Source organism: Schistosoma haematobium, chromosome 4 (assembly GCF_000699445.3).
Source record: "Schistosoma haematobium chromosome 4, whole genome shotgun sequence".
NCBI classification, from domain to species: domain Eukaryota; kingdom Metazoa; phylum Platyhelminthes; class Trematoda; order Strigeidida; family Schistosomatidae; genus Schistosoma; species Schistosoma haematobium.
This window is the reverse complement of record NC_067199.1, coordinates 10372398-10439010: the sequence shown is the minus strand read 5'-3', so window position 1 is coordinate 10439010 and position 66613 is coordinate 10372398. Positions and strand designations below refer to the sequence as shown.

Genomic DNA, 66613 nt, shown 5'->3' with positions numbered 1-66613 from the left:
AAGTTTAAAATCACACCTGTAGGAAATTACTAACTTCAAAGTTTAGAATAGTAAATTCGATATACCTACAAAAATTTCTTGCAATACGTACTGCGATTCCGATGAGATTCCGAAATTATCACATCATCATCTGGGAATTTATGTCGAAGACCATCTTGAAAAGGACGAACCCAAAACTAATAGCACGATGGAACTAGAGTTAGCTAGGTTACGTTCAACCCAGTTGGAAAAAGAAATTGAACCAAAAATGTCATTCTGCCATGGAAATGAAGGTTTCGGTCAATGAGTAAGCAACAGAGAGAACGTAATATTAAAAAATGCGCATTTACTAAAAACAGAAATCTTAAGATTTTGTGGAACATCGATAAATTATTGGAGCTTTATTGAGAATTTTGAAGAATGCATCGGGAGTGAGAACACTGGATTTAGAGCTAAGCTAAATTATTTGAATCAATATTGTGACGGGGAAGTGAGAGCCACTATCCTTCATTGTACTATACTAAAACCAGAGTTAGGTTATCGTCAAGCCCTAAAGCCTTTAGAGGAAACGTCTGGCACAAAACGCGTTATAGCGCACACGTTTATCGACGATTTGTTAAACTTCCAAAAGTAAGAAGGAATCCACCAGATGGTTTGAGAAGATTGTCTCGAGAAATGTAAGCACGTGGTCTGACTGTCGAACAGATAAATTAAGTTTCTGATTTGAACACTTTGAGAACCATTGAAACTATGGTTCTGAACTTACCAGCACATGTGGCCAACTGTAGCTTATAAGATTATCAGCGGAGTTCGGGAGCTTTTGTTTGCCGATCTTTCCGAGTTTGTAGAGGAACAAGCTGATATGGCTGATACCTGATACAGGCTACTCATCAACCACGGTAGTAATAGTGACAATCGAGATGTTGGTGTTTTAAAAGGAAAAATTAGTGCAGATTACAATGCAGCAAGGATATCGTGCGCGAGTACCAATGGTGACCATGTTCTCTGACGTAGTTCATCCTGTTTGGAGTGGTCAAGTAAGCATTCTTTAGATCAATGTCAGAAGTTTAGAGACAAGAATGTTAGAGACAGGAAAGAATTGCTTCTTAAGCACAATTTATGTAATGTTTGGCTGAAGGCAAACCATATAGCAAAAACTGTTGATTATCGAGGTCATGTGCCGTCAAAGGATGTGGCTGGAGACATCATACCCTATTACACTGGGAGCGGGAAGAACAAAGAGATAGTAATAGTGATGCCTACCATATCCGAAATTCATACGACGGACTGTACTGCTAAGTCGCTCAAGGAAGAGCTGACAGACACATCCAAAGTAAGGACCAGAGTCAAACAAGATTGCTTACTAAAATACGTATATTTCTTACATTCATTGGTGCCGAAAGACAATCAAAAGAGCAATGAGGAAGGGAACGAAGTGGCTCGCAGTGGGGAAGTCTAGTGGATCAACTCGTTTTGATTAAGCGTAGCTCGATATCTATATACAGACAAAATAAGTTCGACACGTTTCGAATAGGGCACGCAATAAACACCTACGCGATCAGACAAAAATGATGTTAAGAAGCGAAAACGTGACAAGTGTCTTGAGAAAAATGAATGAATCGGTCTGTTCTGAAGCTAGAATAACCGATGCGGGCCATATATAGTAACGGCTACCACAAAACATGACCACTACATTTGAGGAAAGAACGGAATACGATGAACAGCTTGCATGAATCATCATCCGGAAATTCATACGACGAACTACACTGCCAAGTCGTGCAAGAAAGAAAGCTGACAGACTCATGCCAAGTAAGGACAGGTGCCACACAAGACTGCCTATTCTCCTCCTTCCTCTTTCTTCTGGTGGTTGACTGGATTATGAAGACCTTGAGATTTGAGGGGAAGCACAGAATACAATGAACTGCCTGCATGCAACTAGACGATTTGGACTTTACAGATTATTTATTTATTTGGACACACAAATATTAGTACAAAGAAGCACGGAATACATATTCGCCACACAAGTCCCTTTGCAGATAACCTAACCCCTCTATCTCATGAGCACCAACAAATGCAGATCAGAACAATTATTGTAGCAACAGTCTCTATAACAGTAGGCCTCAACATACATAAGGGAAGAAGCTGAAATACGATGCGGAGAGCACCAATCCAATCACAATTGGTGGAGGAACTCTGGAAGAGCTGGGAAGTTTCATGTATCTGGTCAGTATAACTGATAAAACAGGAGGATCTGGCTCGTGTATGAAAGCATGGTGTAACAGCCTATATATGTAATGCTATCAGTTAACTCAAACCCATTAACTTTATTCTGACCATTTTAAAGTGCTGACATCCTCGGATCATTAACACTGAACGCATTCCGAACCACTAATTGTATTCAACATCTAGAACACTGACTATTTTCCACTAGCTAACACCTCATCAGTAATATGTTTTCGTGAGATCGTCATAAGAGATTGTTACGACTGGACAATCACGCAGCATGGTTGATAGGGGCAATGAAAATTAAAATAAAATCAATCAATAAATTGGCTGATAATTGTTTCTGTACATAAAGTATTGTTCTCCTGAAGTTAACACAGATAAATCCTGCAAATTTTCCCATAAACTGGTTTGTTGGTAAGTGCCACAGAACTCTATCAGCTTGATTAGAGATTTAACGACAGCCATTTATGCGGAACATCAGTGTGAGCAGCCTATCAAATCCACTGAAAACGCAAAGCATCATTGCCGTTTATATATATTACCTAATTCATCAGGTTTAACCTGGAAATGACATCATCCATACTGACTCAGCCTTTAGAGAAGTCAGCAATGTGTTGTGCAGCACTTCTGCAGGACACATTCGGTCTGGGAATAGAATAGTATAGTTGACATCAAAAGCGAGAGACGACATAGAGTGACAACAGCTGCATAGACAAGCCATGCCCTAACGACCAAGTGTTCCCACATTCACCATTTTCGACCTCTAAGATGTTAAATGTTGAATTCGGGCCTAAAACATTATCGCATATTCGGCTTCAAGGATCGTGTGGCTTAAAATCATCAGTACTACACCTTCCTTAAAAATTACGCTTCCACAACTTACTAAATCGGCTTATGAGTACTTAGTTAGCGAAAGACGTCGTACAATACATCGTCTTTTTTGGTAGTATTCAAGGTTCGTTGATTTGAAAACCCAATTTCGAACGGAATGATTTATGGTTTTTTAACCTAATACTAACAACTAGTTTGCATGAGTAGTAATTTCTAACCATCTACATATTAGCACCAATATGAGTACCTGGCTCACTATGTAATACGAGCACAGTTTAGAGCAAGTGGCTACGCTTTTGGAGAACCAGTTGTCGGCTACTCATGCGGATTTCTTGAAAGTATCACTATTGCCATATGATCAATCACTTTTTAATACATAGTACTTCATATATTTTTGTAGTTTATCTAAATCCTTCAGCATATATTGCCTTTCTGTTTGATTATTATTGATGTGAGCACAAAACATTTGTGCCGTTCATAAATTGAACGGTGAATCAGCATTTAGTTTTTTTTCATTTGTGTGCGTCTTTTTAAGATGTGTTGTTGCGTCAACCTTTTCTTTCCCGTATGTTTACTATGGTAATGACACTTCTTTATGCTTACGAGTAATCTGTAGACCAATCTATTTTTATGTGCGTTGAGAATACACATAACATTATATAAGTGTAAAACAAAGATATGATCAAGATACACTTGACTTCATTAGTCACACAACAAGATAAAAACTATTATGTCAATTTGCTAGTTTCACTTATTATCACTGTCGTTATTGTAATTATTACTCATTGAAGCTAAGAATTATGACCACGTTATTTGCATAATAAATTTACAAAATGTAAGAGTAATAGTTTCAGTCGTATTCACCCGTATTTCGTCTAGAAGAAGGATTGTCAGTGGCGTATACAAAATACAGAAGACACCTGCGTTTGAGCATCGATCACGTGTTCTATCTGAACGTCTCTATACCTTTTTTCTAATGTCTGAATAGCTTAAAATCGCAGAACATCTCATGTAAGTGTGAGCTACGTGTAAAAAATGCTATCTGAACACACACTTGAGCCATCATCCTTCTGGGTGTTATGCTATCTGCTTAACCAGGAGATCACACACGCCCATATTGGGCCAAACTGTAACATAACTTTATGTTGATTGATCATTAGTAATAATTGTGACTGGCAAGACATGAACAAGTGTAAAGTGGAAGACAATCAAGTTTTCAAGTGACTTTAGGAAATACAAACTTCTCGCTGTAAGATGCATATTAGCATCAAGGTAATCAAACGGTTATTCTATACGACTTTAATTATTTCAACGACCCTCAGAACCCTATTTTATCCTGTAGTTTGAATTTTGGTGTTTATTATTTTTGGAATTTTGCTCTAAGTTTTGATTAGTCCGGGTCAGCAGACGCTAACTGCATTTAAGTACCATCTGTAAAGGGCGGTCGACACAGATTCAGGGTCATGCATTTAATTTAGTTAGCTGGTAAAATCGAATTTCATCGGGTTCAGAGTGGTACTATTTTTAGGTAACGTTCTGTTTCAATACATATTTGTTCCCAAGATATTTACACAGTGTTTATTTTCACATAGATCATCGACCCATTAGAACGCATGTTGTTGTTTTGAATCGTACATATAAGATGAATGAACTACCTAAACTCACGAAAGGTAATTATCAGAAAATTCGTGGTTTTTGTGATTTTTGACTAGCAAGGTAGGAATGAATACGTGGATGATTGAAAGACAGGTTTAAAAAAGTATCCCATGAAGCAAAGTTTAGAAAAACAAGGCAATCATTCTGTGATATTGTAGTTGTTCTCCTACGCTCACCATTCAAACTCATGTTTCCAATTTTATACTGGAGTAGCTTTTCCATTGAGACAACCTATAACATGCTAACTCGGGCTTCTACACCATGAGTGTGTGGTTGGCATCGGACAAGAGAACGACTGAAAAACAAAAAAGTCAGACAATAAAAGATGTAGTTATTAATTTTATTGGCATTTTACTCTCTATATGCAATATCTGTTCTAATAAGCAGCCTTCCTTATTCCAACCCTGACTTCCCTTCCTTCATTTGAGCTTACTCCACTTTGGTAAATATCACGACTCATTTTTCTTTATTACTGCATTCTCTCATCTGAAGCCTTTGATCACATTTCACTCAAGCAACAAGTGCTAGTATGAATTTAATCTAATAATTTATCATACCTCTGTCTGTTCCACTAAAAATGTTAAGTATTGTTTATCGTTCATATCCAAAGGCCATGCTGCTCCTCGGTTTCCCTTTTTTCAGAATCTTGCTCTGAAGGTACAGCTATGAAAATTCTGACATCTGGAACAAACTAGATATAAGTGTTTTCCCAAGGTCATAGTCCACAACAAGCGCTCTACAAATCTACTTTATAACAACTATAAACTTAAAAAGTTGCATTGCATAAATAGTTAGTACGACCAAAATCCTAACACAATAATGTGGAGATTGAATCTCGTTTGTGACGTGGACGCGATGCCACTTTAGAGAATATTTTGAAGACTGTATTCAGTATAATAATAAAGCACAAACCTAATCATTAACGCCCCAAGATATCTGCACTAATGTACTGTTATCCATTTTCATTAATTATATCTATTTAACTACCCAACTTGGGAAGCATACAGTGAGTCAAAGAATGTTGTAATTTATAGATCATGCCTGTGAAATTGGCGTGTACCTGCCCCTGAAGAAATATATTGTTATTATTACATTAATTTCAGGCATATAACCACAGAGTAAATAAAATAGTGGCGAATCGTTTTAGATCAAACCACTGCATACAGAGATATAACATAAGATTTTCGACATGCTATCATTTAAGTGATGCATTTACCTTTAAATTGATTGCCCTTTGAAACATTAATTCGAATTAATGATTCTAAAACCAGGTGGGAGTCTATTGAAAAGAATATTCTCCATTCATGCATATGCTTTCCTTAAAGTGCTTAACATGTACTATTGCCTGATACTAATATCTTACCCTGTCAGTGACTCTTTGCGTTTATATGCATGACAGTTTTTTGAACATGATTGTCTTCAATAGGTTACTCTATACGTTGACCTCTTTGGTTATGTTAATATCATAAAATACTTAGGGCAAAATAATCATGCCTGTTGGAACACAAGTCGTTAAAATATTACTTTGGTGGGTGACTCATACATTAGCCATATAACGATGTGACCAACAAGTTTAATTCTATTCTATCATATATCCGACCAACAAACGGGCTGAAAAAAACGATATGCGTTAGTTTCTTAAAGTGACCGAATTCGTCGGTTTTACAAATTTTAGCTGTCCAGATCATACGTCTTTACAAAACACTCTAAAATGTAGGCAAATTAATTACTTCTATCCTTCAAAGAAAGAGTCCGATGCAATGGTTTTGGGGTGTGGTTGCGTAAAATCAATACTCACCCAACGACCACAACATTTTTCACAACCTTATACCTTACGGTGTATACTATTAATAATACTGACGTACTTCTGACAGAGCATGTAAATGCAATTTTCACAGGCGTGGCCAATGATTCACACAGTTAGCTAGTATATAAGATATTTCTCAAGTAGAGTAGATGGATTGATAAAACTAGTAAAAACATTCGCGCAGATATACTATCCAGTTAGTGATTGGGTCTATAGGATAAGGCTGTATAATTGGCTAATGTTTTCTTTGATCTGTAATGCGTCCAGTTTGTGGCCTTAGTAAAAGCACACTAAGTCCATTATCTCGACTTGCTTGTTAGAATTGGGACTCCGCTAAGTATTTATGCAATGCAACTATTTTATTAGCTTATGGTTATTGTAAAATAAATGTTACAAGGCGCTTGGTATAAGCTGTGACTTTGATAGGTGCGTACGTTAGGTCTGTTTTAGGTTATTTGCAGGCATAAGAAGTTGTATTGTTATGCACTGAGAAGGTAGTGTTGAAGAAGAGGAACAAAAAAGGCAGCAAACCATTTGGATATAACTCCCCAGAAATGCTTGACGGTTTGTAGTGGAACAGGAATAGGTATGGCAAATTAGTAGATAAAACTCATACTAGCTGCTATTACTAAAGCGAGGAGTGTCTGAAGTGTCCTCAGATAAGAGAATGAAGTAATAAAGCACAGTAAGCTGTGACGTGTGAGAAGGTGGAACGGGTTCGAAAGATGCACGGGATGTTGAAATGACTTGGGAATCTAGGTATCTACTTTTAACATCAAATGTTAAAGAGAACGTAACAACGGAAGGAACGATATTCGGTTCGAACGCAGAACTATCAAACCAAAGTTTCATTCGATGAGAACAGACTAAATTATTCTGTATAGCATATGAAGCCTTTTTGAGTTACTCGTATTGAATTATATAAAAACACAAACGCCGTGTTCAATTTAAACGGTTCTAATTTAATAAACAGAATATATTATATTAAAATCACAAAATACCCCAAACGGTAAAACCCGTGCTACACAGTCAAGGGTTTCTCTAAAACAAACCAGCGTGCTAAATAACTACAGAAATAGTTAATAAACGAGAGTCCAATACCTGAAAATCCATAAAAATATTCTCAACAAAATGGGGCCAGATGTCAGTCTTCCGGAGATCGTTCCATGTAGACAGTCAAAGGTTAACTATCATATACTGAAACACGCCGTGACCTTGGGCTTAGTCAAACGCGATATCAGTGTTAGTAGTACAGTAACATGCAAAAGTAAAATATATAAACAATAGGCAAATGTTTAACCAGGGCCACATTTCGGGAGCCTAGACGAAAAAGACTAAACATATAATGTGGTTAATTTGAATAAAGGTGGCTGCAATTAAACGCAACTCAATTTCGTAAATATGCCCTTCAGCTTAGCAACCAATCAGAATAAGGCGAGAGTTACTATATCCACCATCTTAGTAAGCAATGGCGGACGGCTTTCTTCGTCATATGCTTCTTTCAGCCATTTCTTTTGTGTAGCTATGTAATTTAATGTTTCGGTGTGCTAAAATGCCGCAGTTAGTGTAATGTTTTATATGTTGGTGTGAAATTTATTTCGAATCAGCGATTTTTTCTGCGTTTTCGCTGCTTCTACACAAGTCAGTGTATTTCTTCAGGCAATCTGGTCAGTCTTGTGTTATAAAATGTTAATGCGTTTTGTTCTGAGTTCTTTTTTCAGATATCGCGAGCCAAGGTTAGTTTTGTTAGCTTAAATAAGTGTTGCAGCTGTATGGAACTCGAAATGTCGGCATAGTCGTTCCTAACTGGCAGGCAAGCTCGTTTTTCTTATGTCATAAAATCTTAATCCGTTATATTTTGAGCATTATTTTTTAGATATGGAGAACAGAAGTTAATTTTCTTTAGCCAAAATAATTGTTACTGCCGCATGTAACCGTTACTGACCGCATATTCGTTCCTAACTGTTATTTATTGTTATCAGGCGGAATGAAAGATTTGTTATTTTCTGCAGTATTATGGATCACGCTACTCCATCAACCAGTCAAACTAATACTGAGTGTCCAGTGGCTGTGGATACCAGTGATGTCTTCGAAATGATTATGATACCCAGGCACCTGACAAGCTGGGACCAAGTCAGAGAAGCTATCGATCTGTTGCAAACGTTTGTTACTGATAATACACCATCTAAAAAGTAATAGATGACTCGGACTCATTATGTTGTACGTGAAAGCAGGCTGAAAAAAGAAAAGCCGGAAATTCGCTATGAGTATGTAGTGTATGTATGGCCATAAAAAGAAGCCGGAGGGCTATAGTCAGAGAGTAAAAGGGTAAATGATTATTATTATTGTTTTCAATTTTCATAGATCAAAGTTTGATGGTTGCAAGGACATGTTTCGTCTACGGTATGCTGTGAACCGGTTCGTCATATCGTCGTCGAGGATGACACATAACCATCCTTGTGATGAAAAATGCTTGAAAAATGATCCTTGGTTCAAAAGACTAAGTGAAGATCAGTTAAAGGTTGTTCTACTGATGGTTAAGACTGGAAATAGTACTGAATCTATTGTTAAGTATGCAGAAAAGAATTTCGAAAAGACAATAACAGTGCATTATGTCAATAATTTAAAATATAAATTTGTCGAACGTAAGCTTATCCCATATATCTACGGTTTTTTAGGTTGTGGAAGTTTAAACGATGTAATTGCAACCTTACGGAACAATGGAAAATTGTTCATTTCTTATGGAGGTTTGGCTAACCAGGTCACAAAGATAGCAGTTAGCACACACGAGCAAATTGTAACATACAAACGGTTCCCTGAATTTGTGTGTTTGGATTCGACATACAACACGAACAGGGGAAAGAAAGTTAAATTTTCCTGCGAACTAACTGTCTTTAGTTATAAACTCTTTCAGTTGGTTTGTACAGATAACTGCGGGCATGGAGTCCCAGTTATGTTTGCTTGGACCAAGGAAGAGAAGAAGGTTGATGTAGTATGGATACTGGATCATTTTAAAAAGATCATGAATGGAACCAGTCAAACGGAAACGTTTGTGATGGATTGTGCAAGATCCATCATATCTGCTGTTGAATTAATGCAATGTACTGCCCACATAGCTCTATGCTCTTTCCACGTGTGAAGAGCTATGTGTAAGAAGACCCGCAATCCAATAATGGAGCAGTACTTATGTCAACTGGTGCGTGAACAAACAGTAGCTAAGTTTAATCAGACACGTCGCCTAATCAATGTACGCAGCAGACGCATCGCAGCCTACTTAAACAAGAACTGGATGAGTAGGAAAGAAACTTGGGCTGCAGCTTTCAGTAGCAATGTCGTTACGTTTGGTAACAACACGAACAACCTGGTTGAAAGTGCGCACAGACAACTGAAGAGGAAGTTGTCTAACCAAGACGCGTTGAGTAAATGTATGTGGAAGACATTTACATGGCAGAAGCAATTAGACAAACGTATGTAGCGTGGCGTCGAGTTGAGGTTAACTATGAACACCGCTACAAAGAAACACGTGCCAAGTAAATCAGAAGGCGAAGGTTGAACGTAACCAAATAAATCCATAAAATCCCCGAAAAGCCAAATATCCGAAGACAATTAATGGACCAAGTCGAGATATATTTGCTGGCGATCTCGTGGTATCGAAAAGATACCGAGATCGTGCCAGGATACAAGCTTGGTTACAGAACGTAACCGGATTCGCGCGAAGTTACAATCAAAGTGTAAGAATAAGAATGGAAGCACAATATAGCTGTCATTAGCACAGTCAAACAAAAGCACGTTAAAACAAACACTGGTACAGTTGGTTATAATAATAATAATTGTTTTTATTAAAACAGTCGTGTTCTCGTAATAAATGTGAGTCACTACACGTAGGTCACTACAGTCCAGCTTACACTGTAGTCACAAACGCAGATACGTGGCTGAAGATTGCTTAATGCCTCTACTGAGCAAGCTAACCACCTATGCTGGCTTTATAGTCCTTAAAGACTATAAAAAAGGGACTGATATACATCAAGAATAGCCAGTCACTCTTTGTGTTCTTCGTAGATGGCCATCAATGTCAGGTAGTGGATGTAAGCAACGGCACTTGCACCTGCCGTTTATTTAAAACCTGTCGAATTCCATGTAAGCACATGGTTTTTACTCATCTACGAATGCCAGAGTTCACAGGTATGTCATGTTCATCTTTGTATTATGAAGTAGTTGATTTAGTTTTGAAGCTCTGTTGCAGATGGACTTGACAGGCTGTCCAAGATATAGATGGAAATATACCAGCTATTCCGCCTCCAGATTATAATGAAACGAACAGACTTTGTCGCACTATACGCATTACACTTTTCGGACAGACGACGGTGCAGGACACACTAAGGCAATTAATAGATCAAGCTGATGAATTAATACGCATGAGGCGTCTGGCTACAGTTTCCGAACATGGTAAGTCCACTGGTTCTTTGGAAACCAAAATCTAAGTATTTATAAATGCGTCTATTAGGCTAATACTCGTACTCTCTATTTCAGATAATCAATGAACATAAATCTCATGTGCGTCTGCTGCGTTGCCAGTTTTTGTTAATACCTTATTAAATAAAAGTCTTGTATTCACTAAATAGAGTTTCTTGCTATATTTGGTATAAGGGGGTGAAAACATTGAATGGGTCTGTAGTTGTGTTTTGACTAACGCGTACCCTCACGATACTAGTGACCCGTCAGTGTAGCTAAGGTATTGATTGGAAATCCGACGGCATCCCAGTAAACAACTATGGCTTAAACGCGTACCCATCAACGTACTACTGCAACACATCATGTCGGCTGAAATCGGTTATAAGCAGGCCCGGACTTAGGGGTTTCCCGTTGCTTGCTTATCATATGGTATTTCACTCAGAAACTAAGATTACAGACAGGGACTTTTGGGATGTGTAACTGAGTCAACTGTCTTAACTTGAAATTACTACATATCAACTAGGTGCTGACAGGCTCGCGTTTCACCAGTTTCTTACAACGATTAACTAGATAAAACGAAATAGCATCAAGTCTATAAATTTATCCACGAACTTTAATTGACAATGGAATATGAAACAAATATTTACACCAGGTTCCGAGTTACATTGTAGCATTGGTAAAGTGAAGCTGCAGTAGTTGTTTCTTTTCGAACGACAAGGTACAAGAAGTAACTCCGAAACACTGGAAGTGGCTGTGAGACTAAAGTGGACGTCCGATATCTTTTAATAATCTACTGTTACTTGGGTCTCCTATAAAGTTTCATAGGGCCATAGTTATAAAGCTGAATGACTTTGTAAGATCTGTGACGGCTCATTCCTGTTACATTCTAAATAAAAGATAGTAATGGATTTAGTCAAGAATGTTGAAAAGGTAAATAAACAAATTACATGTTTTTAAGGAAAGAATTTATGCAGCTGTGACTTACCTCGACTTCATAAATATCAGATCACGCCAGCTACTAAAACTTGTGCAAAGTACAGCATCGCACGGCTTTTATTATTTTGCTACCACTTAAGTATCCCCATGCATCTGCGTCTGTTTTACAGGAAGATATACAAGTTGATTTAGTATCTGGTAAACTAAAAGTTCCAGTTGTCAAAAAGACTTTTAACATTTGGCCACAGCCAGCAGCATTTAATTAAGACAGAACACTCCTCATCTGAGACTGTATACTGCTGTTTTGCAGGCAAATAAAAGCTCAGACACTTGGCTATCCTGCTACCGATGTTATTGCTGGGGAAATCGTCTAATGACAGTGGTCTTGAAACATGAACAGTGTCAGACGTACTGTCTACAAATAAACACCAAACCTACTTTTAAGCTATCTTATAATGTATAACATCAACAGTACCAAAGGCATTTTCTTCCTATTTTTAATCAGTATACTCTACTTACTAAACTGATCTGTTTCGTTACAGGCTTCAAGCACTACCCAAGCTGCCAACTTTGGGGAAAATTTGGTCCATTTTGGGGAAGCTGCTATAGTAAACTTAGGGGAAATGAGACGAAAACCCCAAAATTTCCCCAAAGTTGGTAGCTCGGGTATACTTAAGTATACTATAATTCTATAGACTAAACTAAATTATACGGCAATCAGGAATACAAAACTAAGCAACTGTCATAATTATTGTTCCATTTGCACAGACATGTTGCTAAACGGAGTCAAATGAACATAATTCAGCCGATAGAACCAAAACATGAAATATAGGCCAGTCGAACTTACCTAAGAGAAAACGAAGGATACATATATACTGCTTTCATTACTGAAGACAACAGGCAGTTGTTCATAAAAACATAGTTTACGGTACAACAAACTTTTCTTCAGTAAAATCATGCACTGCCAGTCTATCTGGAAACAGTCAACTATGTGAATAAACTCACTATGACTTGAGATATCATCCCAGCGTGCAATGAACGTACAGTGTAATACAGTCAGACGTGGCGAATAAAAATTAAAAACAGCAAAATTAACTACATAATCTAGTTATTTAATTAAAAATACATTATGAGATGACAAAATCTGTGGTCACTTGAACGCACAGATGACCCTGGGCGATACATTAAGTTTACATGGTTGCGTTGCGGATAAATTCACCCATAAAGGTTAAAATACAAGACAAGCAGAAAAAGCAAATAAACGACAACGCTCTTTAATCTCGCATTCTCGTTGTCAGGAGCGCTTATCATTATAGGAAAGCAATTTATTGTGTGTCGGGTCATACTGTGACCGTGATACAAGGAGCTAGATATGGAATATATTTGAAGGATATAAACCATGCATACAATGAGGGGGATAAGCTATGAACGCAAATTAATAAATGCGATTCGGTGAGGCATTACCAGTCTGCACTATCTGACGACGTACGAGTAATTGACAACACATAAAATTCAAACGAGTAGGTAGGCGCTAACGAAGTCTACAAAAATCTTTGCAGAAAATGTACTTTATAGAAATACGTACGCATTTGGTAATGCACTTGATTAGGCTATATAACACTTGATCTGATTAGCATGATAAATTTAAATGTCAGGTCCCTCAAAATAAGGATGAATTGTGTAGTGGTTTGATAACAGGAGAAACTAAAGTTAGCTAACTTAATATACGCTATTATCGTGAATATCTCCAATTTTTATTGGCTTCTGGTATACTTATTTTATACAAATTCTGAACTTGGTTTCGTTTATAGTTTTGATCATAAACCACGGTTTCTACCTTGATTTGGTTTGACCATTTGTACTTTGGGATCAGGAAACCCAAATATTGAGGGTTTTTTGTGAAATTCGTCCATTATATCTAGAACAGCTTTAGGAATTTTTCAACATACTAATATGTTTAACTATTCGGGTCTCGGACTTTCGGTTTTCTCATTGTTTGGTTGGAAGTTACAAAAAATAAAATCATCATCTTTCTGAAAAAGGCAGTATGAGTTTCGGATATAACGCTTGGAGGTTTTGAATGTGCCTTTCAAGAAATTGTTTTCACTTCGGAAACTTTTAGGCAATTTTCGAGGTCCAATAGTGATCCTAGTTGGTGAAATATTATACATTATCATAGACGCTACATAAAAATGACCAAAACTGGGGGACTAATCGTGACGTTTAATATTATATTGGTCTATAATCATTAGAATAGTTGGTTTGGTATTGTTAGGCTGTATTAAACACTACAATGTTAGAAAAAGCTTTATGTATCTTTAGCAAACTAAATTAGGTATTCCTTAGATAATTAAAGACTTTTGGTCATGGCTAGTTATCATGAAACCATGAACCTAGACTCCATGTCAACTGTCACTCACTAGAAAGGGTTACCCGTAATTATGTGATGTGGAGTTCATTAGACTAGTGTCAGCACTCGAACTTGATCGACAGGATTCAATCAGCTCTGAGGCAGGACTTGACAAACGTGACACAGATTGCTACATAGTGATCAGTCAGTTGTGGGTGTATCTCAGTCCAGTAGTAGTTTAGTCGCGGCCCAGAAAGCTCAGTGATATTGTCTATGTTTAAGAAGTCAGGCGACTCGAGATCGAATCCACTAGGATACATCAGTCTCTTCAAGATTGCAAGCAAACCAACTTGATTTGTATATTGGGAACTACCAAAAGCTGTCTAGGATATTAACGATAAACTTCATAGCAAACCTCAAATACTGAGGTTTCTAGAGCCCAAACTACAACATATAACCTGTGAAACAATTTGTTATGTCTTTATGATAACTAGAGTTTGAAGATATACAACGCATCAGACCTGCCGGAGTCCAGAATGAGTTTAATGTTTTTCCACAAAATGACACTTATAATAAGAATGTACCCTAGATAAAAATATTTAGGTCAGATAAAACACCAACAATTGCCATGAAGCTGTAAATTATTTAAAACAGAACGCTGCAACAGACGGTATTCATAATCGCTTGTAAGGAAAAAGAATGTGGCACACATACCATATTACTACACAAACGTGACCAGTAGGTCGGATAACTTCAGCTTATTGGCAGTAGAAAGTTGAGTTTGTATCAATTGTTTGGTGTGCGCGCGTTATTTTAGTTTAGTTACAACGTCGCTTACTTGTCACTGTGGTTTCTGCCGTTGGCTTCAATTAATCTAAGTGAGTATATTCCGTCCGTTTGTTTGGGTCACTTTCAGGTAGGCTCTCATTTTTAAATCTAAATTTTCCCGTGAAAATTAAGTAAATGAATGACCTTTGGTTAGTTAGTCGTGCGTTTTAGCCGTTGGAAACTTTCGTTTTGAAACGGTTTATGGTAAAGAAGTGTGGTTAGAATTGATAAGCAGTTTTTATATGAACAACCTATTCCCATACATTAGTGATTAAGGCCTTTATCGCGAGATGACATCAGCTATGATGCAACGATAGCTGCTCGTCGAAATCTGATTGGTTCACCCATATACTTTTTCCCTGCTGGTTTTTACTCACATTCCATGGGCACCAATAAATCGGACGGGAGTTTACGAACTGGGCAACAATACTGGAGTCAAAAGAGGGGTCTAGCTTCCCTGTAGAGCAATTTATATGGTTCACTAACCACACATTGGTTTTAAAATTGACACACTTCGAATGCATGCAAAATTAGAGGGAGCTATGTGACCTATCCATGGTTTCACTTGTAACATCTCGATGTGATTGTTGAAGTTCACACCAAGGTTTTTTCATTGTACACTATGTGATTGCCTTCATGGCTTATTTTTTATGGGTCTTATACATTTAATGAGCCTGTCCACATTTTCTTCTGCTTTCTGTCTCGCTTTTCGTGGCGAAAGGTTAAACTTCCACCGTGGAACTGACACTTGCATTAGTTCCCTTTAGCACAACGTACTCCAATTACAATGTATAATGGGATAGGCTTACCAACTCCTCGAGGCAGTGGGACGAATGGATATGTTCAGAAGAATTTGGCCTTCATTAGTAATTTCAAAGAGCAAAACCCTTACAAAACAGAGGAAGACATCAAGAGAGCAGATGCTCTGCTGTTCAAGGAACCAAATAAAGAAATACTAGAGCATGAACGGAAACGAAAAATTGAAGTGAAATGTTTTGAGATGGAACAAGAAATGGAGGAACAAGGGTAGGTTTCTTTCGTAATCATTTCCTTTTTAGTTACACGCAGAGCGAAATCGAATTTAGGGTCAATGGGTTTCGCAAAAAGTTGCTGGATGAGTTAAAGGCCTCTGAAATAAAAAAGACTCCCAATGTGGAGCCATTCGAAATCTCTCAGTCTGAACACGGTAAATTGCTACCAAAAGGGACCCATGAAAATGCTGCTGTAAATATCCTTAAAAACACAATTTTCAAAGAGGCCCTGGGAATCGGGGAACAATTTCAAGATGGGAATTCCGTAGAGTTGGCTGTTCAGCGAAAAAAAGATGACGCAGAAACGAAGCGTCTAGTCGAGGCACAAAAGGAGATGAAGTATGTTTGTGATTTTTTAGTGTAAATATCCTGTAATACACTACTCAACACTTTGGTGTTTTGAACTCTGATTTGGATACTAAATACCTGTTTCTGTGATTTTTTACTTTGGTTTCCTTCACTCAATAAACGGATGTCATATTAAGTATTGGGGTCATAGCGTTGCTTATTTACTTACGCCTGTCAACCCTCGTGGAGGAGCATGGGCCACTTACTAGCATTCTACATCGGACTTTGTCCTGGGCAATCCTTTCCAGTTGTTTCCAATTATTATCCATCCTTTTGATGTGTGCATCCGACTCTCGGCACAATCAGTTCTTTGGCCTCCCTCTTTTCTGTTTATCCTCAGTATATCAAGTTAGCGCTTGCCTCGTGATGTAGTCTGATGATTTCCACAATGTATGTTCTATCAAACTCCAGCGAATTTCCCTAATTTTCTCTTCAGTTGGAAGTTGGTTTGTTCTCTCCCACAGTGAGGTAAGCAGCCTTGTCTAATACATCTGTCAACTATCCTCCATACACGACTTTGCAGTGTAGTTTGTCGTATGAACTCTCTATGATGTTGATGGTTTTCTCAGGTACACCATAGTGTCGAAGAAGGTTCCATAAGGTTCTCCTATCCACACAGTCGAACACCTCATAGTCAGTGAGGTTGATGTATAGTGACGAGTTGCATTCAATTAATTGTTCAGCGATGATCTATAGTGTCACTATCTGATCAGTGCTTGAACGGTCCTTACGGAATCTGGTCTGTTGATCTTGAATTTGGCCGTTTACCGAATCTTTCATCTAGTTCAGCGACATTCTGTTGAAAACTTTCCCTAGTACCGACAGTAGTGTGATGCCTCTCTAGTTCCAACATTTTCTCAGATCTCCTTTCTTTGGTATCTTAATCAGGTCGCGGTTGTGACTTTTCTCCGGCTGATTGTCACGTGATTGATTCATCAATCAGAATACGACTTATGTGACCTTAGCACTGCGCCAAACCAATGATGTATTGATCGGTATGAGCAGCCTAGCATCCTCACTAGTCCTTTTTCCTGCCTAGCCCTGCTTGTTAAGTTCAGAACGCCGATATCAGCTCCCACTATGCGATTCATTTATTTCAAACATACTTGGTTTACATACAAGCAAACCAGACCACATCCCACCATAAAGTAAAAATAGCTATTGTACAAGATCAAGCCAAAATGTGACTGATTGTGGGAGACTGTAATTAATAAACCGCGTGTAACTTGAGAATATTAAATCGTATAATAATAGTCTATGGATCAAAATAGAACTTATAATAAGAGGAGTATAGATATACATAATCTAGTTACTTAATAGTTATACAATAAAAATATATGCACAATATTAGTCCATTAATAGCTCTCAGAAGTTACCCATAATTTAATCTCCGCTAGGATATAACACTATCCTCTTTTCAGTCTGTCGATACTTTTTCTTCCTCACAAACCTTCCTGAACGGAACGTGAAGCGTGTTTTCAGTTACTTCTATATGTGACCTGAGTGTTTTAGCTGGTATGTTTTCGGGTCCAACTGCTTTCCCACTCTTGATTTGTCTGATGACCATCCTTATTTCTTCCGTTGTTGGTGGAGTGCAATCAGTAGGAAGGTCTGTATATGCTGCTTCGATGTGCGGTGGGTTGAACGGAGCTGACCTTTTGAAGAGTTCCTCAAAGTGTTCTCCCCATCTGTTCCTTTGTTCGTGAACTTCAGTGATTGTTTTGCCTTATTTCTCCTTGACCGGTGTTATAACTTGTACTTGACCTGTGTCCTATTAATGTATGACGTAATGATACCGCCATTAGAGGACAGTAATGCTCTTCTTCACTTGCTTGTTTAATTCAGTGCATTCAGTTTGTTCCTTGACTTCTTCTGTTCTTGTTCGGCTGTTGTTAATTACTGTCTTCTCGTTCTTCCTTTCTTCAATTTTGTCCAAGGTTCCCATAGATGATGATGCTTGTTGCGACCCACAACCTCCCGAAATTTGCTTCTTTGATCCATTTCCAATTGTCGTCCATCATAGTTTCTTCTTCTTTGAGTAGATCTTGTAATGCTTGGAACCTGTTATTGAGAGTTATCTTGAGTTGGTTGAGTTTGTCAGTATCTGGAAGGAAGTATCTACTGAATCTTTGTAATACTGTTTTCCCAGTTGTCCAGTGTTTGTTTAGCTTCAGTTTCATCTTGGCAACCATCAGTTGGTGGTGATCTGAAGCTGTCAGCTCCTATCCAGGTTCTCATTTCCTCCATTGACCTGAATTTTCTGGTGATGCAAATATGGTCGATCTGGTTCTGTGTAGTGTGATCTGGTGATACCCATGTAACTTTGTGTGGTAATATTGTGCTGCCTGTAACCAGTTTGTTGAGTGCACGTACATTTGCAAGTCTCACCATTCTCGTTCGTTTCTCCCAGTCAATCCATGTGGTCTCATGATATCTTCATATCCGGTGTTGTGCATTACGACTTAAGCGTTTAGATCTCCCACCAGGATGGTCTGGTTCTTTCCTGGGCATTTCGCCATGATCGATTTCAGCTTCTCGTGGAACGGATCTTTATCGTCGTCATTGTTATCACTGGTTGTTGCACAACATTGGATAACATTCATTGTAATTCCCCCCTTCTTTGTTTTGAAGGATGCTTTGACGATCGTGGGTCCGTGAGATTCCCATCGTATAAGTGCGTAATGTGCTTCTTTGGACAGCATCAGAGCCCCTCCCCGAATGTGTGGAGCATTTTCCTCTTCGTGACTGGAGTAACGCAGCATCTCTGCCGTATCTATCCTTCTCTATCCAGCTTAGATTCAATAGGTTCTACTTATTCCTAGAAACTCTAAGTTGTATCTCCTCATTTCCGCAGCTATTTAGTTGGTTGTTCCGGTCTCCCACACTGTCCGAACATTCCATGTATCCATATTTATTGTCGTTTTTCTGGTTGTTAGAACGGGTATCGGTCTCATGACTTCCGAAGAATATCGGCTTTAATCATGAGGCGTCATAATTATTCCAAATGAAGGTCCTTCAACTCAGAGGCGACAGTCTAAATGGTTTAAGTTATTTATTCTGGTTAGCGTGTTTTAGCATGGTTGTTTTCTACGGAGTCGGGTTACTGACTTTGCACTCGACCCTATTTAAACACAGAAATATTGTTACGAAGGGACACCGATTATATATGCACTACACAAGTCACTTGACTTGTGTGTGGACTGTGATACTGCCCGGGTGCCCAGATCGAAGCAGGTGGTTTGTTTAGGACGTTGCGCCCGGAGCCTTCGACCTAAAGATCTGATCCACAAGGCAGTGGACTAACGTGAGGAGATGCAGTCCCATGGTATCGGGTGACCAACGATAAGATCATACGCCATTTTTTCCTCAGGATCCTGGAGCCCATGTGCACCATTGGTTTGGAATCAAGGTTTTACAGCTCCCCTAGGTGGATCCTTCATATCCACCAACCCGGTTAAAGCGCCGTACATTCGCCTTTCTTCCTCTCAATTTCGTAAACAATGCCCTTACCGCGAGAAAGCAGTGAGTAGGACTTCACTGACAGTGGCTGCATGTACGTGGCCATGTGAGAGCATTTTAAGAGGGAGAGCTGACTGTCCCCACCCTCGACCGTATCAGGGCGTTTAGGGCTACTCGAACCTCTTTTACCCGAGCTTGAGACCGGCAATAGCCCTAGAAGAGCTACAAGTGGAGTAATTCTTATTCACAGAAATGCATTTATGGTGTGTTAAATCAACCATAAATTAAATGTACAACGTGTTTCAGTCACGGTCTTAGGACTTTTATTAACTCTGAAGCTCATGAGTTCTATTTATCACTGTAAATAATTAGGGCTGACAAAGATTCGGACATGTGTAATATGAATTTAAATCGATCCAGGTTAAGGGACATTACCTAGCTAGTCACTACCTAAAGCTATTATGAAATTAGGAAAACCTGAAAAAATCACACATGACAAGTGAAATATGTAACAGATCTGGAAATATCTCTGAAGGGGACGAAGTAGTTCTGTTTAGGATATTTATTGCAGTAACAACTGTAGTCAATACACTTTTAGATCTTGATTTTAAACTCCACTCCACGTACTTCGGTTCTGACATTCGAGTAGTGATTAGTCTGCATATAACTACACTGTGAATTAAACCAAATTACATGGACCTGTTTATTTTAAATGAGTTACTTTAAGGGTGTTTATTGGTTTCACGACATAAACTTAATTTATCAGTTAACAGCTAGCTGGTTACAGAAGAATGACTACTGTAGGGCTGCTGAGTATTCAGTTTGTATGTAGATATCCCAGAAAACGGAATGGTAACATTGCATACTGGAAGGAAAGCACACAATTCCAAGTGTTTTATACTCCACTAACAATACAACCGTCAGAATGAGCGACAAAATAAAGGCAATTCTAATAGCAATAGACTAGAGAATGCCCTGGTATGGCCCTGAGAGTGGGGTGGGCCCACCTTACCTCTCGAAATGCTCTCACATGGCCACGCGTATACAGCCTCTGTCAGGGAAGTCCTACTCACTACCTTCTCGTGGCGGGGGTGTCGTCTACGAAAATGAGAGGACGAAAAGCGAATGTCCGGCGCTTTAACCGGATCCCAAACCAATGGTGCTTATGGGCTCCAGTATCCTAAGGGAACAAATGGCGTATGAACCAATCATTGGTCACCGACTATCATGGGACTGCATCTCCTCATGATGCTCCACTGCCTTGTGGGTTAGACCTTTAGGTCAAAGGCCCGGGGTGTGGCCCCCTAAGAAGACCACCTGCTTATGTCTGGGCACCCGGGCAGTATCACAGCCCACACAAACACAAATATGGTGTGGCACATATATATTTGGTGCCTTTCTGTACCAATATTTGTGTTGAAATAATAATAATAAAGAGAAAAGGGAGTTGAAAAATTAACTTCCTGGAAGTCCAGGAGACTAAGTGGACGATGCATTTCCATAGCGGCCGAAATTAAATTTTATCTTTTATAAACGATGAGGCTTTTTATTTTTCCTGTATTCATTTTTTAAAACTAGTCTTACACATTGGTAACTGATCTAACTTAGTAAGCAAGTGCAAACTCATGTACTGGTCTTTGACTCACTCTTTTTCTACTAGCAGGTGATGTTAAATGACTGTCCACTACATAGTATGTTGACAAAGTTTCAAATATGACTCGGGAGTTGAAAGTCACGAGTTTTAACCAGCAAACCACAGGGCTAAATTATAGACTATTAATTATTGTTTTGTGAATATGTAGAGAATAACAAATCGATGAAACTAACAGTGATATAATAGTTACGACGCATACAGTAATTACTAACTTCTAACCTTACACTGTCTATCATCAAGCTTCACCTACTGCGCGTGTGCCACATTTGGGTCATACCGAACCATCACGTCTGACAATCTTATCTCTGTGCTAATGAGGTGTGGCAACTTGAATCTATGTACATACGTACCAGGTTCTACGTTGCAACCAACCGATTAACCCACTAATCACATACTTTATTTATTTCAGGATTCAAAATAAATCACTACTAGGATACTTTATCATGTAGGAACACTTATAACATCATAAGTAATTAAGTATTTCGGAAATTAAGTTATAAATAATCTCAACATAAATCGTAATCCATTAAATAAACCACGATGTCGCTTCGGAATGAATAACACAGTTAAGTAAATATTCATATAAACAGTCCTCATGCTGATTGATTGGAGATGATTTATGCTACTTTGAGGGAAACTAGCTATGTATTCATAGTGTCTCATTCAAATGAAATACTAATTCTGAACTTGTCTTAAACCTCTTAAGTTTCAAGAAGTTGTTCCATTCTTCAATCAAGTTCATTAGGTATGTAAGCTAATGCTAGTACTATAATTTACAATGCATCATTTGGAGGTATGTGGAGTTCATAGTGCAAACTTAGATAACAGAATGACCATGAAATCTTTCTCGTGGATTTTTTTATTGCATATTCAGTGTTGATCGATTGATTGTGCTTAGTAATAAGATATAACCGAGCAATAGCCACTAATCAAATGGAATCTATTGACCTCTTACATTCATCTACAGACCCTGACCAAGAACATTAAAAGACTGGACAATAAACCATCCCACCACAGTTGTATCCTTATTTTTCCACTAATAACAATAGTTTTTGACAAAATTAACATGCCTAGCAATTTGTTTACACGAATCTCGCTTTCCAATTATGCACTTTAAATTCTGGATATTTCTTATCTCTAACAAATAAGAGAATTCCAAGTGAAATTAATGTTCTCTTGTACATCACTTACTCAGTAGTCCAATTATTAACTTTTAAACCACGATTATGTTCTAGGCTATTTACAAATGTGAAACAGTCATTTCAATATTGGGATTTAAGTTTCGCGCTTCAGTACACGAAGAAACAACCAAGCGACAGTTAGTTATACTTACTTGATATCTTATCATTTTGGAATCACATTGAAGGCAGTGTCACTGTAAGTTCAAAGTATGAGATTTCTTCTTAAAACAGTAGCCAGAGAAACATTAACCGAAGTAGTTTATGTTTATACCATCTGGATTCACTTGACTTCCTAAAGTGTTTTGCTTTTTATCTGGTATATACCCATGTCTGCTTCATCTTTAATAAAGAAATAATACGCCATTTCCTTAACTGTTTGGTGTTTGTTGTCTGAAATGTGGTTACTTGGAATATAATTAACTGCACACAAGGCGAGTATGATGATCTCTAATGTATTGTTGCTTAATAGAAGCTATAAGCCACGTCTCTTACGCAGGGGATATTAAAACTACTGTGAGTCAACACACCATTTGAATTTATGACAATTGTTAAAAGTTAGCTCCTCAAATCAATAAACCATTACTTTTCTGAATCATATTTTGGAACATATTAACAATAATCAAACTAACAAAAGTTAAAAATAAATAGTTATGTTAAGTAAAAAACGTTAAATTTTTTGTAAAAAGACTAGTGGGTATATCTAGTGTATCATTTTAAAAGTTGTATTAGTTTCTTATATAGGCAATGGGCTTAGTAATTAAATTTTAGAATCATTTTACATCTTATTAAATATCGAAATGCAAATAATCAGTGCAAGTGATGTTTGATTGAGACTTCAGTCACTTAACATTGGTTGTAGTCGTCTTGATATTTTTTTCTCATTGTGACTAATGTGCCACACTGCTAGAGTATTCATGTCGTTAGGTCCTTTATTCTTTTATTCCTCCAATGATTTTCTAAAAATGATAATTTTACATAATATTTCAAAGTTATTGATTTAGATATATAAAAGCTATCAGTTGTAACTTCCATATAAAATAACCAACATTTATGTGGATGTTAATGTAACTCAGCGACCACATATATGTTCGTGTGCTCACATTTTCCATTGTAGTCTAGCTTCAATTGACTCATGATCCCAACTATTAAAAATACTTATTTGTGACTGGATTAGAAATATTCTGTCTTAGACCAATCAGTCAGTCAGAAGAAAACAAGTCGGCCTTGAATTTTGTAAAAATACTCCGACCTAAAATTACTAATGACTGTTATTTACGACGTATATGTTTCTATACTCAGCTTTGAGTTATCATGTTTTCATGAGGGGGCCAATTATACTATCCATTTGACGAGAGCGAATTAGTCAAAGTGGTGATAGAATATACGATGTACTAGTTGAAAACCATGTACCTTAACTACGGATTCCTCATTAGACGAATGTAAAACCTAATAATTTTTAAAATTTGCTGCCAGGAAACATTTTTAAAACCTCACTAAGAATACTACATTTGGAATGTGCGAATTTAATTACATTAATATATATATTTTTCATTTCGTTCATGTTAGATATTTAGTATAAGGTGTAGCGTAAACGTCGGTTCGAAATCCACTCGTTATTTGAACAACAGTTAATATATACGTTAGTAAAGATCACATGATATATTTACTACAGACAACCATTTTTAAACATAATTCTAGTAATTTAACTAAATGTAAGATTAATCGATAAGGAACTTGTTATGAGTAGTTGCGTTTCGAATTAAAATGAATTATGAAACCTTATCAATATTTAGTGTCTGAAGTGTATCCAGTAACTAATAAAATACCAATTATTGACTTAACTGATCAGTTTTCCTGCCGTCTAATTGGGGCATTGATATAATGAAAATTGCCAAATCTTCTCATGAATAAGTTAGTTCCTTATACAAATAGTAGCTTTTTGAATCTGACTGGAAGGCTAAAGTTATTGCTTCTGTAAAACTACCAGTTTTGTATAAAATTAACAGTTTTTGTTTGCGAGACCCAGTTACAATTTCTCTTGCTATTTTAATAATTATTAAGAATTATTATGTTTGTTGCTTAGAGGCTAAAAGAATTAAACTTCAACCAGTAGGTCTCAAGTTGAAACTCCGACCACCTAATTCATTCTGGGCAACCAGATAACTGTTGTCATCACACAAACAAATAGCCTTTTTCCAACAATGAATACATTAACTTTTACTTAGTTGATAAATGAGTTTCATAACATTAAGTTACTAGTCATAACTGTTAATTTTGTATAAAACGCTATTGTAAATAATATTTCATGAAATATTTATCCATATATATTTCTAAAATGCTTTTTAGAACATTGGATAGTTCAGATGATGATGGTGAAGTCAGTAGTAGTATTAGTAGTCATTCCAAAGATAACTTGAAACAACAACATAAGAAGAAGAAAAAGGAGAAGAAGAAAAAGAAATCTGTTAAGAAAAGAAAACATTCACTATCTGATGATGATGATGATAATGATGGCGGTAGTAACGATGTTGGCGAACTTAATTTCACTTCAAGTTCTATGACATATCATCACGCAAATGATGGACGAAGTCGTCATAAACAATATCATGAACAGGAACCACAGCAGGAGCACAGATCAACCAAGCATAGATCACATTCAAAAAAACATAAAGATTCTCATTCAAAAGAACGGAGGCACCATCATCACCATTGATAATAGACAAATATACCTAATGGGTTAAAACTGTTCTGTACATAGGCATATATATATATATATATATATATATATATATATATATATATATATATGTATATGTATATAAGCACACGTTATCTTAACTGTTGTCTAGTTCTTTTTCGTACACAAAACTTATGTTTTATTGTAATAATGTTACTATTAATTTTTAAAAAGGAGTACAAACTTTCAACATACTCATCATAAAGTTGTTTGTCTTTTTTCATTTGAATAAAAAATGAGCCTGTCAGCACTTTGTTTTTAAGTTCATGTGTAAAATAATCTAATAATATGTATGAACTCATTTGGGTACTATCTGAAGACCATTATACTATGACCGTTGTTAATAATACTGGTATTAATGCTATATATATAAATGCATAAATTACACTAGGTGGTTGTTATTTGTAGAAGAACTTATAAAAGTATCTATGATATTAATCCTAAACCTGTCAAGTCTTTTGAAAGTCTGCACACAACGAAATGTTCATTCTTTTTTGCTACCAGACTTTCTAATGCCTACTCGGTTTTTGTTCACTGAACTAGGTAGGCTATCAAGGAATCATAGAAAAAGATATCCAAATCCATATGACCTCAATTATTTTGCAGTATTGGTTAGTGAGCTAGATCGTCTCAGTTTTTAAGAATGTTTGATAACTTTTTCAGTAAATATGAAAGCATCATACACTGGTAGGACTAAGTTTATCGGAACTATGAGATGTAATATATTAGCATAATGCTTTTCGAACAACCTGACCACCTATATACTTGTTAAGAACAGTTAGGTATGAAAAATAAGAGATCTAAGTTTGTACAACTCATATTAATAGAATAAACTGGAATTAATAATTATGGCTAGATTTCTGGGTTGCATATTGGATAGTTCTTGACAGGTGGCTAACGCAAACTTATATGGGATCAATAAATTTTTAAGATGACACTAGTCGATGGTACTGATGTATGGGCTGGCCAATTGTGATTAATTGGTACGATATAATTCGGTTGGTTTTCCCGACTATTAATAATTGTCTCATTGAGTGTCATATGTTTGGTTGCAGCAAAGAATTTTCAGTATTAAATATGCAGTGCTGTGACGAAAGTCCTGTTTTATAAGTATTCAACTTGTTAATATTCAAGGTATTATTTATTTATTTATTTGAACACATGAATATTGGTACAAGAGAGCGCCAATATATATGCGCCACACAAAACAATGGAAATTCGAAGAGAAGTACAAAAAAAAAACTAAGGAGCGCAAAAGAAAAACAGAACAATAACGAAGAGAATGGCGTAAGGTAGTGTGGTAGTAACGAGGGAACGAAAAGGTACAATCAGAAGAAATCTTTCAGGTAAGGGAGACACGACCACTTTTTATGAAGAAGTAAAAGAAGGTTACAGCAGGATCGCCACTGGCTTCTATTCTGAGCCATATCTGATAACGTCTCTAGCCACTGTGTAGCACCATCTCTCAGACCCCAACCAGGGAGTCGTGAAGGACCGACAGAAGCCAGTCATTTGCAGCTTTCTTTCATACCACGACACCATATCATGCACTGACCACCTCTCCGCTTCTTCCAACCAGTCCCAGAGTCGGCAAATAATGCACGACGTGGGATTCTCTGGGACGACATTCGGAGAACATGTCCAAGCCACCGAAGTCGGTGTTTCAAGATGGTGACACCAATTGAATTATCATCTCTGTGCCCGAACACACGATGCCGAACCTCTGCATTACTGACATGGTGTTGCCACTGAATGTCAGCAATCCTTCGGAGACAGCGATGATCGAACACAGAGAGTCGTCTAACGTCCTCAACTCGGAGAGGCCAGGTTTCACAAGCATAGAGCAGAACTGCTCTCACCGACACGTTGTAGATCCGACCTTTTACAGCCAGACTAACATCACGAAGGCGCCAAAGGTGGCCCAGATTGGCATAAGCCGCTCTGGCTTTCACAATATCGTCCGCATACTCAAGGTCGAGAAGTCTTTCTCCAGGCAACAGATCCACACCACCATTACTTACATTCATCAGAGCTGTTTCCAGAATGTCATCGATGGCAAAGTTGAAGAGGAATGGTGAGATTGGGCAACCCTGCCTAACCCCACTGCTCGAATGGAACAATGGAGAGAGGTGGTTGTATACTCCCACTTTGCCTGAGGTATTTGTATATAGGGCCTTTAAAATGTTAATAAACTTCTCAGGCACACCCTTCTTCAATAGACAATCCCAGAGAACAGTCCTGTCCAACGAATCGAAGGCAGCCCTGATGTCAAGAAACACTACGATTGTTGGCCTTTGATAAGTATGGCGGTGTTCTAACATTTGGCGGAGGGTGAAGATATGATCAATACATCCTCGACCAGAACGAAACCCAGCCTGCTCCTCGCGAGTCAATCTTTCTCGGGTTTTGAACAATCTACAAAGTATGACAGAAGCCAATAGCTTGGACTCAATCGGAAGTAGACTTATCCCCCGATAGTTGTTACAGGAACGACGTGAACCCTTTTTAAAGATAGGGACAACTATCGACTCATTCCATGACGTTGGTACACTCTCTAGTTCCCAAACCTTTGTAACTGGCATTCAACTCCCGTTCATATCTGTTCCCAAATGCTCCTAACAAATCTCGCTCCTAATACATTTGTTTGAATCACAATTCGTTTAATTCATTTGAATTAGTTGTTCGAAGCCTCTCATTAATGTTTAGGACTGTAATTAACATACATGCATCCTGTGTGGATTATCTCGATGTTGCTATTAAGTCACAATGATTTTAAGCAGAGATGGATAGTGTCTAGTTGGTATTCACTCCGGGATGCGGGTATATCCGGCTGGTGGACCTAAGTAGCAGGGAACGCACATCCTAAACTCCACTGCTATCCGTCTTGCTTAAAGAGTATTGTATTTGATTTATGGTTACGATGTAATAAATACTTATTTCTCCAACAGATACTAGGAGAGGACGGCACTAGAAGCACTATGGTGGTACTTTTAATTGTCTCCGTAATTAGATTTGTGACAGGTAAATATTTTATAAAGTTGCCTAAGTGAACGCAATTAGCGGACGTAATTAGTTTTAGTTTGGGAAGGACAAGAGATTGGATGATTAGTGATGTATGTGCGAGAATGATAATGATTGGTTGTCTGCTTAATCTGACAGGTGTCAGATGAATTGTATATCCCTATATCATAATTATTATTATTGATTGTTCGTTGTTGTTGGACTGTGTCGGGTTTTTGTGTGGAATATATTTACGTCCTAGTCAGGCTAACCACGTTCTTGATCTGAGTTGTGTCGAAGTCCTGTAGAAGGGAATCTAGTGTAGATATTCGTCTAAGGTAAATTAACGTCCCATACGTGTAGACGTAAAACCAACCGTTTTAACAATTAGTGTTAGTTCTGTATAGGCGAAAAAGTTCCCAAAATAAATCCCTTCTTAAGTCGCTGGCATTGACGCTAATTGCTCTAGCCTTACTGGATACATCGCTAACCGAAGATGTTCAGTTGAGCATATGTACTAGATCACGTTCGGATACGCTATGCAAAGTACTTCCGACAACTACCCAACTTTGATATAGTACCCCATAAACCTCTGCATGTAATTCAAATGCATCTTTCTCGACTTTGGTTTCATTGGCTTATTAGATGTGACTAGTACAGTATTATGAAGTCCTACCTATCTGATACATCTTCAGTCCTGTCGATGGAGGTTTAAGTTGACTAAACTTTCTCTTTAATACATTGACAGGAAGAGCTTAGACTACGTCTTGAGGTAGGGATCTTCAATAGTTTACAATATGATGGCTAACAGCTTATCGGTCCTGGCGTTTTTCTTTGGATTGTCTCAGTAAATTCTCTTTTGCGGAAAAACAGAAGGACGTGTTTACGTGAAATGCGAAACTGTTATTAAGTAATTTGGAAATCATGAATGTCAACCTTATTCCTATATGATTGGTGAGTCACTCGCTACACGGCACCCTAGAGATAACAGGAGTCAGCTGTATTGCAATTCTTTCGCGAATCAGAAATAAAAAGTTCACTGCATTAATTGCATGTCTGGAAAAATGGTGAACCAGATGTTTGGTCTGACTGCCGTATCACTTCGAACCATCTCATCGTCTTCAATGTAATTCCTAGATGGACATCCACATTCATTTGTAAAATGTTTAAAATTCACTAATTGTACAGTTCGTATGACTTTCAATCCCAATATATTATTCATATGTCATGCGTATCTAGTGATTTTAATTACTCGGTCGGACAGATGTGTTTGATGTTAACATAAACCAGTCAGTTAAATGCGGGACAGGTCCTGGCTCCTGTGTACATCGACTCAAGTTTCCATAACCCATTGACAGTAAGATGAAGTTCTCAGAGTAGTGGAGGTAGTAATAGTATTAGTGGTAATAGAAAAGATTAAGCATCGAAGATACGATTTTAGAAAATGCAGAATAATGAAGTAAAAAAGACTAATAGGGCAATTAGTTTATTAGGAGAGACAAATAATGAGTGCACCTGCGCCAATGAGAACAATTTTTAGCAAAATCAATTAAAGTCTAATCATCGGTTGCAATGAACACATGGAATCCAACCACATAGTTTGCATCTACCTACATGGCTCACTCCAACAGTCAGTATCTTTATGAGCTGATACTATCTCTTGGTTTATCCACACTTAACTTTAATCCAATTTACTCTTAAACTAGCCATCACGCGTCGACGTAGTCGTTGGATGATCACTAATTTGTCAACTGATATACCATCAATGTGAATGCAAAACAGAATATTCAAACAAACATGACATTCATCATGGATACAATAATCAACTTTAGGTTTATTTTAACCAGAAATAGAAGAAAATTGATCGATCTATTTTGGAAAAGAAGAGCCAGTGAAAATAATAAATAATCCACAAATATGTGTAGGTCAACATCTAATTATTTTCATATTATATCGCCAACTGAAATAATTTCTATCTCTGTACACATTTAGTATATATGGTTAGCCGAAACAGGATGGTGAATTTTTCTTGTTACATATAATCAGTAATGTCGTATATACTCAACTGTGTGTGAGTGTGTTATTTTACAGATTTGTTATTGATCACAGTAAGTAGTTTGTGAAGTATTTATGTGCACATATGAATTGGAGTGAAATAATTAGAAAAATGTGGATTTACCACACGACCGTCATCTTCATGACCATTGTGTTCAGAGTTCAATTAAAATAAACTGTGAGCTTTTCTGAACAAGAAACAATACTGATTTTAGATTTTAAATATTCAGCAATAAATACAATTTCCAATGATGTATTACTTAACTAAGTGGCATATGACAAAATTGCTCAATCCCTGCTGACTAGAAAAACATATTACTGGTTGCTAAACAATTGAGGATTAGTTCCGTTGATAAGGCTCTAGAAAATCGGTTCAGCATGACTGAAAGAAACGTGTGATGTAACCCATTATTTGCAGTGAGCCATTAGAAGTAGTTTAGAAAATCGGCCTATTTCCGTAGCTTCTCGTCAAGTGGCTACAACTATTTATGTATTGAAATGTACCATTCAAGTAAAATATAATGTGGCACAACTGACAGTGGTGATGGGAAGAATTAAAATGACAGGGATTATAAAAAATGATATTGACAGTGTTATTCTAATTCTTTCTGTCAATAATGTCAATTTTTACACATTATGTTTTACCTTAATGCTACATTCCAATGCATATACGGTTATAAGCAGCTGATGAAAAACCATGAAATGTGATAAATTCAACATTTTCTACTTCAATTGTTTTCTCGGCTTTATTCAAATTCATAAAAGGAACCAATCGCATGATATTTCAGTGGTTGTGTCAGTACTGGTGGTGGTGTGACTGATTATATTAATCTTGGTTTATTGAATGTCAAAGGAGTTTGTGTTAATCCAGTCCATCACTCATAGCATCATGATGTTAGCTTGGCTGTAAAGGGTCGTGTTTTCAACAAACCGATTGGAGCAGCTTTGCTCTGTGCTTGTGAAAACTAGCCTCTCCGAGTTGAGGATGCTTGGTGACTCTCTGTATTCGATCATCTTTATTTTTGAAGGATTCCTGATATACATTGGCGACATCATATTAAGAATCCAGGTCTACAATGTGTATTGCGTCATAGTGATGACAATTTATATGACGTTAACAACTGGGAACATCGATTCTGGTGGCTTTTACATGTTTTACGAATACCACCACAGCGTCCCACACATCGTGTTTTGTTAGCCAGCTCTGGGATTAGTTGGAAAAGGCGAATTGATGGCCATTTTATGATATGGTGCCTGAGAGAATGAAAGCTGTTCAGGGCTAGCGCATGTCAATTCATCATAATCGCTTGGTCCGAAAGATAGTGCAACACAGCGTCTTGAGAGTTATACTATTCGTAACTCAATACTAAGTTTCTTATTCTGAATGTATCAATTAATTGACTATAAGTAAAATAATATATTTCAAGTAATCTCAGAGATTGAAATTTAAGTGATTCCAACGTTCCGTCCACCTAACTTGTCTGGACTTCTTCAGGGTGATAGTCAAAGAAATATATAGCGTTTAACAATCAAATCAGGTCAACTCTATACTGTGCTAATACATTCATATACAGAGCTAAAAACTATTAAATTCAATTATAATATCGATACCATCCATATAGAAGAGGATGAAACGATGACAAGTTTTGATGTACCTTCCTTATTTACTAATGCACCTATCAACAGAGCATTGGATATTATTTATGATTGTTTAGAATCTAACTCAGATTTGAATTCACGATGTCCGTCAGATCCATCCGAAGCTATTAAGTGCTTGGAATTGTGTTTACAATCCACATTATTCACATTTCGAGGAGACCTGAACAGAAAAATAGAACGTATAACAACGGGTTCACCAGTTTCTCCGATTGTAGTGAATTTATTCATGCATACCCTACAAACCAATGCGATCACAAGATGTGCACATCTACCAAAAGTCTGGTTATGGCATGTAGAGGACATTTTTACTATCATTAAACGAAATGGTTTGGAAGAATTGCTTGATGTAAACAGCATTTCAGAGAGCATCAAGCTAACACAGAAAATAGAGTCCAGTGACCACAAACTAGCGTTTCTCGATTGTTTGATTAAACGAAGACATAATAATAAATTGAAAATAAGTGCATTCAGGAAATCAACACATTCTGAAAGATAAGTAGATTGTGGTTCGGCTTATGCGCTGTGTACGAAAGTCACTCCTGTTAAAAACTTAATCAACAGAAATATTAAGCTCGTTACAGATAAGGAAGACCGCAAGTTGAATTGAATAAAGGTTTGTCTACACTTGGGGATAATATCTACCCAAACGTTTCTAAAGAAGATTATTAGAAATGAAAGAATAGCTAAACTAGAATGTATTTCGAAAGTTCACCATGGTCACCCCATACCGTAGTGACACACTGTAAGAAATCAGAAGGATTCTAAACAAGCATGATATAAGAGTGTATTTTCAGGTTAGTGACACCATAAGATGGGCATTAGTGAAGGTTTAGGATAGGTTCCCGAAGGAGGAACAACAGAATACTGTTTATGAGACTAACGGTCATGAATATGATGCAGATTATGTGGGAGAAACTTCAAGGCAATTTAATGTAAGATCGAAGGGACACAAAAAGTGTGTGAAAAATGTTCTCGAATCCTTGGTTGATATGAAGGAACTAGAGAATAGGTCGGTAATAGCGTTACATGCGTTGGAAACAGGACACGAGATCAACTTCAGAAAGGTTTTAACACTCATAAAGAAAGATTGACAGCAGAAGCGCCGTATCTATGGGCAAATAAGAACAACCTGAACAGAAAGGGTAATATTCAACCACCAACTACTTGGTAAATGTTCGTTAACAAGTAATTGGGTCCTTTCTTTATCCAACCTGTTTATTTCACATACATCGTTATTCTGACTGAAATTAATGTGGGTCAATTTAGCAATAGAATTATGCATTTAACAATTCGCATTTTACTTTCACATCGACGATTTAGAAACAATTTTTTAACCTTCAACTTGCACTTTAATTTTTCCTTCATATACAAACAAATTAACACTTAGTATAAACTATTAATAATTCAATTTTACATATACAATTTGTCCGGTCATTTATTTTCACATGATTCGCCTTTAACTGACTCATGTTATCCTACTTATTAAAGTCAAGATCCAAATATGACTGGATTAGCGCTACATACTTCTTTGATTAGTACCCTGAAGAAATCCAGACAAGTTTGCTGGAGGAAACGTTGGAGTTATATTTCAAATGTGAATTTTACATATAATGACTTCTCTATACTCGGAGCCCAATTTTCGTTAAGCTATTCGATCTAACATTGACAAATATTCGTGTAAATTAACTGACCAGTTTACTTGCGACAATCTGGAATAAATTGTTATAATTTATCCATGGAACAAATTCCCTACCAACGTCTGAACGACATGTCGATAATTTCCTCTTTTCTTATACTAACTTAAAAGTCCTTAAATTGAAGAATACGTGTCACTTCATCAGTGAAATCATAGGGACTTTAAATAGGTGGAAATTGTTATTATGGAGCATACTTGTCAAAATTTCCTTCATGCTGATTTTATTACAAGGTTATATTATTCCTGGTTAATTCCAGACCTCATCCTAACTATAACAGACCTTTCGTTCTTGTAAGGATATATACAGAACAGTTGGTTGGTTCAGATAATTTTTTTTTATCTAGATCTGTATTTTATGAAACAATCAAAAACGTAATGACAATAGACCTATCACAAGAATTTCCCTTGTTATTCCATGTTTTTTGTTGTTGGGATATTCAGGAAAATATCCCAAAAATTATTCTATTAAGTCTAATGCTATTCTTGAATTTGGAGATGGTATTATTCTCTTATTGGTCAGTGCTTATTTCACGTGTCATTTTCCTACTGGTCAATATTGTACAATGTTATTTTCTATTTTATGGTACGATGTGGTTTGCTTGATTAGTATAATAAACAGTGTGTTTGAATTATAATGATTCATATATCCGGGGCTGAGACTTGCGTTCTGGACTTAACTGGCTGGGCTGGTCGTTCTACGTGTTTGCGCGTCTTTGGTCCGATCAATAATTCGCTACCCTTAATCAGCACTATTTTCACAGTTATAACATTTTTATTTTTATTCACTTTGCTTCTAATTGTAGATGATTATAAGTACCCTTTAATAGAGTTGGAATCATTCATCATTAAATTGCACTTTTTCAAACATGACATAGCAGTCCTTGTATCAAGAAAATACTAGTTTCTGATTGTCGCACTGTATGCGATATTTATCATTACAAAACTTTCATAAAGTTGTGACAATGCCATTGAACATATTTCCATGTTACATCCTTGATTACAGACATATCTATAATTACAAGATTGATTTTGATTACATTATATACTCCGATAATAATGTTGTACACCAAAATGATATTACCTCAGATTATGCATTTCATCTACATAGTATGTTTTACATTATTACAAATTGAGTAACAAACATTCAAATAAAAACATCCTACGAATCAGTTGTTTTTAAATAATACATTTTTATTGTTCCATTTCTATTATTATTATTATTAACCTTGATTATGCTTGTAAATCAGTAAGCACTTTGTAATTATTTTCAAAATATGAATTACATCGTTTAGATAATATTCAAGGTAATCACTATCAATATTGTCCTGTTTTACTGACTGATTTTTAATGACAGTAAAAGAGAAACAACAAAAGAAGAAAAAAAAAAAACGGAACAACAACATAGAATTAATGAATTGAAGTATTTTTATTTTCAAGAAAAAAGAAAGTAACTTTTTTCATATTTATATATAAATCAAAATATTATTAATTATTGTTATTGTTTAAACATACATGATGTAAATGGTAATGGACTCTATTGTGGTGCGTGCTACTTATATTGATATAGGTAGTATATAACGTGAGTTAACATAATGTCTGGCAGCGGAAGATGGGGAAGATTAAGAAAGGAAGAGCGAGAACACAATGGAATTTGTAAGAAATCGCATGAACAACGAAATGTGAGACAATGGATTGATGTTTGCAACAGCAACAGCCCGGTTTGATATGATTGAATGATATTTTGCAAATTAACGATTTACTATAATGGTTTTCTATTTTACAAAGTAACTCTGTAATTTTGTGCTAAATACAATTTGGTTGTTCTCACCTGTGTCCTCCTTCACTACACTATGACAATATTAAATGAGAATGAAATTAATGGAAAAGAAGAGATAAGACAATCTTTTCTTTGTCTTTTTATTTCTTTATTCTTTTTTTTTTGAAAGCATCATTGATTGCTTCATTCTACTCAACTGTTTTCCTCTTTTTTCTCTCTCTCTCTTTGGAATTATTTATTATTAACGTCAAATTTACTGTTTAGAGAATATTGATTCTGTGTTTGGTTTAGGCACTGTATATGGATAATTGTGGTGTAAAAATATTAGCTATAAATGTAAATTAATTTCTGATAGATTATTCATTATTGTTCAGTAATCTTTCAAATGAAAATAAATAAAATGAAACATTATTTAATGAATATGAAGTGATTTATATTAGTTAGTAGGTCATAAACAACATAGAATCTGATAAATATTCGGATCGGTTCAACTTGTTCATACTACATCAACACAGTATAATGAAATTATCAAGACAAACGCATCAGGATAGTAGAACTGCTAACAGAATTAGTGACAGTAAAGGATGAAAACATAAGGCATAGAGAATATGGATCTTGAAGCAAAAACTAATTTGATGAATATCAAGTATAAGATAATTTTGAAACGCAAGATGTAAGGAGAGATAAAGAGTGAATACATCTGAACCGTTCAGATTAGTTTTGAGACATGCCACCACAATCAAACATCTTCAATTAGTGGTTATGATAATCGAGTGGACCTCAATAAAGCATAGTCTGTACCTATCGACAAGGGTTAGTTCAACAATCAATCAGTTCCTGGATTGATCTTATGTTTTGTTTTTCTCTCCTCTAGTTTTTTTCCAGCTTACTCACACATCAGCAAACATTAGTCTACTGACTTTAATAAATTACATGCACTAATTTTCTGACACTAGAACGCAGAGTACATTTTGCTTTAAAAATTGGCACAAATATGGAAAATCGATTCAAGAGTTGCTAACACTGTAATAAACAGTATAAGTAAGTGTGAAAATTAACAATAACTAGTTTGAAAATGATGAAGAAAGTAATAATCATTTAGACTGTAGAATATTTAAGATAGAATAGGCCAGACTTAAACTTAATTGCTTGATAATTAATGCAAAACAGTTAAAAGCAAATAGTCTTACATAAAATACATACTTAACAAACTAAACTACTTAATATGTATAAACGATACATGAATATAAGCCAATCACATTGAAATGTGCATAGAATATTATTTCATGATGATAGCCATTATTTCCAAATTGATTAAAGTTCTGAATCATTGTGCAGTTCATAAACGATTTAAAAAATTAACGGATGATCTTAAAACTTATCGCTTAATGAAAACGTTAGCTATGTGATTCTTACGCTACTGCTAAGGCGGTTGCACGAATAGTCAGATTTTCTTAGAAAGGCTAAGATCTGTTGTGGAACGATAATTTCTGCCCACTCGATTTTCCGTATGACCTTTGCCCTCTAACTGGTTGCCATGTTTTTTTAGTTCGATAAGCTGCTACATACTCGAAGGTCATATTCTGCTAATATAGTAACAACTTTTGTACCAATTTTGTTTGAGTTGCTTGTTCTACCACAAATGTCAAGTTACCTGCATATCGTCTTCTTCCTGTCTTAGCCGTCGAGGTTTGATGTGTTGAGTATAATTGATTGTTGTCAGTTCCAAAGAGAACCAATCGTATTAGAGGAACTCAATCGTTTTTGTTCCTAAATCCATAACATCATAGGCCGTACTGAACCTCAATAACAAGACACAACAGCTACATAGATACATTAAAAACTTCGGAAACACCGGTACAAAAAGCTATCCATATTTTTTGCCTCATCACGGTTCTACGCCACTTCATAGTTGTATACAGTGTAGTATACAACTATCAGGTTTAACTATCGCAATGATTGAATAACTTCAAAACAATAGAGACGACGAAGACAAATTCTTAAGTAGCATTAAACATTAAACTCATGATTTTCTCGTAAAAAAAGAAACAAAACATAATAAACACGAATAAAAAAATCACTTACCACTGGTGTAATAAACTTACTAATCGGAACAATATATTGAATTGTATTGTCAGGTGTAATATCCGGATTGGATAAAGTTGTTTTTGATTCATTAAGAATTAGGTCTTGAGAAGACGAGGAAGAGGAAGAATACAATTCTGGAGGGTTGTTAATACTCATCAACATTCGAGACCGACCTAATTAGATGGTTAAAAGAAAACAACAAAAATACATGTATATTATCAGTTATTATTCTCGGAGAAAAAAAACAACTGAAAAATACTTATTGAAGGTGTCAATAAATCTTAGATAACTTAATCTGCTGTCGAGATTATTTGAGAACGTGAAGCTAAACTTATCCAAAGTTCATGTATGTGTGTATTTAGCTGTTTATAAACTGATTAACGGATAGAATTGAATGTGATATCATCATTCACATACATTGAAACAAATTATGAAAGTAAATAGATGTAATTTTCTCAGTAAGTTAAGGTGGATTAGTCGTGTATTCCCACATTCCATAGTTTTTTTGCTGTTTTTTACGATACAGTGGAATATATAAAAGTGTAATGAATACACTTATCCTTTTTGGCTCACAAAAGAATCTTGAGCGATTAATTCCTTCCGTTTCTTGTCAACAGCATTCCAAACAATAAGGAAGTTTACATAGATGATATACCTGCCACCTTAATAAGAAAAGTAGGTACAAATTAGTATAATTTACATTCAATCACTCTGATGTCAAGGCTGAGTGATATTATCGGGTTGTGCAAACCGAAGTAGGTGGAGTGGTATTCGGAATCACACCTTAGTGACTGAAAGTTGAATGCCTTAAACACTGAGCCACCTCTCCACTCACAGAATTGTAGTGGCGTGTCAAGATCTGCAAAGTTAACCAATTAATAAGTGAGACAGTAAAGAGTACTAATGATACTAAATGAAAGCCGTATCATATATCACCGAATTAATAAGAATTAAAAATGTAGAATCTAACGGGTTTCGATAACTAAGATGTACTGTCGGTGCTATAAGTACTGAAAGTTATGACTTTGATTGTATCATACAAAGCCGTTGACTTCGGTATGAATTGTTGAAAAGTACCGAGCATATGATACAATAGCATATGTTCAATACTTTCTAGTTTTGCTTTAGCTATTGTCAGTTTTACATTGAAGCCGACCTAAAAACCACCCGATTAAACTTTGCTACGTTAAAGGTTTACGAGCTTTCAAATATATATACATATATAATAAGCGCTTTTAGTTGGGGAAGCGATGAAATTTACAAAATCAAGTTATACCATATAACTTTTTGGTAATTTGTTTGTATTATATTGAGGGGTTTCTCACAACCATATGTTCTCACACTATGCGTACTTCACCCTAGCGGCCAACTTCTAAAATATTTTTCTTCGCTAGTTTTGTTAATTCTTTAATATACTACTGGTTTTGACCTCATTATTAAGGCTGTTGTAAATATATTTATACACATAATTGGTTTGCGAGTAAGTGATACTAACCGACAATTTAAATCCGAATTGAATGAAGCAACTTAAGTTCAAGCTGGTGACTCAATAGCTAATCATCATTGATCACTTCACATTTATCTCAAAACAGATGAGACAATAGGTAATGAAGATACATTACGAATAGACAAGACAAAAAACACACAAATATGCACACATAATAAAATTGAATGCTAACCTGGAAATGAACTGAAAAAATTTCTTGTAGACATCGATGATGCGGTATCTAACGTTTTTATGACCGACGGTATTGGAACTACAGCAGTCCACATCAATATCATGAACGTCATTAACAAGAGACTAGTCCCACCGGCTGCCGCTTTAGCGGCTTGTTTAGCAGTCACCTTATTATTATTATTATTATTATTATTATTATTATTATTATGATTATGATTAAATTCAGTATTGTTGGAGTTTATGAATAGTGGTAAATAGGACTTTTCACTTCGTTTATTCATGAATTTATTGATATAAGACCGTAATTTGCGTAGATGTATTGTAAGACTCCTGATATAAAGTAGAGAAAAGCAAAAACAAACGCAAAAATTACATTAAATAACCAGTTGTAAAATAAAATGCTTATGTGTTGCAATGTCACACTTATATAATTAACAATTCCATTGAGCCGATTACCGTAAACGTCAGGGTCGACAGCTTCAAATATAAGTAATTTATACATTACAAAATTTATTAATCAGAACATCTTAAAGTTAAATGGATGGTGGTGTGATTCGCTTATTATGACTACTATTCATGAGTAACTAGTCTGATTTCTTCGGTTAATTATAAACTGATTGTTCTCTTATTGGTTGATAAACTTTACCCGTTCGGATGTACTGAATTGTCAGAGCCAAGAGTAGACTGTTTCTGCTGGGTTTATCACTTTGAATGTGTTCTTTGTAACCTAAACTAACCATTATTTATTGTAGAACTATTTACTATTTATATATGTTCATATATAAATATTTCGATGGGTGAAGAGAGTCTTTTGACTTTCATCGATCTTGGATACGTTCTTCCGATGAGCAATATTTGCTCTAGAGTACACTAAGTATTCAAAAAGTGATTACATACTTAGATTCCAAGCTATGGGATATGCTATTAATGAATCAAAATATGTAGGTATGCATCAAACACTACACGAATATGAGCAATTCACTCATATCTGATTAACTGCAATTTGTGGACAGTACTAAGAGAAATATTAAGAATGAAGGGTCGCAAAACAATGCTTAGAACTAAGGCTGTAGAATTGTATCATAAACCAATTATATGTTTGAGAAATATGTATATAAAAATACATAAACTGATTCACATGAAAAAAGAACTGCTTGACTTGTATAGTTTATATTCCCTTGCCTCCTTCTCCGATAGTCAGTACAGTCAATCACTAAATTACAAATTTATTACGTCTACAACAATTTAAGCAGTAGAAAAGAACCATTTTATCCATTAGCAACATTCAAATATAAAACTAAGTATACGGAAAGAATGGTCTTAAATTCGAATGACAACAGAGTTTATTCAATAATTTCAGGTTTTTCATGTGTTTTTATTATTTGATATCAGTTCATGATAATAAATTACCTTTAAAAGTAAATAAATCTCATAATTGAATTGATCAGAATTATTGCACTTAATAAAAACATTTGCTTACAAACCTCAACTAGCATGAAACCTAGATGAAGTAAGAGATCCTGTCGACTACTTTCAATCACCAATCATCACAATTTTATGCATAGGTATGTAGAAGTGAGTGGTGATTAATATCATGCTTGTCTAGTCCTTTAGGGTTGGTCAGATTCTATCGATCAAGTTGCAATCTGCCCACTAGTCTAAGTGACTTAACAATATGTGCACTGCATTAATTTTATCGACTGTTTGTCAAGTGGAAATATGAGAAAAAAGAACAGAAATTAAATAGTGTTTGACAAATGTGTTTGTATTTATAACTATGATTTGCTTTATGGATCGAAAACGTAAAAAGAAAGGTAAACAATCATTAAATAAAACCGATTATATGCTGGTGAAGATGATAAAATTATGACTGGATGGAAATTTTCTGTTAGATAATTTCAGATAAATGTTGCACAGGAAAAATTGTCACGAATGAATATGAGATAAAAATTTAGGGAGAAATTAGTTTGAGAGTTTATATGTACACACATAATATTCACCATTCGGCAGGTTTTGAAACATAGAGATATTTTTCGACGTCCGATTATAGCTGTAATCCTTGACCTTAAGGTGGTGTTTGACTCCGTTGATTTTCAGGTTTTGTGGCAGTGTTTTTCATTCAAAGGTGTACAAAACATGTACATCAACTTTGTACAGACTCTCTCTACTCGAACACTACTAGTCGATTCAGATTTTATGGTAAACTTTCATCGGAATCAATTACTTCAAGTGGTGTTCGACAGAGTTGTCCGCTTTCCCCATTTTTATTTAACTTCGTTACAGATATGCTTTGAGGAATAACACTCTATAGGTGTCCACGAAGCATTGCTCGTGCATTTTGGGACCATACAGTAAGCAATGCCTGAGTTAGGAATAGAGTACTAAGTAAAGGTGGGAATTCGATTGATAAGGTAGTAAATCTTCATCAACTGAGGTGGTTGGGATATGTGTTACGTATGTCCAACCACTGCCTGTCTTGACTGGCTATGTTTTCTGGTGTAGGAGCAGGTTGGAAGAAAGTTAGGGGCGGTCAAACCAAAACATGACATTAATTTCTGAAGTCGTTGACAATTGGACTTAGCCATATTCATAGCTGTAAACTACTTGATTGGGGTACGCGTGAATATCGTAACCGATAGTTAGACACTATGAATGATATGACTCAAAATAGTTTGCAATGGTGCAGGCGCATCCGTCCTTTGTCTCCCCTAAAGTCTGAAATTCTAAATTCGACGGAGTCTATAACCCAACATAACTACTTTGTATTGCGCAGATTTATGGCACACATCAAATTGATCACCGCCTTATTTTTTCCACCTAGTCTTAGGGGAAGAGATCAGGGTCACTGTTGTTACTTAGGTCCCCGGAGTGGATGCTTGACTATCAGCTTTTATTATGCTCAAGCAATATCTTTTCGGCATAGATTACTTGTGACTGGATTTAAGTGCTTAACGGATCAATCTACACTTACAACCTGAAAAAACCTGCTCTATATCTTGTGAATCATTTGTTTATGTACATTTTGCATAATTTACGTAGCATAGCCCAGACAATACTTCATAGTCAAGTGATAGTAGGTTTACATTTCGATGATTGTTCAATTCTTTAAGATTTATTTGGATCTAAGTCTGAATTTCAGAGAGATATCTCCAGGTTGCATCAAAACTTAATGCTATCTAGAAACATTTCTTTATTCTCTACAAGGCTACAGAACATATTCTCTGTTATCTAACCGAAAAATACCCACATCGGTCAGTCAAATGATGCTTCACTGTGTCTAGACGCCAAACCTACACATCCAAGTGTCCAGCTAGCATTGAAATATCACAACGAATGTACCTTGGTGAAGCCATTCCGTTGGTGACAAAACTTATCCCTTGATTATACTCTAGATAAAGTCCATCTACATCATATATATGCGTTAAACTGGCTAGGAGATTTTTCAAACAGTGGGTGCCAACTTCTGATATTTTAAGTTAGTTTTAAAGACAGATATTTTCTAAATGTTTGGGTACTATTTAAGATGAGTTAACATTTTTAGTCTAATCATTTTTCATACAGTCTTACTAGCGATTACAATTACAATTCTAAATAAACAGGATTATGAGAAGTAATGTAAAACTGGAAAAAATGAAACAGGTGTAGTGAAATAAAAGGCCCAAATGAATTTAAATGGTCTATCGTGTTTAGTTTACTAAATTGATAACACATTCACTGTACAACTTATCAAACGACAAAGCACTACTTTACAGTGAATAACCAATTCAATCATAAGTGGTTGTTAGCTTAAAAAACATACATACAATTAATCTTTCTAATCTGAAACACTAGTTAGATATTTTGCAAAAAAAAATAGTGAAGAATAGTAATAACGTAGTGGATGCTAATCACATGAATGTTTGTAGATAATGTGTAGTTGAACGTGGCGTCGAAATTGCAACAGTTGTGAAGAATTTTAGCACATAGGAAGAACGGCGTTTGCACGACACTTGGAAACCAGAAGAGAAAGCAGTCCAGATGGCAGAACACAACACAAGATACAAATGGAAGATTGAAGACTACGTATATGTATTCGTGCGCTGTTACGGGTATGAGGGCTGATATCACTTCCCGGCTGCCCACACCGTGGAAGGGTATTTCTTGAGGAACCTCAAAAAGAAGTCGGATTAGTGTTGGTATTAACGACCTGGGAGCGTGACCACAGAGCACAAGGGACAACTGCTTGAGGCCGGTCGCGCACGGCCTTTTCGTGGAAGGTTTTTGATGTGTTAGCTCCGTTCTTCAAAGGGCATTACCGCCGGAGACGGAAATCCGTGAGGTAAGGTGAGGTGTGACATTTTTAGGGTCGAACTTTTCTAACCCCACCCCTCCTTGTGGGAAGGCAGCATCGCTGCAGATGCTGGTTGTCCGAGGGAAACACCTTACTGCAAAATCTACTTATTTATTTGTAGTAGTTAATGATGGTTTTTGTTTTTATAAGAAAACAGATTTTTTAACTCATTTAATCTCTTTTTACAAAAAGAAAAAAAAACAAATATCTTGTTGATATATATATATATATTACTTAATATTCAAATAAGATTCCAATGATTCATTAAACTCATTCTCTTCAGATAAATTCTAAACTTTAAGGTAGATAATAAAAAGGAATAGAAAAATTGATGTTGAAAGTTTAGTTATGTAACCAGCTTTTTGTATTTAAGCAAGATGCGATACTTGTTTCTTTATACTCTATCATGATAGGTAGCTTAGATAAAGAACACTAAGATAAAAAGGAACAAATATATAATTAGAGAACAAAGTGGAAATTCTGATTGTTCAGAGTTGTGATCATAGTAATAAGTTTTTCCATAACAACTAACATTTGTAGCTTTGTTGTCTTTTAACAACAGAATTATGGGGTTAGAATAGATTAGTTTTAAATATAATATACCTCAAATCAATTTGAATTTTTCTGTATGTATGAAATAATGTCATCTAAAACTACTCACAAACAGACCATTTGTAATCAACCGTAACCAGTTGATATTTAAGCATTATAATCATTTCTCCAGATTTTTAAGACCATTTTTAACAAAGTTTCTATAATAGGTAATTCAATAAGAAATACTTTTCCACTGCTTAAGCGACTGCATAGTAACAACCGCTTTTATGTTCCTAACAGCATTTGTGATCAACATGTTCACAATCGATTTGAAAAAATCTCAACTAGTAGAATAGATTGTGTAATACGATAGTTATGATTGATGGTAAACAATTATATAGCACCTAATAGAATTATTTCAATCATTTTAATTTTTTAATTAACTAGTGATTTGTTATCTTGAACCAGAATGTTTTAATTTCACCTTGATCAAAATTTATTACTACCAATTATGGTTAATAGACACAAGAATGTTGTATGAAATTTCTGAAGTAGATAATTATAATACTGTTATAATTACGCATTGTTGACCCGACCGAAGCTGCTACCTTGACGCGGTGGTCGGGCTTGCCTATCGTGATGACCCAACCGAGCTATATTGGCTGGAATATATGTTCCTGTAGGTTCTACCATGCCAGGCAGGTCGATCGGAGAACGGTAAGACTAAACGCAGCAACTCAAGGTCTGAGGGCGAAGACGTACTGCTGACTGTAGAGAGGTGTGACAGCAGTAGCGTCATTCATTTGACCTCACCATGCCAAAATAAAGAACCAACTCGATTCACACTTCGTGTATCTGGAAGCCCAGATTCTGCTTCCCGTGGCCTCGCCGGTGTAGGTATAGCATTGAGTTCTAGGGCAGAACTAGCTCTCTTAGAGTGGATCCCAATAGACAGCCGTTTGTGCGCTGTCCGACTGAACGGAACAGTAAGAATCCGAAAAGATAGGGACACTCGTCGTTGCCTCTTCGTCGTCTCTGCCTATTCTCCCACTGACTGCAGCTCAGATGATGTAAAAGATGAGTTTTACAGAAAGCTCTCCGACCTCCTCCGAAAAGCTAGGCGCTCGGATGTAGTAATAGTGGCTGGTGACTTTGATGCTCAAGTACGTAAACTAAGCGATAGGGAAAGACACCTGGGTGGGTCTAATAACATCGTGGCTCAACGAACAGATAATGGCGACCGTCTGTTGCAGCTATGCTCAGATAACCGCCTGTTCCTTGCAAATACTAACTTTAAGCATAAGGAAAAACATCTTTTAACATGGCGACCCCCTAATTCGTCCCAACGTTGGACCCAAATAGATCACATCGCTATCAGCCACCGATGGAGGGGCTCGATAGAAGACTGTCGCTCATTCTGGGGCACATGCTTAGATTCAGATCATGCTCTAGTGCGAGCGCGTATTTGCTTGCGTCTTACTGGACGTAGGAAAGACGCTGCAAGGAAACCTCTTAGGGGCCTACTTAATGATAGTCAAGCTAAGAGTATATTTCCACCTGGCTCTGAACATAATGAAGAGCGGAGTCAGCTTAAGCATAAGCTGAAAAGAAGTCTACGCAATGACCGTGAACAGTGGTGGGTAGCGAAAGCAAGAGAGATGGAAAAGACAGCGGCAATAGGTAATAGCAGACAATTGTTCAGACTCGTTAAGGAAACCGGAATTAGGAACCCGACCGTTAGCGATACAATCTTAGAGAAAGATGGACATATTATTCATTCTCAATCCAGGAGATTGGATCGATGGGCAGAATACTTTAGGGATCAGTTCAACTGGCCTTCAGCCACACTTCGGTTTCCCACGATCTCTAGTCAACCTGAATGGCAAGCTAATGTAGGTCCTCCGTCCCTTTACGAAGTTGAAAAAGCCATAGGAAATCTGAAGCGAGGGAGAGCAGCAGGCCCTGACAGATTTACTCCTGAGATTTTTAAGGATGGTGGTCCAGTATTAGCAATGAGATTAACTGAGGTCTTAGGTAGAATTTGGGAACTGGACGTAATCCTATCTGACTGGTCTCAATAACTGATTGTGCCAGTCTATAAGAAAGGACAAAAGTCCTCTTGTGACAATCACAGAGGAATCAGTTTGACTAATATAGTGTCTAAAATTTTAGCTTCAATAATACTTCGACGCCTAACTAAAGCTCGTGAAGAGCAGACTAGAGAAAATCAGGCTGGTTTTCGACCTGGACGTGGTTGTATAGACCACATATTCACATTACGTCAGGTTCTAGAACACAGACACACATTCAGACGCCCCACAATCGTAGTATTTCTCGACCTCAAAGCAGCATTCGACTCTGTTGATCGTGAGGTTCTATGGCAGTGTTGGTCATTGAAAGGAGTACCAAAGAAGTAAATTAACCTTGTAAAGGCTCTCTACTCGAACACAACTGGTAGAGTGAGAGCTTATGACGAACTGTCATCAGAACTGACTACCTCAAGTGGTGTTCGTCAGGGCTGTCCACTCTCTCCATTCTTGTTCAACTTTGTCGTCGACGTACTTTTAGAGATAACACTTTCCTCGTCTAGATTTCCAGGGGTTGAACTTCTACCGGGAGGTTCACTTGTTGACTTAGAATATGCGGATGACATAGTTTTATTTGGCGAAGACGCTGACAAAATGCAGAGTCTTCTGACCACTCTAAGCAACAATACAAGCATGTTCGGGATGCGATTCTCTCCCTCGAAATGCAAAATGTTGCTTCACGATTGGGTTGCATTGACACCCGAACTAATGATAGGGAGTGAAGTAATTGAGCGTGTCGATCGCCTCACTTATCTTGGAAGTCTCATCAGCCCTTGTGGTCTAGTGTGTGACGAAATCTCAGCACGGATACACAAGGCTCGACTAGCTTTTACCAACTTGCGTCATTTATGGCGTAGGCGAGATATCCGTCTATCAACCAAAGGACGGGTTTACTGCGCAGCAGTTCGTTCCGTCCTACTTTACGGCAGTGAAACATGGCCGGTAAGAGTAGAGGGTATTCGTAGGTTACTAGTATTCGATCATAGGTGTCTTCGAAACATTGCTCGTATATCATGGGACCATCGAGTAAGTAACGCAGTTGTTAGGAAACGGGTACTAGGTAAGGATGGCAAATCAATTGATGAAGTGGTGAAACTTCATCAGTTGAGATGGCTGGGACACGTGTTACGTATGCCCAACGACCGACTGCCTCGACGTGCTATGTTCAGTGGTATAGGAGTAGGTTGGAAGAAAGCTAGAGGCGGCCAAACCAAAACATGGCACAAGTCCATGAAGTCACTGACAAGTGGACTGAGTCATGTTGGTAGGTGTAGACTACCTGGTTGGGGACCGCGAGATGATAGCAACCGATGGTTGGAGACCCTGAATGACATGGCTCAAAATCGTTTGCAATGGCTCAGGTGCATCCAGTCTCTGTGTTTTCCCAAATTCTAATCTTCTGAATTCTCCATGTCCCTTTTTTCCTCTTTCCAAATTTATTTCACTGGATTATACTCTTTAAATAACATCTCCAAACCCTAATCTTCCCGATTACTGCTTATACTCTTATTACCTCTACCACTACGGAATTTGAATCGACAACTGCATCTCTGTGCTAAGGTGGTGTGGCAACTCGAACTGATGTACGTATGTACGAAGTTCTACGTTGTTACTGACTGACTGTCCCCTCTACAGTCAGCAGTACGACTTCGCCCTCAGACCTTGAGTTGCTGCGTTTAGTCTTACCGTTCTCCGATCGACCTGCCTGGCATGGTAGAACCTATAGGAACATATGTTCCAGCCAATATAGCTCGGTTGGGTCATCACGATAGGCAAGCCCGACCACCGCGTCAAGGTAGCAGCTTCGGTCGGGACGTATATGTATTATGTAAATATTTTGTAGCTTCTCGCAATAAACATACTTTTCTTCTGCCTATAGTTATGTCTTATAATAACACAATAGATTTTAAATCAATTGAACGTCACACAAAATGACCCAACGTTATGGAGGTTTTTTGTGATTCGACTAGAAGAAACTTTCGATTGTTAAAATCAATGTATAAAATGCTAATCGATAGATGAACACAATAATATAATGTGATGAATGATGGCTACTGACGAGACCGCATTATTGACTTACGTCCCCGAATAATTATAAATCAAAGACAAGACTACTACTAGCCAGATAAACAGCTTTTTTCATTCAATAAAACAACACGCTTATATGAAAAAAAGAACACAAAATAAACATGATGAAATGCCATGGGTGATCGGAGGACATTAGCTTTTAGGTCATTCATTCTCTAATCAATTACGACTTGACTAGTAGGCCTGTTTTCTGGACATTGTATCTCCAGAAAGGTGTCAAAAGAATTAAATGCGCAAATAGTTTGAAGCATATGTATTGATTACATCACCGACTGACCTTAGTTAGACAACCAGTCAAAACCAGAGAGCACCGGACAACTGTTTCGTTCTAGTATGAAACTTTTCAATAATGCACAATCAGGACCCACAAGTTTCACGGTGAGCGCTTGACTATTAGAGTTTAATGAGATGAAACTGAAAATTCAACCAGTTCACAATCGTCGTACTACATCACCTGCTCAGTGGTTCGCCGGTAAAACTGTAGGTCCTGAGTCAGATGTATAGTATGGTCGTGGATGCGCAATGCGGAGGAGGATTATGCTACGACAGAACGGCTATTTACAGCTCTTTTTTCGGTGGTTGTCTAACCAAGGTCAGAACATGATGTGAACCATAAAATTAAGTTATATCCGAAAACTCCCTATACTAACACATATTAATTGATTATTTAAAAGAATTACCGTTTATCTTCCTCCAATTCATATACTTGTCGACGTAATTGTTTGATTTCTTCAGTACACATAGAATACCGACGTTCCAAGTCAATTACATACCTTTGACGTTTGGCACGACTAGCTTGAGCAGAGAGTTTATTACGAATTTTTCGTCTGACAGTACGTATTGCTTTTTCATTAGTTTGACTTAATGGAAATTTGATAGGTAGTTGACAACCGATTCTTTGGAGCATTTTATATTCTTCTGAAGTTAATTTAACGCATTCTCCCTGTGAAATGAATAAGTAGGGATAAGAATTGTCATAAATAACTACGCAATAGGTCAAATGATAGCCAAGTTGACAACAAAATGAGTTATTTAAGAAATCGTTCGTAGCAAGTGATAGAACAAACGAGTGACTAATATTAGAGAAACAAAACATTTAACAAGGTCGTGAATCTATGCCGACTGATAAGACTGATGAATGTGCTACGCATACACTTCAACGGATTATTCTAATGTGCAGTGTTTGCTGAACTGATAGTATTAGTAGTGGAATTAAACCTACGAAAATAATCAACTTAAAAGAGTCTAAATAGATTCGAAGTAATAACATAACTCAGATTAAGAGAAAATAAGAGTTGAAATGTCTACTTGGAAATGGAATTAGCGTTGCGACAAGTTCCATTAGCTTGGAACTGCAAAAAGACAAAATGATACAGGGCTTAGCCAAGTAACATTATTAAAAATTTAATCAAATCGTATTGCCTCACATATTAATAGAAAAAAAAAAACCAGTAGGATATGTGTTACGCTTTACGAACCACTATCTACCTTACAATGGAATGATAGCTGGTTCACGAGCAGATTGTAATAAAACTGGCAGTAGTCAAACCAAGACTTTGTATTCGTCCATGAAATAATTAACTGTTGGTCTAACCTATGCTATCAGATGAACATTACCTGGTTGAAGTCCTTGTTATAACATTGACCAGAAGTTGGAGAAAAGTTACATGGCTCGTAATCAGTAACAATGACAAAGGTGCACTATTTGTTTTGTTAGAGACCTTTAGTCATAACATAATTTTATACTTTATATTCAACAAATCCATTCCTTATTTTTAATCACATTTTTAGTATTTAACCTTTCATCCTGTTCCTGATAGTACTACGATTTTGACTAATTTGCTATTTATCTTAATAAAAATCTGATTGCACTAATCCCAAGTACAACGACTTATATCCATGCATATTCGTACCTGTTTCTGAACTGTTTATGACTGACAAACTTATTGTATTTCTGCTCATATGAAAAAAAATTAAACACTGAATGAGAAATAAAACAAACAAACGAACAAACTCTAATACTCACAGGTTTACCATTTAGTAAATCTTCATTATTTAGACAAATTATTTTATTAGTTTTATAAGAATCATTCATATCACACTCATTATTAATTTCCGTTGAATTCAACAATTGGTGACAATGATGATGGTTAATGACAGAACTTGAAGAACTATGAGCTGATGATGATGAATATAAAAGTTCTTGTTGTTGAATAGTTTTCTCTTGATATGAAAACTTTGGTATTGGATTAAAATGATTCATCAAAGATTTTCTTTGACAATTGGTAAACTTCACTTTCTCATTTTTAATTTGTTTAGATTTTGAAAAATTACCAGGATTAATATCGTCCAGAGATACTAATTCATTGGAGTCGGGTAATAAATCCGTCCAATTAAAATCTGGAGTATCTAAATCTTTACTCAATAATTCTAACGGAAGTGTATTAGTGTCTAATTCAAATGAGAATAGATAATCAGCTTCTTTATTTAATCCTAAATCTAAGGGAAAAAATTATAATAGTTACTCGATATGATGAGTAAGGAATTGTTTTGAGTGAGATTTATGATATTGTATATTAATGATTATTCAGTAAATTAATGATTAAATTAAAAAATATACCAAGGTAAAAAGGAGAGAAAACAAACACGTGTTAAAAAATAAATAATATAATATGGATGCGTATCAAAAACAATGAACCAAGTTTGTTTTCTCTTCCTTATCTTCCTAAATTCTTCGCGTTGACAATTATGCTTTAAATTTCTATTTGATATTGATTAATCAATGAAAAGCCTCACTCGGTCTAATGTATTTAAATATGACTAGTGATCAGTGTAAGTCATATAAAAATCAGTGTATTCAGATGACATTCCGATTTATTTTGGTTGTCAAACACATCTCTATCTATGGCCTTAGTGTTCATACTTGCGTCATCCGATTCAAATTTTTCAGTAGCATCTATATATATATATATATATATATATATATATATATATATATATATATATATATATATATATATATATATATATATATATATATATATATATACAGGTACATCTTACTGATGAGTGCCAAATAGCACGAAACCTAGATCCAGGGTTTTCTGTCGACCACCTCCAAACATCATCGCATCTCAACATAATCCACGAAATGTCAAGTCACCTAGGCTAGTAGACGCATTGCAACTTGGTCGATAGAACTCTTTAGTAAAAGGCAAAAGATTTATCCGCCCCCAAATGTCCTGGTATGGCCGAGAGTGGGGTGGGCCCGCCTTCCCTCTCGAAATGCTCTCACATGGCCACGCGTATACAGCCTCTGTCAGGGAAGTCCTACTCACTACCTTCTCGTGGCGGGGGTGTCGTCTACGAAAATGAGAGGACGAAAAGCGAATGTCCGGCGCTTTAACCGGATCTTAAACCAATGGTGCACATGGACTCCAGTATCCTGCGGAAACAAATGGCATATGAACCAATCATTGGTCACCGGCTACCATGGGACTGCATCTCCTCACGATGCTCCACTACCTTGTGGGTCAGAACTTTAGGTCAAAGGCTCGGGGTGTGGCCCCCTAAGAAAACCACCTGCTTATGTCTGGGCACCCGGGCAGTATCACAGCCCACACACAGATATGATGAAATATCGACATTTATGGAAAATACTTGTCTTGCTTCAATCAACAATCAAACGACTCACATTATTATTATTGTCGTTATTATTATTATTATTTACTAAGTCATTTATTCACTCTCTTTTATTCCCACTCTGTCTATCTTTACTTTTCGACTTATACAGCAGCTCGCCTATAGTGGAAACTCGGCTCTATCTAAACGTTCTCGAGTCACTGTCCGGTTGAAAATTGCATGTTACCACCGAATATGAGTACTGAAGCAGTTTTCCTGAAACCACGTGCACCATTCAAACTCGCTGCCTTCAACGTTCGAACACTTATGCAGGTCGGACAACAGATAGGGCTAGCTATTTCTTTGAAAAGTACTATTATCGACGTTTGCTGTCTATCCGAGACCCGTATTCAAGACTCTGGTGAATTACTACAAATTCGATCTCCATCTGTCGCTTCGAAAAGCTTGTTTTACGTGCGTTTATCCAGGGACCCTGTCGCATCTTCGTCTGGTTTTGCTGGTGTTGTTGTCGCACTAAACGCTAGAGCTGAGGCAGCACTTGTCGATTGGATCCCCATTAACAGTCGGTTATGTGCTGTTAGATTAGAAAGTTCGATCAAAGTGAGAAAAAATCGGCGTGAGAAACGATGTCTTTTCGTCATCTCCGCCTATGCCCCGACAGGTTGCAGCCCAGCTGCAATCAAGGATGAGTTTTACCACCAGTTATCTGTTCTTCTCCAGAAAGTGCGTTCGACAGATATTGTGGTACTAGCCGGAGACTTGAATGCTCAGGTCGGGCGTCTAGGCACAGAAGAGAGTCGTTTAGGTGGCCGATGGGGACTCGGTCGCAGGTCAGATAACGGGGACCGTCTACTGCAACTGTGCACAGACCATAACCTGTTTCTGGCTAGCACTAACTTTCGGCACAGTCATCGCCGATGTGCCACCTGGCGTCCTCCCTCTGCATCTCAAGCCTGGACTCAGATTGATCACATCGCGATCAGCTACCGCTGGCGTGGTTGTGTACAAGACTGCCGCTCCTTTTGGAGTACCTATCTGGACTCTGACCATGCCTTGGTCTGCGCCAATCTTGCCTTACTTTTCAGTGGACAACGAAGTGACCGCCATCAACGGATTGATGTCAGCAAGTTGGTTGCAACTTCTGTTGCAAGTAAGTATCGAATCGAGCTAGCTTCTAGGCTAGCTACCATTCCATCGAAAAGCATGGGTCAGCAGTGATTGTAATTGCATGACGCCATGAAAATGGCGGGTACAGTCAGTTGTGGGTTCGCGAAACGTCCCGCTTATAAGCACTGGGTTTCGTCAGGTTCCTTACAACTCATCGAAGCCCGTCGGTCTACTCCGAGAGACTGTGAGTTTGACCACAAACGAAGGATGTTACATAATCAAATCGGGCAAAGCTTGCGTAAGGACCGAGAAGCCTGGTGGTCGGAGCGTGCTAATGAGCTGGAAGCAGCAGCTGCATCTGGTAACTACCGGAAGCTCTTCCAATTCATCCGAGCCACTGGCAGCAAGAAGTCTGGTGTGAGCAAAACAATCTGCGAGGATGATGGGATGCCAATCACTAACATCCATCGACGTCTTGGACGATGGGCAGAATTTTCGAAGGGCAGTTCAACTGGCCTGCTGCTCCGGCAACATCGGTCAGACTGTCCTGCCCTCCATGGCCGGTGACGACTGATCCACCAAACGAGGAGGAAGTCCGCAAGGAACTCCAACTCTTGAAACGCTACAAATCACCTGGCCCAGATGACTTACCTCCGGCTCTTTTTAAAGATGGTGGTGACTTTTTGACTAAGGAATTGACGACGTTGTTTACAAAGGTTTGGGAACTAGAGAGTGTACCAACGTCATGGAATGAGTCGATAGTTGTCCCTATCTTTAAAAAGGGTTCACGTCGTTCCTGTAACAACTATCGGGGGATAAGTCTACTTCCGATTGAGTCCAAGCTATTGGCTTCTGTCATACTTTGTAGATTGTTCAAAACCCGAGAAAGATTGACTCGCGAGGAGCAGGCTGGGTTTCGTTCTGGTCGAGGATGTATTGATCATATTTCACCCTCCGCCAAATGTTAGAACACCGCCATACTTATCAAGGGCCAACAATCGTAGTGTTTCTTGACATCAGGGCTGCCTTCGATTCGTTGGACAGGACTGTTCTCTGGGATTGTCTATTGAAGAAGGGTGTGCCTGAGAAGTTTATTAACATTTTAAAGGCCCTATATACAAATACCTCAGGCAAAGTGGGAGCATACAACCACCTCTCTCCATTGTTCCATTCGAGCAGTGGGGTTAGGCAGGGTTGCCCAATCTCATCATTCCTCTTCAACTTTGCCATCGATGACATTCTGGAAACAGCTCTGATGAATGTAAGTAATGGTGGTGTGGATCTGTTGCCTGGAGAAAGACTTCTCGACCTTGAGTATGCGGACGATATTGTGAAAGCCAGAGCGGCTTATGCCAATCTGGGCCACCTTTGGCGCCTTCGTGATGTTAGTCTGGCTGTAAAAGGTCGGATCTACAACGTGTCGGTGAGAGCAGTTCTGCTCTATGCTTGTGAAACCTGGCCTCTCCGAGTTGAGGACGTTAGACGACTCTCTGTGTTCGATCATCGCTGTTTCCGAAGGATTGCTGACATTCAGTGGCAACACCATGTCAGTAATGCAGAGGTTCGGCATCGTGTGTTCGGGCACAGAGATGATAATTCAATTGGTGTCACCATCTTGAAACACCGACTTCGGTGGCTTGGACATGTTCTCCGAATGTCGTCCCAGAGAATTCCACGTCGTGCATTATTTGCCGACTCTGGGACTGGTTGGAAAAAGCGGAGAGGTGGTCAGTGTATGAAAGAAAGCTGCAAAGGGCTGGCTTATGTTGGTCCATCAGGACTCCCTGGCTGGGGTCCTAGAGATGGTGTAACACAGTGGCTAGAGACGTTATCAGATATGGCTCAGAATAGAAGCCAGTGGTGATCCTGCTGTACCCTTCTTTTACGTTCTTCATTAAAAAAGTGGTTGTATCTTCCTTAAGTGAAAGACTTCTTCTGGTTGTACCTATCCATTTCCCCATTATTATTGTTATTGTTATTATTACACTACCTTACACTAATCTGTTCGTTATTGTTTTTTTCTCTTCGAATTCTCATTGTTTTGTGTGGCGCATATATATTTGGTACCCTCTTGTTCCAATATTTATGTGTTCAAATAAATAAATAATAAATACGATAGAACTCGATCTGAACTACGAAGGACCTTACACACATGACATTGATCACTAATAAGTGATCAAACAATTGTAAAGACATGAAATACTGAATGACATTGGAAGAAAGCTACGACAGTTTTCATAGCCGCTAAGATTTGGAAACCCAATTTTAATAATCTTTTCAAGTCGTTGGATTATGAGTAGCTAGAGGCCAAATGGACTATCCGTCAATCTTTTGTCATTTTAACCGTCCAGATTAAAAACGGATTACTGTTGTCGTTTTCCATCATAGTTTCACTAACGGATATTTTAACCCTAGTCTATTTGATGGATTTAAACAATGCCGGATTTTTCGTCCCCTTTGATTTTTTCACTTGAGATCGCTGTACAAATACCTTTACACTTAAGTTACTTTCGATGTCCATCATATTCGAAGCTCAGTAGAGTGAGTTTTTGAGTATTTATATTAATTAAGTACAATTTTCTGGCCTTTCGGTCTACGTCGATTATAGAAACCATTGATGTTTCTTGCCTATAGATTATGTCATGGTATCTTACTGTGAAAATTACTTTCATGTTCACTAGGTAGTTTGTTAGTTTTGCTTTAAATTTACTCCCTTGGATTTCAAATCCAAACTCAGTTGAATAAGCCTGTCTACTGCGACCTTTATGAATCCAGTAAGGTCTAGACATGCATTTTTATCGTTGCAAGTCCAGAATCCAAAGGTAAACTCCAGAAAATTAATCCTTTACTGATGTTCTCCAAAAATAACTGATAAAAACGAGATTCATCTGAGTTCATTGTTGAGTCAAAGTTAGGGACTATTAAGTCAGTATTTTAACTATGCTTGGAGTTAGTACCTGCCGTAAATAAAAGGTTATCACGGTACATTTGAATCACACGGTAACATTTATCTGTTGAACAGTTTTGAACGTAAAACAATATTTAATTTATGTATCGTTCTGTCTGGATTAACCTATCCACCAACGCGTTAATACCAAACAACAAAGAAATCCCAATATAAACAGTTTGAATATAGTTCAATACGTACCGAGATTTGAATTAGTAGTAGCTGTCTCAGTTACTGAATCACCATTCAATAGACGATTGCCAGATGAATGGTCTGTTTCAACGATTTCTTGGTGATCTAACTGCAATATTGTTGGTGATACAGCATAATAATCAATTTCATCCCCATATGAAAAATCTGGCAAGTTAAATTTCTTTATTGACATTGTTTCAGGAATTTTGAGCATGGTACGTCAATCAGCACTAAAGAATGTAATAAGATCATCCGTTTTGCTCAACCACATACCATTAATTTTGGGATAGGAGAGTTAATCAAGTGCCTATAGGACATTTTGTTATTATGGACAGTAACTTTGTTTATTTGAGTCCATGTTTTCCTTTTCCATTTGAACAAGAACAGAGGTCGAGTTTACTCTTTAGAAGGTAACAGATTGAAAGTCAGAAGAAAATGACAAGCTGAAATAATAATAATAATAATAAAGACAGATGGTGAATTCTCCCAGAGAACTCAGTTACCTAAAATATACATTTACCGTCTACAAAGTATTGAAAATAATCTACATACATATATCTTATCGATTTTAATGGAGGTGACTGTAATAAGAAGGATCTGTTGTATTCAAAGAGCAATTATACTATTCATGTAAATGAAAATGTCGTGAAGTAAATAAATAGCTTGAGAGATGGGAATTTTAACTATCTAAATGGATTAGCAGAATGAAAAATGAGGCTTTAAAAGTTACAATTCAGTGAGTTAACAATCGAAGGAGTAAACTATGTTCGTAACTAGCTTGTAGATGAGTACAAACGATCTATTAGTAAATACATGACCAGGTGTAAATTCCCAAAGGGAATGTTACAGAAATCCTAGAAATAACATGCTCAGACTTATTCGGTGGAACATATGATTTGTTTAAACAGAAAAAAGTATATTGGGATATCTAACTGTTTGAGGGATAATGCATCACTACAAACGTATAAAATTCATTCTGTTCACATAAAGGTTAAATCAACCTGTTAGTTAACTATCTAGGTCACTCTAACACTGTATTTAGTACTAACATAACGTTTTATTTAGTACTAAGGTAATGCCCCTTAGTAAATACTTCAATTAGCTAGTAACATTAACTTATCAAACGATCTCTACGATAGTGACAGAGTATTATTACGTATGAAATTATTGGCCACCAATGACTTCGTTACAGCTGAATACATAATCACTGAAAAATCTCACCGATATAATCGTTTCAATTTAGGGGATATTCTAGGAGTTTGTAGTTGTTTATGCTATTATCAAAAAACAGGTGTTATTGGTTGCGAGGTAGTGGCTTTTAGTGATCAGCTTTGACTTTGCAAAGATGGTTTGAGTGTGGTATCACAAATTACATGAAGAGTAATACGTGATTGTGCCAATTTATGGCCACACAAAATACTTTCTTTATGAGCGAATCCAGCGAATATACGAGCTATGTTTGTTATTTATAGAGCTATTTATTTTGGGGATTTATTTGCCGCTACAAGCTACCTGTTGTCCAGACACACAATAACTTGGGAGTTATCTTTAGTCAAAACTACTGAACATCGCAGTGCGATATACGTCAAGGGTTTTAGAAATCTATGGTCAGTACGTAAGGCGTTTAATCATGCCGACTTTTTAACTTTGTATAGTGTTCGTGTGACCCAAAACTTGAGTACTGCATACAAGCGGCTATCCCCTACTTAAAAAAGACACTGAGCTTTTTGAAAAAGTTTAGAGGACAACAACTGGGCTGGTTTCCGGAATAGCGAAGCTCATGTATGATGCTCGACTGGCTGAAATAAACCTATTCCCATTGTCCGCGAGACTAATTTAGGGACGACCTTTGAACGAATCTTAAATGACCTTGGCAATTATTAGCCAATCAGAAGACAGTATAAAGTAGAAATATAGTATAAGAAAGTAATGAATTACAGTGAATATTCTTCTTTTACATGATTTAAAAACTTGTTAAGGTTTGATAAAGGTTCAGAGGTCCTGAATTCATAATGCATATGGTATAGAAACTCGTCCATAGGGTTAGGGTTAAGGTTAGGGTGCTAATATACGATCGGTTTACAACGGATTTTAGAGGTGTTTATCGAGAGGCTACAACACTAACCCTAACCCTACGGACGAGTTTCTATACCATATGCATTATGAATTCAGGACCTCTGAACCTTTATCAAACCTTAACAAGTTTTTAAATCATGTAAAAGAAGAATATCCACTGTAATTCCTTACTTTCTACTAATATATTTCTACTTTATACTGTCTTCTGATTGGCTAATAATCGAAATTGCTCAAACGCTTCTGATTGGTTCGTCCATAAATTAGAGTCCTACCATTACTTGCTACCTGACTATCGACTTTCTCATCAAATCACCAACAAGTGGAATTTATTAACTCAACATGTGATTGAAGCTCCATCTGTCGACACTTTCGAAGGGAAGTTGGATCAACTGAGAGGCCGTAATTGCCAGGACTAACACAGGCCACCAAGTCTCCTGTCCTTTCCAAAATAAAACTATAGTTTCAGTTTGTATACAAATTTTACACGATCTTTCAAAAGACATACTTATTATGGCCCCTTTTCATTAACTACATTCTTACCTGCGTTTTTTTTGTTCTGACATTTTCAAAAAGTAATCTAAGTCAATGAATTTAACATTTCGATATAAGGGGATTTCTATTTTTTCCTGACATGATTAAATTTTAACACTGGTATTATACGCGGGACACGAATAAACTTTTAAGTATACAAAGTCAGCATATGTTTAGGGGATTTACATTTTTTAAAAAGACTGCCATACTTCTATTCATCCACGTAATATTTTTCGGCTGAGAGCGCTTTGAGGTCATTTCAAGGGCATAGATGTGGTGGCTTCATTTTCCACATATCTGAATGCATTGTTAAAGTTCTAATTCTTGGAAATTTAATTTGTTTGTACGTACTTTGAAAACTTGAGAATACTTCTTTTCTTTCTTACAATTGTTGACTTACTTTGGTGCTTGGTTTGAATCATGCACGCTTTAAGCAACTCCAAATCCTGATCACACCATATCATGGACTTCTGTTGTCGTAAATTCAGTTACTATTAATATCACACTATCAGTCTTGAGAGATTTTCGCGGAGAAAGGATCAAAGTTCCTGTGTACTGTACTTAGGGTCAGAAATTCTGTCAGTAAAATTGACTCTAAAGTAGATCTCGGTCCCATGAAGACTCAAACTAAAATGGTTCAAATGGTTCTGGATGGAATAGAAGAAGCCTCAGCTCATACCCTTGACGTAATTGTTAACAGTGGATCTCGATGCCGCCAGGTAAGGACCGAGATATATTTAACGACAAAAGGGAAAAAATTGTTAATTATAGCCAGAAACTGTCCTTAGTCCTTAAGTATATGTCAAGGTTTTTCTTAAAGGACTCCTGGGAAGTAGCTTGGACGATCTGAGATGGCATCGAATCCCATAAGTTGACTACTCTTGAGGAGTATAATGTGTGCTTTTAGTTTGTTCTGCTATGTTGTGTCCACAGTTTCTGAGTGTCACTCCTGAGATGTTTGTTGGGAGTGAGCTTAAGTAGGTATTTAGGGAGACATCCAATGACATTTAGGATTTTGTACGCCGTCAGAAGGTCACCTCTGAGACGACTATACTCTAATGGGTGTAGGTTCGTTGATTATGGACGCTCTTCATAAGGTATGCGTTTCAGCCTCATAACTGGTTTCGTGGTTTGCCTTTGGATACATTCTAATGTATTCTTATCTCTTTGGATTGAGAGAGAAAACGCTATAGAGGTGGGCTGCCTAAGTTGTATTTGTAGTCTTCGACATGTCTCAGATGTATTACTTGACACTTTGAAATGCTGAAGGTAATTTCGTTGTTGTCTGCCCGATTTTGAGGTTGATTCAGATCCTCCCCTTGGTCGCAAAGCTCTCTCCAGAGTTTCATATCATCAGCAAAAGGTGTCGAATTTCACGATACTTGATGAAGAAGGTCATTTATATAAACCAAGAGAAGAGCCATTGGTGTCGAGCCACACCAAGATGTTCTGTAGAGTGAGAAAAAATTAGGTTTACCCTGAGCTTAAAAAACCGATTGTTTAAATATAAAATAAAACCAATCAACTAGTGGCGGCTCGATACGTAATCGTTTGAGCCTATTGGTAAGAAGTATGATTGGTCTCATCAGAAGCTTTTGGAAAATCAGTGTGCATGACGTCAATCTTCCCTTCGAGATCGAAGAGTGTTGTCCATCTGTCCACCACGATGAGCAGGTTGGTTATACAAGAGCGACACTTCGTGAAACCGTGCTGTTCGGGTGCAAGGGAGTTTATGGGTAGTAAGTGGTCACGTAGACGTCGCAAATCACAGACTCCATAATTTTTGAGGGTATTGAGAGTGGTGCTACCAGTCGGTAACTTGAAAGTTCTCTACACAGACATCCTTTGAAAATTGGTGGTATTTACAATAAGACTCAGTATGACAATATTATGATCACTACCTGGAAACGGTTTTCCAATATACATAGTGTTAGGGGTGAGGCCACCGGTAAAAACTAAGTCCAATATATTTTGATGTCTGGTAGGGTTACAGACATACTGGATCCACTGTCCAAGCTCTAGATATTCAGTAAAATGTTCATAACCTATCGGTGCCTTGGCCGAAAACCAGGAATTTTCGGTCATGTTGAAGTCACCACTAATAAGCTTGCCTGTGAATGGAAAGGATCATGCTAGTGTGAATACCTCTGACAATTTCTCTATATCAGCTACTGGTGCGTTAGGTGAACGGTAGACACAACTGAACATAAGGGAATGAAATTCGAAGGCCTGAAGACAATTCACACTGGGTTCTGCAGCTTGTTTAGTTCACGTATATCACATAATACTGAGTTTAAACCCCCCGCTTCGTTCTTTAAATCTATCACTTCTATATCGGAAATAGTTATCAATAGATATATTTAGGTCGGAAATTATTGTTAATATTATTATTCACAAACATCTTATGGGTACATAAGTGTTGTGGAGAAACCATTTTGGGTTTCTTCAAGAATGCAATAACACACAAGTTTCAGTAATATTAGCATTATATTTGCCATATTTGAAAAAAGAGACTAATAATTGAATAGTAATAAATCAGGTTATTTATAATTGAGAAGAATATTGAATTGCGTTTAAAGTAGGAAAGGTAGAAAATAAGGAAATAGAAATAAAGGAGACGTGAAATATGCAAGTAGTTTAATAAGCGTGTTTATGAACACAGAACAAGAATAAACGACAATGTATTAATTGTCAAATTAATGACAAAACTGAAATAGAAAATAAGTAAGAAAAAATAACGTATTACTCCAGAATAAATGTTTGTGCATGACAGTTTAACTCCGAAAGCACCTCATCTAGAGTTACCGCCGGTCTCAAGCCAGTATAAAGGAGGAGGGTTGGGCATGGGGTTAGCGACCTCATCCCGTAGAAAACTAACTCGCTAAAAAATGCATACCAGGAAAAATAATTCAAACCATTTAAACTCTGCCCTGAGAGTTAGAAGGTCTTCATTTAGTAGAATTGTGACTCTTCATGGTGAAAGCCGAATTCCTTCGGAAGCCATAAGGCCGATGCCCCTTCTAACAAACAGGACAACAATTTTTATAGGTACATGGAACGTCCGAACAATGTATGAAACCGGGAAGACCAGTCAAATAGCAACCGAAATGAAGAGATACAATTTGGCAGTACTGGGAATCAGCGAAACCCATTGGACCCAAGCTGGACAGAAAAGGCTAGCCACGAGGGAGATGCTGCTATATTCCGGTCACGAAGAGGAAAATGCTCCACACACTCTGGGAGTTGCTCTAATGCTGTCCAAAGTAGCACGAAATGCACTTGTAGGATGGGAATCTCACGGATCCAGAATCATCAAAGCGTCATTCAAAACAAAGGAGGAGGGGATCTTAATGAATATTATTCAATGTTATGCACCCACCAATGATAGAAACGACGACATTAAAGATCAATTCTATGTGAGGCTGCAGTCAATCATTGAGAAATGCCCAAGAAAGGAACTCACCATTCTTATGGGAGATCTAAACGCCAAAGTCGGAATACACAACACCGAATATGAAGATATTATGGAACGACATGGACTGGGAGAGAGAAACGAAAGCGGGGAAAGATTTGCAAATCTATGTGCATTCAATAAATTGGTCATAGGCAGCACAATATTTCCTCACAAACGTATGCATAAATCTACATGGATCTCACCGGACCACACCATAGAGAACCAGATAGATCACATTTGCATCAATAAGAAGTTCCGAAGGACAATGGAAGATGTGGGAACCAGGAGAGGTGCTGATATAGCTTCAGATCACCACCTAGTTGTGGCCAATTTAAAACTGAAGCTAAAAAAGAACTGGACAAGTAGACAAACAGCACTACAAAGGTTCAATACAGCCTTCCTTCGAGATACTAATAAAATCAACGAATTCAAGATAGCTCTCAACAACACGTTCCAAGCCTTTCAAGATCTACTGAAGGAAGAAGAAACTACTATGGAGGACAACTGGAAAAGTATCAAAGAAGCATTAACTTCAACGTGTCAAGAGGTTCTGGACCTAAAGAAGCACCATCATAAGGAATGGATCTCTATAGAAACACTGAACAAGATCAAAGAAAGGAAGAACAATAAGATAGCAATTAACAACAGCCGGGCACGAGCAGAGAAAGTCCAAGCACAAGCTGAATACATAGAAGCAAATAAGCAAGTGAAGAGGAGCATTAGAGCCGACAGGAAGAAATACGTGGAAGAACTAGCAACGACGGCGGAAAAAGCTGCGAGGGAAGGAAATATGAAACAGCTTTACGATATATCGAAGAAAGTAACAGGGAAATACAGTAAACCAGAGAGACCGGTCAAGGACAAAGAAGGCAGGCCAATCACTGAAATTCAACAACAGCGGAACAGATGCGTAGAATACTTCGAGGAACTCCTGAATAGGCCGGCTCCAATGAATCCACCGGACATCGAAGCAGTGCACACAGATCTTCCTATATGTGTCAATCCACCAACGACGGAAGAAATCAGAATGGCCATCAGACAAATCAACAGCGGGAACGCAGCAGGACCCGACAATATACCAGCTAAAGCACTGAAGTCAGACATCAAAGTAACTACAAATATGCTTTGCCTTCTATTCAAGAAGATTTGGGAGGAGGAACAAGTGCCGATGGACTGGAAAGAAGGACACCTCATCACGATCCCAAAGAAAAGAGATCTGAGCAAATGTGAAAACTACAGAGGAATTACACTACTGTCAGTACCAGGAAAGGTCTTTAGCAGAGTTTTGCTGAACCGGATGAAAGATGCAGTAGACGCCCAACTTCAAGATCAACAACCTGGATTCCGTAGGGATCGGTCGTGCACAGACCAAATTGCGACACCACGGATCATCGTCGAACAATCAGTGGAGTGGAACTCGTCACTATACATCAACTTCATTGATTATGAAAAGGCATTTGACAGTGTGGATAGGAGAACGTGATGGAAACTTCTTCGACACTACGGAGTTCCTCAGAAGATTTTCAATATTATCCGGAACTCATATGACGGACTACAGTGCAAGGTCTTGCATGGAGGACAACTGACAGATGCATTCCAAGTAAGGACCGGAGTCAGACAAGGCTGTCTACTCTCTTCCTTCCTCTTTCTTCTGGTGGTCGACTGGATTATGAAGACCTCGACATCTGAGGGAAAACGCGGAATACAATGGACAGCTCAGAATCAATTAGACGATTTGGACTTCGCAGATGACCTAGCCCTCCTATCGCATACACATGAACAAATGCAGATAAAGACAGCCAGTGTAGCAGCAGTCTCTGCATCAGTAGTTCTCAGCATACACAAGGGGAAAACCAAGGTCCTCAAATTCAAAGCGGAGAACAGCAATCCAATCACTCTTGATGGCGAAACTCTGGAAGATTTAGAATCCTTCACATACCTGGGAAGAATAATCGATGAACAAGGAGGTTCAGATGCAGACAGAAAGGCGAGGATTGGCAAAGCAATGACAGCATTCCTACCGTTTAAAAACATATGGAACTCAAAACAACTTTCAACCAATATCAAAGTGAGAATCTTCAATACGAATGTCAAGGCAGTTCTGCTGTCCGAAGCTGAAACTTGTAGAACTACAACAACCATCATCAAGAAAATACAAATATTTATAGATAGCTGTCTACGCAAGATACTCAACATCCATTGGCCGGATACCATCAGCAACAGCCTTCTGTGGGAGAGAACAAACCAGCTTCCAGATGAAGAGGAAATTAGGAAAAGACGATGGGAATGGATAGGACATACACTACGCAAATCGTCAAACTGCATCACAAGACAAGCCCTAACTTGGAATCCTGAAGAGAAGCGGAAAAGAGGAAGGCCTAAGAACACATCACGTCGGATAATAGTAGCAGATATGAGAAGGATGAATAACAACTGGAAGGAGCTGGAAAGGATTGCTTGTGACAGGGTTGGATGGAGAATGCTGGTGAGCGGCCTATGTTCCTTCCCGAGAAGAAACGGGAGTAAATGGCCTACCACGTCGATATGCACATCGGCAAAAGGTGCATCTGGTTGCGAGAAAAAGCCCATGGGTGAATTTGTGTGACGATTAACCTTTGATTGTTGGCATGCTGAACACTCTCTAACCCACTTGTGTACATCTTTCTGTAAATTCGGCCATATATATCTGGCATTGATTAGTTTTGTTGAAGATTTTGCGCCAGGATGAGACAAAGAATGCAAGTTATTATATATCAACTTTCGCATACTTTTGGGAACGAAAGCTCGCGGCATTGCCTTGGTCGTGTCACATTAGATTAGAATACCATCGACAGGCGATGGGAACTGTTTTAAATTAAGACTTGTATTGTTTGTTTTAAGCAGGTTTTGTAATTCTAAATCATGCTCTTGTTCGTTTCTCAAAGTCTCGAAGTTTACTGTAGACTGCTGTAGCACGTTCATTTCTAGTCTAGATAAAGCATCTGCCGCCTGAGTGTCCTGACCTTTGACATGTCGGATATAGCTTGTGAACTGTAATCCCCGCACGGTCGCCAGTCGCCTTCATTCTTCTTTGGGACCATATGCAAAGGGGATGCCCATTGACTATCAGAGGGACGGATAATACCCAGTTGTAGCATATAATCAAATTCGGCCCTAGCTATTTTGAGCTTATCTGGTGCTAGTCTCCTGGGTTTTGCAGACACGGGTGCACCTTCGGTTTTGATAGTGTGACTTACTTTTAGTTTGTCTTTGGAAGGCTGTGGGTTTGGTCTAGTTAAGTTTGGAAATTCCGCGAGTATATCTTGGAATTTTGCTGTTGTTACTGGAGGAGTTTGAATCAAGTTAAGAGAGCTGATGTGACTTTCTTTGCCTTTTGTGTAATACGAAGTTTCTTTTAGTGTTAATCGCCGTTTCTTGGTGTCAACTAGAAATTCGTATCTCTCTAGAAAGTCCATCCCCAGTATTGCCAGATCTAAGTCGGCTACCGTGAAAACCCAAGGGAATTGCCTCCTGAACCTCAAATCTAGGGTTAAAGTTTTCTGCCCAAATGTCACGATTTTAGTTTTATTTGCAGCTTGGAGTGTAATTAGGGATGTTTCTTGACTCAGCTCAGTTTTGTCTTGAGGGGTGATACTAAGAGCAGCGCCAGTATCCACCAAGAAATTCTGTTACAAATTCCTCGTGCGATCTAATAGATTAGGCAGTTACGTCATGACAAATCTACAATTTTAGGATTAAGATTATTATCAGAGCAGTACTAATAACGAAGTGGACTATAATATTACAGACTAACTGGTGCTTTTACTTTGTCACAACTTATCCAGACGTATGTGAGTGCCTGGGTACTTGGGTGTGTAAAATTGCGGTCTACTTTGTTATTAGTACTGCTCTGATGATAAAACTAATCCCAAGATTGTAGACCTGTCATGATATGACTGCCTAATCTATAAGATCTTACGTTAAAAATCACATTATTGTCTACACTGACTCATCGGATCGTAATAACTATCAGTATATGATGAAGAACACACTTAGGTCGGAGATAGAGCAATATATTTAATATGAATAAAAGTGACGTTACACAAGTGTTACCACGAATTCAAGGCCGAGCCATGCTATCCTATGTTTTTAAATATATTCTTCCCGCCCTCTACATTGTTGTCTAGTATCCAATTCCACTTCATGTACATATATCTG

At 37.4% G+C, this 66613-nt stretch overlaps 2 protein-coding genes across 5 annotated transcripts; one reads left to right on the top strand and one right to left on the bottom strand.

Annotated features, from left to right (window-relative positions):
- Positions 1-14758: 14758 nt before the first annotated feature.
- Positions 14759-25945, top strand: SRRM2_2 (Serine/arginine repetitive matrix protein 2). 3 transcript variants are annotated; one of them, XM_035730082.2, is made up of 4 exons: positions 14759-15115; positions 15787-16091; positions 16124-16435; positions 22793-25945. In XM_035730082.2, exons 2-4 carry the CDS (start codon positions 15853-15855, stop codon positions 22878-22880), a joined length of 639 nt encoding a protein of 212 aa, XP_035589249.2. In that variant the 5' UTR covers positions 14759-15115; positions 15787-15852; the 3' UTR covers positions 22881-25945. The 3 variants fall into 3 exon arrangements, with proteins under 3 accessions (XP_035589249.2, XP_051066153.1, XP_051066154.1); XM_051215622.1 differs by having other exon boundaries at positions 15009-15153; positions 25085-25721; XM_051215621.1 differs by having other exon boundaries at positions 14759-16091; positions 16124-22934; positions 25085-25945.
- Positions 25946-33341: 7396 nt separating this feature from the next.
- On the bottom strand, positions 33342-59261 carry MS3_00007356 (uncharacterized protein). 2 transcript variants are annotated; one of them, XM_051215620.1, is made up of 8 exons: positions 59172-59261; positions 56629-56798; positions 56365-56585; positions 50494-50966; positions 49148-49410; positions 39430-39758; positions 37748-37923; positions 33342-36040 (listed from the first exon to the last, which is right to left on the bottom strand). In XM_051215620.1, exons 3-8 carry the CDS (start codon positions 56567-56569, stop codon positions 36026-36028), a joined length of 1461 nt encoding a protein of 486 aa, XP_051066152.1. In that variant the 5' UTR covers positions 56570-56585; positions 56629-56798; positions 59172-59261; the 3' UTR covers positions 33342-36025. The 2 variants fall into 2 exon arrangements, with proteins under 2 accessions (XP_051066152.1, XP_051066151.1); XM_051215619.1 differs by having other exon boundaries at positions 33342-37923; positions 59149-59261.
- Positions 59262-66613: the final 7352 nt, after the last annotated feature.

Excerpts from the sequence above, each read along its gene's own strand:
- SRRM2_2 (XM_051215622.1), top strand. The coding sequence starts at position 15,853 with ATGTATAATGGGATAGGCTTACCAACTCCTCGAGGCAGTGGGACGAAT. Across the intron at positions 16,092-16,123 it reads CAAGAAATGGAGGAACAAGG|TTACACGCAGAGCGAAATCG; the intron begins GTAGGTTTCTTT and ends TTTCCTTTTTAG. Across the intron at positions 16,436-25,084 it reads GAGGCACAAAAGGAGATGAA|AACATTGGATAGTTCAGATG; the intron begins GTATGTTTGTGA and ends AATGCTTTTTAG.
- MS3_00007356 (XM_051215619.1), bottom strand. The coding sequence starts at position 56,569 with ATGCTCAAAATTCCTGAAACAATGTCAATAAAGAAATTTAACTTGCCA. Across the intron at positions 50,967-56,364 it reads TACTACTAATTCAAATCTCG|ATTTAGGATTAAATAAAGAA; the intron begins GTACGTATTGAA and ends TTTTTCCCTTAG. Across the intron at positions 39,759-49,147 it reads GAATTGGAGGAAGATAAACG|GAGTCTTACAATACATCTAC; the intron begins GTAATTCTTTTA and ends ACTTTATATCAG.